The 72,089-nt window shown below is 34.3% G+C and overlaps 2 protein-coding genes across 2 annotated transcripts; both read left to right on the top strand.

Moving 5' to 3' along the window:
• The first annotated feature begins 42,049 nt into the window (after positions 1-42,049).
• On the top strand, positions 42,050-43,580 carry LOC120082463 (cysteine-rich receptor-like protein kinase 25). Its single transcript, XM_039037643.1, has 2 exons — positions 42,050-43,030; positions 43,163-43,580. Exons 1-2 carry the CDS (start codon positions 42,109-42,111, stop codon positions 43,222-43,224), a joined length of 984 nt encoding a protein of 327 aa, XP_038893571.1. The 5' UTR covers positions 42,050-42,108; the 3' UTR covers positions 43,225-43,580.
• Positions 43,581-57,202: 13,622 nt separating this feature from the next.
• LOC120084114 (cysteine-rich repeat secretory protein 1-like) lies at positions 57,203-57,904 on the top strand. Its single transcript, XM_039040014.1, has one exon. It carries the CDS (start codon positions 57,203-57,205, stop codon positions 57,902-57,904), a length of 702 nt encoding a protein of 233 aa, XP_038895942.1.
• The last annotated feature ends 14,185 nt before the right edge of the window (positions 57,905-72,089 follow it).

The raw sequence follows: 72,089 nt of genomic DNA, 5'->3' as shown, positions 1-72,089 counted from the left end.
AGGCTGTAAATCAGTTCATGCAATTTCAATTTTGGAGGAGAAGGGTTCTCTCCATTTTCCCTTCACAAAACTCTTTCTAGTGGATAATCCCTTTAATTGCCTTATCTTTTAGATCTCACAATCCATCCTAAGATCAGAGCACAGTAAGAAAGACTTTTATGTTGTCTAAAAATTGTTCTTGAGAAGAATTCAAAGAGATACTTCCATTGAAAGTTCTACAAAAGTTAATTTCTGAAACCCTATCTTTTACTTTGAACATACATGTTTGTTGCTTAAAATTAACAAAATTAGAGTACTTAAGATCTTATGCTTCTACATGTTAATTGTTAACACTATCAATTAAAGCACTAACTTTGAAGCACAATTCAAAGACTGGCTCAAGTTTCTTTGATGGTCTCAAATTGAATGGGGATTGGAAGGACAAGTATTCTTTCCAAAATAAATGGAACCTAAAACAATGTCAAACTTTGACATCTCATGATTACAAGATTGTTTTACAAAGAAGATCATCCAGGAGAAATGCTAGAAAATTGAGAAAAAAAAGACGATTTCGAATTGCACACTTGAAAATAGAGAAGGAATTGGAAAACATGAGGTTGTAGACTTGCATACGTTGAAATTGAGGAAAGAAATGAAAATTGATATCGATCGGTTAGCAACTTCAAATTGAGAAAGAAATCGATTAGGAAAGTAGGAGAAAATTGGGAAGGAAATCGATAGGGACTGCGGCAGAATTGACGTGGGAAAAGAAAAAAAAAAAAAAGGAAAATGAATAAATAAATTCAAAATAAATAAATTGGAAAAAAAAACAAAAAAAAACCACCGATGCTTGCGTAAAATCACAGCACAATTTTCATGAATTTTAAGCGGTTGAACTTCATAAGGAAATGCTAGTTATTTCAAAGTCATGTGTTGAAATTTGAGGTAGTGATCGATGTAAAGCTTAGAGAGGCTATACTAGAAGATTTCGCAGAACAACGCAATTCTATAAGAAAATATATTACAAAATTAATCCAATTAGAACGGAGTTTGATGTGCCAAGTCTCAAGGGAACAAACATGCAAACTAAAACACGATCAATCACCCAAAAAAGAAGAAGAAGAAGATGCAAATTTTTCAAGAGCACAAGAAGAATAATTAAATAGAGAGATTTCTAGCGAGGAAGAAAGAAGAGCCATTAAGTGTAAAAAGATAAATAATTCTCAATCAAAATTAGAGAAAGTGACTGAGGAGGCAAAGACACTAGTAGAATAAAATATGATTGAAGAGACACTATTAGAAGAGAATGTGAAAGATGTAAGAATAAACAACGTGTATGCGGATGCAATTTGGATCTTAAGCACACTAATTTCATTAATTTTAAAAATAAAACATGCATGCAAATAATTTTGAAATTAGGGTTTGAGATACAACCTTTGAAGAAACTCAAAAAAGGTCCAATCTTATGCTTGAAAAAGATCACAAACACTTCGTGGATTATTGCTAGAGTCTTCCCCGCTATTCTCCCGCCTGAAATGGATTATGGGATCTGATTAGAGATGAAATTGAAGGGAATTATAGGATTAGAGAGAGTTTAGTGTAGGAATTTTGGAAGAACAATGCTTACCAAAATTCAATATTGTATGAAGAAGGAAACAATTTTTCTCTTATTTAAAGAGAAATTCTTGTAATCAAACTGCATGAGAAAATAACACCACGTCAACGTGCATTAAGTGAAAAATTAGGTGTTCAAGTTGAATTTCCCATTAACTCTAAAAAACGATTTTAAATTGAATTTCCCAAATTCAAATTAAAATGAATTTTGATTTTAAAATTAAAATTAATTCAAATAATCAATTTTCAATAAAATCAATTTCTTTTAAAACAGTTTTATATAAAATTAATTCTAATAATTAATTTTAAATTATTAATTAAACAATTTAATTAATCAAATTAATTTAATATCATATATTAAATTAATAACCTATCCTGAACATAAATCCCCATTCACATGTACAATATTTAAATCATGTTTAAATATTTCCAACTCTTTGATTTGTTTAATACAATAATTAAACTATAAACGATAACCCCAATTATATCGCATGTAACTTAATGTTTATTCCCTAAACTGAATTTGAACATTTCAAATTCTCTCATCATAGTGTCCAAAGGTTTAGTCTGATATGAGCTAATAGAGGGACCTAATGGACCTACATGTCATGAGCTCCAAGATTCGAGATTAATCGGCTAAACTCTTTTAATCAAATTAATCAACATTCATCAACTACCGGGACAATTCACTAAAGTCAATAATTGCACTCCCCTCACAATATATTTATGTCCACTTTATTTAATCATGATCAATAAGTCAATCTTTCACAGGTTGTTCGTATTTACAATTGGGTAAAAAATTATCATATTGCCCCTATAAATACATCTTGTTCCTTAAGTCTCTATTGATCATTTAATGAATAGTTGGTTTGTGGTTCAATCACTAAACCAAGTCCCTCTCAGGCCATAGAGTGGGGGCCCCTTGCTCAAGACTAGGAGTCGGTACTTAAGGGAACAACCTATCTACTAACCCTGAAATTGGTAAGAGTGAAATCCATCTTGCAGGACTATGTCCCCAGCTATCTACTCGGTCTTACCCAAAAAATGATAGGCTTATTGAGTCGTCGTTGTTGAGCGACTCTCACCCATGCAGATTAAACGATAATCCCGAATAAATAGAAGTTCATAGTTACCTCAAGTTTAAGATTGAGTTACCTTAGGTTATCGAATTGAAATAGTCAGTTTTAACAATAACAATTACTATTTTGTGGTCCGATTTTATGCAAACATCTTTTGCATAGACGTTGGAGTTAGCATGCAATTAGCAAAAGTAAACAGAATCATTAAGCACTGTAATTCATCAATTTTAGCAAATAAGAAAGCATATTCATAGATCAAAAAAGTGGGTTCTGATATACCTTTGTAGAAATTCTTTAATCCACCAACTCAGCCTGAATTTGCACTTCAAAAGAATATAGACCACCACTTGATCTTCCCTACTATTCTTTAGGACCTTAGATTGAATTGTGGGATTCAAAATGAGTAGGAATTTAGGAAATTATTGGAGAGAAGAAGTCAGATTTTTTGGGTTTGTTGAAGAACTCTTCTTCAAACCAGCCAGCATTCAGAAATGCTTGAACTTGAGACTAATCTCAGCTCAATCTTGCTTAATTTTGTGCAAGTCATTCATGCAACTTGTTTGCATAAAAAAATGACAACACATACTTGCAAGATTAAGTGGAGTTTTGAGTGCTCAAATTGGAAAACCCCATTGTTGGGTATTTCTAATTAGAAAAGAATTTCAATTGAAATGTCAACATTTCTTTTCATTTTGAAAACTAATTTTTAAAATTAATCATTAATTTCAATATTAATTCTATAATTAATATGAAATTTTATTAATTTTTTACAAAATTAATTCAATAACTAATTTTCAAATCAAAATAATTTTTAATAATTAATTATATTAATTTAATATCAAATATTAAATTAATTGAACATCAATTCCTCAATCATGAATATTTATTCATGTAATATCTAAATCAAATTTAAATATTATCCAACTCTCCAATTTTGTTTAATTCAATAACTAAACGTGTAACTATATCGTATATAATTACTAATTCCCTTAATTTAAATTTGAACTTTTCAAATTATCTCATCATGTTATTCTAACGTTTAATCCATTTTTGAGCTAGTAGGGGGCCTAATAAATCTACAGATCATAGGCTCCAACGATCCGAGATTAACCGACTAAACTCTTTAACTTAATTAACCAACATTCGTTTATTATCGGGTCACTTCACTAAAGCCCAATAGTTGCATTCCCCTCACTTTAGATATAATTGTGTCCACTCGATATAACCATAACCAGTAAGTCAACCCTTTACAGGTTGATCGTAATAACGGTGGGGTCAAAAAGTTATTTCGCCCTCGAGATTACATCTTGTTCCTTAAGTCCCACTGATTCTCTAATGAACAATTCGTTTGTGATCAAATCACTAAACCGAGTCCCTCTCGGGCCAATGAGAGGGCGGGACTCCTTATTCAAGACCCATAATCACCACTTATGGGAACAACCTCTCTACTATCCCTAAAAGCAGGTAGGAGTGAATTCCATCTTGCACCCTCTGTCCCCAGCTGTCTACCAGGTCTTACCCCTGAAATGGGAGGCTTATTGAGTCAGCGTTATTAAGTCAACCCTCATCCATACAAATCTAAGAATAATCCCGAATAAAAAGGAGTTCATAGTTAGCTCAGGATTAAGGTCAAGTTACTAGGTAATCGCTTTAAAATAGTCAGTCTTAAATAGTAAACAACGTTATAAAGTAAGAGTGACTTATTTCTTGGTCTAATCTTATATAAACTCTTTTCATAGGACGCTCCCACTCGCATGTCTCCACATGAATGAATTAGAATCACTTCGCTTGTAGCACTTTACAACAATTGTAACATCTAGAAAGTGGGATGCATCTGATAGTATCCCTAGAATAAGATACCTAGCCTTATCCGTATACTATAGACCATTTTGGCTATTTACTCGAACTTGATCCACTCTTATGTCTCCATATACAGTAAAAATATTCATGTAATAACCATGGATCTTAGTTTATTAGATTTATGTTATTTCTAAAAATGAAATGAGCAATTCAAACATTCATTAACAACTTTATTGAATCAAACTTCAATAACATCTATATTGATTAACAAAATAAGTTTATTGTTTACAAACCACAAGTTTTAGGACATAAAACTCAATAAACTTCTACTTGGACTAAAACTCCAATGGTAACGCACATATGTATACATAATGTTGTGTTTTTGAGTTTTTAAAGAGAAATATAATAAACTAAGGCATCACATACTCATAGTTTTCCTTCACTGTATATCATATACCTATGTGTTTTTCTCCCACTTGCCCTAGATTATACAACCGTAGTCCTAGACTCATTAGGTGACCCTCAAAACCTTTAACTGATAGGACCCCTGTAAACATATCAGTATACAATAGACTTCTAATTATCAACAAATGGGGAACGCATCTTATACCCTCAACTTCTTGATTCTCGACACTATCACCAAGTATTGGTGGCTTAAGTTTCTACTAAACCCATGTTATGGCTAGGCTTTCATACAACCCTTCCACTACGTCGAGGCACTCTCAACTCTTTAAGTAAGATGCATCTGACCAGTCTTAACAACTCTTGTTTTTGGGTCAGCTTAATCATTAACTCTTGTTGATTTTCTATAACTACTATGGAAACTTGATACAATAATTTATGACCTCTCATGTATACTACTTGAAGTAAAGTAACATTTATCGATACAAATACTTGATTTTGTTCTGGGTTGAAGAAGTATACTGTTTTTCTTTTTTTTAGTAGCCTATGGATATGTATACTATTTTGAACGATGTTTCAATTCCTTAGGGTTCGGCACCAATACATGTGTCGGTCATTCCCAAATTCTAAAATATGTAAACATCCTTTACTTGTCATAAATAGCTTTTATGGCCTCTTCACATCTCATATGGAGTATCAGAAACATTTTTAATGAAATGATGTTCAAAAGAGTATATAATAGTCACTAATGGGTATCCCCAAAACAATTTAGGCAATTTGAGCATAGCTCATCATTTTTTTAACCGCATCATGTCTAATAGGATTCTGTTTTTCTTCGCGATACACCATTCTACTAAGATGCCAAGTCTAAAGAGTTATGACTGGATTTCATGTTCTATCAAATAGTCTAAGAAATCTCAGATTTTATATACTCTCCACCTCATTCTGATTGAAGTGTCTTAATTGTTTTACCTAACAAGTTTTCATACACCTTGAACTTTTCAAGTGTTTTAGACGTATAATCAAGTCTGATACCACAACTTAGGTAAATGTAACCATATTTTGAATAATCATCAATAAAATTGATGAAATATTCATACCCTCCTCGTGCTTTGACATTCATCGGACCATATAGGTCTAAATATGCAAGCTCTAAGGGTTTTTTGGCTCTAAGACCTTTTCCTATAAAATATTATTTGGTCATCTTATCTACAAGACAAGACACATATAATGTTAAAAGGTTGTCTTCTAACTGATTTAGATGACCAGTTTTAACTATTTTATCAATCCTATTAATATTTATGTGACCAAATATTTATTGCCAAAGATAAGTACTTGAAGAAACCTTTTCCCTTTTCTCTTTTTCATCTGATCACTTTTGTTCTTAGAAGAAGAAGAATCAAATTTTATCTTAGAGGACGATCCTCTTTTGTTTACAGTGGCAACATTTACCTCTGTTTCCTATCCCCTAGTTTTCAAGAGAGATTAATAAGTCTGAAGCTCATTGAGAAGAGTGGTCAAGTTATATTATATCTTGTTCATCATCGCATTTGTACGAAACATAAAAAGATCTTTAGAAGAGTATCTAGAATAAAACTTACCTGACTCTTCTCGTCTATGACAACTCCGTTTACTTCTGCCACATTGAAATAGACCATCATATCCAGGACATGTTCTCTAATAGAGGTCCCTTCTTTCATACGACAGTTATAAACGTACTTGATAGCATCATGTCTAAGGAAGAAGGACGACTGTCCAAACATCCCCCACAGAGATTCCATAATCTCTTTAGCTGTACGCATGTGACCATGTTTCTTAGCCAAAACATCAGATATGCTAGCAAGAATATAGGCTCGGACATTTTTATTTGCCCTTATCAAGCTGTTATATGTTTTCAAACAATTCGATTTGCATTTGAGTTGGGGTTCGGAGGACATTCCTCAGTTAAAACGAGTCGCAGATCATCTCAATATTGTATTCAGATTTGATTTCCATATAGCATAATTGTCCCCATTAAGTTTCTCAGAAGCCAGTAACTGTATTAATGAGCTAGTCATCTCTGAAAGTATAAACAAATTCTATTAGTGAATTGTTTTTAAATCCAATAATATTTTAGCAAAGTAATAATATACCAAATTTTCATTATTTTATTTGCAACAATACTTTAGTGAGTCGAAATAAATGTTATCGATGGGCAGTCAAATATTCCTTCATTGAAGCAAGACATTCTTGACTAAATATTAGTACCAGAATAACTCATATTCCTATAATCATTTAGTTACCATTTTCGGTCAAGAACTTACTAACACTTAGTAACTCTCGTAAGTGTAACTCTCCATTTTCAGACTTCAAAGGTTGGCCCCACGATGCTCCCGAATTGGAGAGTTAAGGTTAGAAATCGACCTAAGAAATCCTATCCATTTTTAGAGTTTGAGTTGTTCTGAATCCCATGTTACAACCCTCCGATGGGATAGCCACCATAAAACAACTAGCTTATGTCGCATAAAAACGAAAAGTTGGTGCAACATAGGAATCTCATAGTCCAAACTAATGGAAGAGAGCGCAGGACACGTTCACACATATCCTTCACCAACTTACTATAAATTAATTCCTCTATTCACCTTGCTATTGACCCATGCAAATACTTTCCAAATGGAGGTCACTCCTAGGGTGACACAAAACTGAGCATGAATCTCACAGTGTGAACTCTTAGGGACATGAGAGCTAAAAATAACATATTGCATATGTTATTAATCTCTTACAAAAGTGTTCTATTTGTTTTGGGTAAACATTTACTTAGATATATTCAAGCTAATAAAATAACCTAAGTCTAGGTGATTATCTAAGTATAACATTTATCTTTGGATTTAACCTATGATGTTTAGGTGATAAACTAGTTTTAAAACCTTATATTGCTCACGCATGCTCATAAAACCGAGTTAACAATACTCAATTATTAAATTATAATCCCCATGTAGGAGGTGTTCCATAAACCGTCAACTTAAATACATCTAGCTTTAAACAGGATTATAGACCGGTTGAGTTTGTGACCAAAGTTTTACAAGATAATGATCTATTTTAACTATCAAAATAAGTTGTTATTTGTTCATCCTAGGTGAGCATGCATCTTATCTTTATTATGGATTTTAAATGTCTAATCCAATTTTTATAACAATTATAAAATAATAGACATTTTGATTGATAACTAGTAGAAAAACAAGTTATTGTAGCCTTTTATTTAGAATTATGAGGGCTAATAAGTAGAATATGCGGTGATTATACTAAGAATTCATGTTAAAAGTGAGTTTGCATCAATCAGCATTGAAAATCTCGGCTAACCCAATATTATACGTTATTCTATGTCAAAATGTCTATTTTTCTAGCTATCGCAGGAATCGATCGCATGTGATGAACCCCAAACCATCGCAAGGGTGATCGCATATGTTCATTGCATGGATATTGTGGCTACAAAATAATAACCATGATAGAAGGGTGATCGCAAGGTTTGTGGAATGCGACGGTACTTCGGCAAAAACGAGCATGAACGCATACCTTGGGAGTACTGAAAAGATGATGTTGACATTCCCCTACCGCGTCGTTAGTGGCAGAGATTCAGAGTTTGACCATCACGCCGTTAGTGGCAGAGATTCAGAGTGGGACCATTAATGTTGTCGGCGATTGAGCTCTATAAATAGAGCCTTAGAGCCCAAATTCAAAGTATCCGAGCTTCTGCCTTAAGGCAAATCCTTGTGATCACAAATGAGAGCGTGAGAAGACATTCTTTGAGAGTTCTTCATTCCTTCACCCATTCTAAGTGACGACCGGAGCTTTGCTGAAGATAGATCTCGAGAGAGACTACTCCACCGCTCTTCCATGGCACCACCGACAGCCTTGACACACATCTGATGGAAGCAAGAGATTGCCTACATCTAGCCCTCCATCTCTCTTCTTTCTCTATATTGTATTACATTTTGGCTTAAGATATTAATACATTTTGTAATCAATGCATCTCTTTATTTCCTTCGGCTCCATCTTCATTAACTACTTCTTTATCATCCCTTACTTTCATTGCAACAAACTAAGACTGCAAGAGTATCGCATACTCAATCATGCGGCATAGACATATGAAGTATGTAGCAAACCACCGAGAGGTGTGCGTTGCTCGAGTATAGTGAGTAAATCCTCTTTGCTTAGTGTGAGGCTGTAGCAACGCTTGTTTATGAGCTGATTAGCGGCGACTAACTGCACGAGAGAGTAAGTAGTGGAACTCACTAAGCAAAGTAAGCAGTGTTCCTAGAGATAGGAATAATCTTATGTTCAACCAGGCATTATGTGATCATCTTTTCTTATGAGTGCATCATTCATCATTTGGACATACTTGGGAGAGTAGTCTAAAGACTAAATCTAGACTTGGGAGAGTCAGATTGGATCGCATAAGCAAGAGTAGAAACTTAGGAATAAGTTATATCTGTTATTTACACATCGCATGTGCCCTAGAAATAGGATATGATGGTATGCGGTCACCTTGTCTTATGTGTGTTAGATCACATAAGCAAGAATAGAGACTTAGACATAAGTTATCGACATTTTCACATATGCATCGCATGCGTATATTTGTGTATAACATGATCGCATAAATTGTGGTGGCTGGGATTACTCTTGTGATCAAGCTTAGTGATGCGGTGAACTCAACCCCTCCACTATTTTATCTATTTTTCCATGCATCTTATTACGCATTAACAGTTGTCGTGTCTCTACCCACTCTCATAGTCATACTTCCATTGCTTAATCTGTTTAGTTAGGAGTAGGAGTAGCGCATAGTTCTTTAACTTCATTATTCTTTTATTCATCGCCGCAAACACATTACTTCGCAACATTTAGTTACAAGTCCCTGAGTTTAACCTCGGATCACCCCGAGAAACTTGCGATCTCGTTATACTTGGCGAGAAAGCAAGAAAACTTGTGGCAAGAACGCATGATCATCGTATATATTCTTAAATGCATATTGCATATTTCTTAGTCCAATGCATGACCATGGACGCATGGAGATCAACGCATATCATAACATGCACACATATTTACTCTCCATTTTCCACCCTTCAAGTTTTTGGCGCCATTGCCGGGGACTTGGCAGCTAATAGTTTGTTGAGTTTTGTGTTTTTACAGGCACCCTTTTAGTATTGGGCATATTGTAGCTTGTGCGACCAAGTTGCAAACAATATTTGAAGTGTAAGTGATGCGCCAAAAGCTAGTATTGACCTTGAAATAGAAAGGCTATCTATCGCATGAGCTGAAAGCAGTTATAGGCGCGTGTCAACCAACATGCGACCAACAATTGCAAGAAGTTCCAATGGTCAGGACGAGTCTCTTGACCTAAGCAGTTGAGATCAATCTCATGTATGGAAGACTCCTTGAGGTGACTTCACTCCAAATTCTCCAGGGACGTCTTTTACTCTATCTTTACATTGCTTTCCTAGTTTAGTTTATTTATTTGATTATCGTCATTTTGGATTTGCGGCTGCTTTCTTGGATGTGGTGTGTGTAAGCTCCTTGTAGGTGCGATAATAATTCTCCTCGGTGCGTAGTTTCAATGGAAGAATCCTCTCCATCATTCAACGCATGGCTATGACCGCATGAATTCTAAAGTATGGTCGCAAGTGTTATTCTACTCGAAGGTTCTTATCTTGTTATATTTTATGTATTATCATTCTGAAATTCTCTTTTGTCCGCTTGCCTACCTTTGCATTGATAAATTAGCATTCATGATGATACTTATAATTCACTACATCCGTTAACTAAACATCGTAAGACTCGCCTCACTTTAATAGCTTCTTCAAGGTTTGATAGTCTATGTTTTATCATGTGTAAACTTCTGCTCAAACATTTGTATGCAGTTTGTTTTTAGCTTTTCAGCAAGAGCGCTACCACTTTCTAATTTTGGGGGTGGCAATGGTCTGGGCAAATGCTTCCACCACATTACGATGCTAAAAAATAATAAAAAAAAAAATGGTAATAAAAACTCCACTGTTAGCACAAAAGGGAAACCCAAGCGATAAGAGTTAAAGTTGTGAAAGGAATTTACACGTAGTTGGATACTTCGCATGACACATGTGTAAGTAAGCCAAAACAAAAGTAAGAATAACCAAGATCAACGCATAAGAACAAGCCCAAAGGCAAGAGTTGAGTTGAATATGGCACGCAACCGAAGTTGGATATCCACAAGACACCCGTGGGTGCAAGCCAAAACGAAGAGCGTAGTCATGTTCAAAGCCGCACTTTAATAATGTGTTAGATATGGTAGTATAAGAGCGTAGCCAGGTTCATGCGCCCTAGAAATAGGATATGATGGTATGCGGTCACCTTGTCTTATGTGTGTTAGATTGCATAAGCAAGAATAGAGACTTAGACATAAGTTCTATCGACATTTTCGCATATGCATCGCATGCATATATTTGTGTATAGCATGATTGCATAACTTGTGCTGGCTGGGATTACTCATGCGATCAAGATTAGTGATACGGTGAACTCAACCCCTCCACTATTTTATCTATTTTTCGATGCATCTTATTAAGCGTTAACAGTTATCGTGTCTCTACCCACTCTCATAGTCATACTTCCATCGTTAATCTGTTTAGTTAGAAGTAAGAGTAGCGCATAGTCCTTTAATTTCATTATTTTTTTATTCATCGCCGCAAACACATTACTTCGCAACATTTAGTTACAAGTCCCTGAGTTCGACCTCGAATCACCCCGAGAAACTTGCGATCTCGTTATACTTAGCGAGAAAACAAGAAAACTTGCATATTTCTTAGTCCAACACATGACCATGGATGCATGGAGATCAACGCATATCATAAGATGCATGCATATTTACTTTCCATTTTCCACCATTCATTGATTATCCATAACATTCATCATGCATTTTAGAATTTAATATAACACTTTATATTAAGAAATTAAACCCTAAACATGCATACTATATATTATCTTTTATAACATACATTCAATGCATGTTACATGCTTCCTATGGTGGAATTTTAAATCTATATGGCATGCTATATGCACATATAAGATTTATTTAATTATAACATACATTCATAATGCATAAATAATTAAACACACACTGATATGGACTAGTTTTGGCATTCTAAGCAAGCAAACAAGCTAAATTATTACAATAATAATCAAAGCTAGCTTCCAAAAGCTTTTGGACTTCACGAACCGACCCAAACCGGACCTTCGAAGCTCCAAAACGAGTTAAACCGGCCAAAATCGAGTTGAACCGGACCTTTAAGACCCACGATCAAATCGATTCACTTGAACCACTGATCGGGTCGAGCACGTTCTTTCTGGGCTAGGATGAGCAACGTTGCGAAGCTTCATCCCAACATTACATGCCATGGGAAATTGAACAACAGCGTTGCAACACTCTATAGCCAGCGTTGCAACGCTGGTTGGTAGTAGCTTCACAGGAGGTTTTCTTCAACTGACTTTTCTTGCTTCTTTTTTCAATTACAACCCAATTGCAGCTCTATTGACTCTAACAAATTTACAGACTCTTAATCACACATTGAGACCCATAAACAAAAGCCAACTAAAATGATTAACACTTAATTGAAGAGAATTTAAATGCCAAATCTGAAATTATCCATATCAGCAACAATTTTCATACAACCTACGAAAATCAACCACCAAGTTAAATTTAACACGAATTGATTGTTTAAATCATTCTCTCATACCAATTGTTGGAGTTAACATGTAATTTGTGGAAGCAAACATAATCATTAAGTACTTAAATTCATCAATTTTAGAAACAAAGTTTTTTTATATACCTTTATAGAACTCCTTTAATCCACGAACTCAACCTAAATCTTCACTCCAAAAGGGTATAGACCACCACTTGATCTTCTCTACTATTCTTTATGACCTTAGATTAAATTGTGGGATTCAAAATGAGTAGGAATTTAGGAAATTATTGGAAAGGAGAAGTCAGATTTTCTAGGTTTGTTGAAGAACTCTTCTTCTTCAAACCAGCCAGCATTCAGAAATGCATGAGACTAATCTCAGCTCAATCTTGCTCGATTTTGTGCAAGTCATTCATGCAACTTATTTGCATAAAAAAAATGATAGCACCTACTTGCAAGATTAAGTGGATTTTTTAGTGTTCAAGTTGGAAAAACCCACTATTGAATATTTCTAATTAAAAAAGAATTTCAATTGAAATTTCAATTTTCCTTTTTCATTTTGAAAATTAATTTTCAAAATTAATCATTAATTTCAGTATTAAATTAATTGAACACCAATTCCTCACTCATGAATCTTTATTCATGTAATACTTAAATCAAATTTAAATATTATCTAATTATCCAATTTCATTTAATTCGATAACTAAAAGTATAACAATATCGTATATAATTACTAATTCCCTTAATTTGAATTTGAACATTTGGGACCTAATGGACCTACAAATCATGGGCTCCAACGTTTCGAAATTAATTAGCTAAACTTTTTAACCTAGTTGACTAATACTTGTAAACTACAGGGTCACTCCATTAAAGCCTAGTAGTTGCACTCCCCTCACTGTAGATATAATTGTGTCCACTCGATATAACCATAATCAGTAAGTCAACCCTTCACAGGTTGTTCATGATAACGGTTGGATAAAAAATTTGTTTTACCCTCAAGAATACATCTTATTCCTTACGCCCACTGATCCTCTAATGAACAATCAGTTTGTGATCCAATCACTAAACCGAGTCCCTCTCGGGCCAATGAAAGGGTGGGTCCTCTTGTTCAAGACTCGAGTAAGCACTTAAGGGAATAACCTCTCTTTTATCCCTAAAAGCGGGTAGGAGCGAATTCTATCTTGCACTCTATGTCCCCAACTATCTACCTGGTCTTACCTTGAAATGAGAAGCTTATTGAACCGGCGCTGTAGAGCCAACCCTCACCCATGCAAATCTAAGGATAGTCTTGAATAAACAAGAGTTCATAATTAGCTCAGGATTAAGGTCAAGTTACCTAGGTCATCACTTTGAATTTTAAATAGTAAACAATGTTATAAAGTAAGAGTGACATATTTCTTGGTTCGATTTTATACAAACTCTTTGCATAGCCACCTCCACTCGCATGTCTCCATTTGAACGGATTAGGATCACTTTGTTTGTAGCATTTTACAACAATTGTATCATCTACAAAGTGGGTCGCATCCGATAGTATCCCCGGAATAAGATACCCAGCCTTATTCATATACTATAAACCATTTTTGTTGTTTACTCAAACTTGATCCACTCTTATGTCTCCACATAAAGTTCAAGTACTCATGTAATAGTCATGGATCTTAGTTTATTGGATTTAGGTTATTTCTAAAAATGAATTGAGTAATTCAAACATTCAATAATAACTTTATTGGATCAAACTTCAATAACATCTATATTGATTAACAGAATAAGTTTATTGTTTACAAACCACGAGTTTTAGGACATAAGACCCAACAATAGGATGCCCCTACTTACACGTCTCTATATAAATTATTCAGGATCATATCATTTGTATCAAATACAAAGTGAGTCGTATCCATAGTGTCTTCAAGATAAGGTACCCAGCCCTGTCCTTATACTTATAGACCGCTTTGGCTACATACTAAAACTTGATCCACTTTTATGTCTCAATATAAAGTTTAAGTATTCATGCTATAGCCAGGGGTTCGTTAATTTATTGGATTTAGGTTTTTACAAGTGCAATTCACATATTCAATAATATCTTTACTGAATAAACCTCAATAACATCTTTAATGCAAATAGAATATGTTTAATGTTTACAAACCACAGTTTTAGGACATATATCCCATCAAAAGAAGAATTTGACAGTATTGTGCAAAGTAATGAAAATGAAGGAGAGATTGAAGGAGTGATTCTGATTTCGAAAGTATGTGAAGATGAAATTATCTCCTTAAAACCATTCATCTTTAAGTCTCTATACAAGAGAGCTTATTATCACAAAGGTGGAGTTAATCTTAGAGTATTATCTAGCTCTACTTATTTTGATTTTTTGTAGGACTTTAAAGCACTAGTGACAGAGCAATGTTGCTCACATGTGAGGTATAAACAAAGACGTTACTTAGAAATTATTGCTTCATACTTGTTTATGGCATCATCAATGGTCAAAAGTTCAAGAATGATAAAAAAAAGAGGCAGACCACTAACGTCTCACGACTACAAATTTTCTTGACAATGTGACAATTTATATTCGAGGATGAATCCTTTCAAAGGAGGAGAGGATGGTATGAACCACCTAAGGCTCCAGTTATTATTAATATTTTCTTTATTAATTTGTTTCCAATTTTATAATTTTTAAACATGTTAAATAAGGGCAATTTGTCATTTTATTAAATCTATGATGTGGCATACATTAGGATTTTTTAGGCTATATAAAGTCTGGTCATTAGGTTGTACAAAACAGTTTTTGGGGATTTGGAATTTAGAATGATAATTTTCTTGTGTTGTGATCACCTTGCTTGAAGAGTGTTCAAACCTTGAATAGCAGATTAATTCTCCTTATCTCTTGGTCTTCAATAAAAAAGTAATCCAATTCTAGTTTTTCCCTTAAAATTGGTATCAATTGACTTGGAGATTTTAGAACTTGATATTAGGAGTTTAATAATTGGGTTCCTAATTTTCAATTCTTAGGGTTTTCGTATTAGAGTGGCTTTTCACTCTCCAGACTTGTATGGATCTATAAAAACCCCTCTTCATACCCAAGCCATGAGCATGAATTCTAGCCTTGAAGTTCTGTTTTGGATACCCAACCAGTTTGTAGCAATGAGATTTAATATGACCTTTCTTATCACAGTAATTACAAATCCATTATCTTCTAACTTGCTGATCATTCCTGTGATATGGCTTGTGAGTTGCGTTGGTTAGCTAGATATTCTTCCATGGTTCTTGTTCTTACACAAAAATAATTTTCTACTTTCCTTTATCAGCTCCCCCTCGACTATAAGGCTTCTTGGAGCCAGAACAACCAATACCACAAACACCTGTTGAGCTTTGACCAACAGAGAGAATTTGTTCTAGGTTATCAGTCCCAAAATTTAGCATTTTGACTAATTTACATAGCCTCTTTATCAGTTTTAACTTTATTCAATTCTCTCTTTAGATCAGAAATAACTGTCATGAGTCTAGTATTGTTAATAATCCGTGATTCAATTCTAGTCTTTTGAACTTTCAACACCTTATTGTCTTTATGCCATTGTTTATAAAGATCACGATATGCTGATGTGACAGACGAATCAGGGATTTCCTTTTCATCACCAAAATTTGAAAAATCATATTCCTAGAGTTTTTCTTCTAAGTTATCAGAGGTAATGCAGCTGACAAAAGCTCTGACATCTCCATCAGATTCACAATCCTCATCAGACTCCTCATCAAACAGAGTCAATATATACCCTTTGTTCTGTCCCTTTAGGAAGGTCGGACATTCGACTTGGAAGTGGCCCAAACATTCACACTCTCTGCATCAAATATATTTTTTTTAGTAAAGGATCCTCCTTTATCAACATCCTTGTTTGTCCTCTGAACGAAACCCTACATGACGTTCTGTCTTGGTATTCCGATGAGGGAAAGAGCTTGGTCTTTTGTCCAATTTTTTCAACACGCAAGAAAATAATTTGGATAGGCGAGAAATTTCATCAACAAGATTTTCATCTAATTCTTCAACTTGATCTTGTTCTTTATCTTCTACGGTAGATTTCAAGGCAATGTTACAACTCTTTTTTTATCAAACTTGTCATCTAGAGACATTTCAAATGTGAGAAAAGAAATTGTTACCAAAGTGCAAGGTACATATGTTTCTTTTTTTTTTTTCTTTTTTTTCTTTTTTTTTTTTTATTCTTGTTTAAATGATGGCCAGAATGTTTGATACTTTTGTTTGTTTTGTAAAATCAATATATGATATATTGACTTCATAATGATGGTGCACACATTAGAGAGGATGACCAGTTATTCAATACTTGAGGTTGTGGAGATCGTAGACAGTATATGACTCAACAAGGTTGAGCTAGATGTCAGAGAAAATCCTCTTTTAATTATGAATAAGGATATTTTGTTTGTCATTAATAATTGAATTATTTGAATTTAATTGCTTAGTAATGTGTTTGATGAAACTTATAAGTTATCAATATAAAATAAAAGAATTAAATTAAATTAAATTGCAAACCAAATTTTACAAACTAATAAAGGATAAAAATGAATTTAGGTAATACACAAATCACATTCATCCAAATAATATGAACACAAAATAATTTTAAATGAACACAATTTTACAAATTTGAAAGATTATACTAATCAAAATTTTACTGTCTTTTATTATTATTATTTTAAAACTGAATCTCAAATGTTAATGTCGTTATTATTGAACATAACAATTTCTTTCTTCATTTATAAAAGTTGGAAATGATGTTTTTAAAAAAATATTAGTAATAAAAAAATCACCGTGGCCAGTTAGAAATATTGCACCAACCTTGAGAAAAGTTGATAGAAAGTTTTTAAGTGATAGTATCACTCGTAAAATCATCATGATTTTCTTGAAATATTGCAAAATTGAATCCGTGATCTCTTTAATTATTTTTAAAAAGTATAAAATAGATGATAAATCAGTCTCTTAGACAGATTCAAAGATTTTTTTTTTTTTAAAGAGATGAAAAGAGATGCATTCTATAAAAGGCACAAAAAACAAAAAACTTATTTTCTCTCAATTTTTACAAAGCACTCCTTTTCTCTATTTTTTTTTTTTTTTCTGATTACAATAGCAATATTTATCTATTTAATCCCAAATGGGGAGTAGATGGTGTTGAAGAAGAGAAGAATAGAAAAAAGGAAAAATAGAAAAGTCAGCGGGTATGAAAGGTTTATATTAACACGATAGGTATTTTATTTTACTTTTTCTTTTAAGTTTAAGTGTATTTTTAAAATTTTTAAAAGTTAGAGTAACACGAAACACTAATGGTAAGGGTATTTTTTTAAACTCTTTTTAGAAGTTTAAAGGTATTTTTGACATAAAATAGAAAGTTTAGGTATATTTTGTATAATTTAACCTTGTTTCAATACTTTTTAGGCAAATAGGAATAACAGTATTTAAAAAAAAATATCTGACAGATCAAATAGCATCTTTGTTGCATTGTCAAGAGTAGATTTGTTCTCCTTTTTAAGAATACGACCAAACAAAATAATTTTAACAAGGATCCCAACAAAAAGAACATCCTCGAAAAGAAATCCAATCTTCATTAAAAAAAAATGACTCCCTCTTCGAGAACTTAATAACCTTCCACACATGAGATTCCACTTCATTAGTTTTCTTTCTCGATGAATTGTTGAAAGGACATATACACCGAAGAACAAGTTTCATTTGAATTATGACTTTTCCTCACTTATCTCATGGAGTAGACAAACGATACGACAATGAGATTGACTTGGCCATTGACTTGACCCCAAAGACTTCTTGTTGGACCATAAATGTTCATTCATTTACTCTACTTTTATTTTGTACCTAACTTTTACAATATACTAAAGTCATATATTAATATTTATTTGTTTGAACTTAAATTTCATAATAGTTAGGACTCTAATCATTCAAATTTTGGTTTGCTTTCAACTATGAACGAAAAAAAAGGATTGAAGAAATAAAGGGAAAGATAAGGAAAAAAAAGAAAGAAATCAATTTATACCCCTAAATTTTAGGGATGGTATCCATTAAAATTCTGAATTTTTTATAAATGTATCAATTTATGTATTTACAAACTAAATTCACATAGAGTTAAGAAAAACAAATGAATAAAATTAAGTCTGTGGGCATGGATAAATTTGGTAAATCAATGGTATAGTTTGATATGTGAATCGAAAATCATAGTTAGGTTTACCAATATCCTAAGAAAACCAAAACAATTTTTAAAAAACATAAAAATAGAAATAAAATAGTCAAGGAGAAATTAATTTGGCATAATGTTGGTGAAAATTGGATTTTAAAAAGAAAAATGGATTTAAGAATCTCACATCGATTAAGTTAGGAAGTGAAATCTCCTTCATATACTCCCATTTTGGACCTTGGGTTTGGGCCTAAAGAGGTACAATATTTTAGAGGGAGTAAGGAGATAGATCAATGTGGGTATGGTGGAAATTACAGTGCATCTCTGATTGAGACCTTTTTTTGGGGCTGTTTTATCTTGAGGATGACGTGCCAAACATCTTAAAGAAAGCAAGATCCGTGACTTAACAAGTTTTTGTTGGTTCCACATTTACCACAATTTTCAATTATTTGTTGCTGTCGAGTTTCACCGTTGAAGGGTGGTCAATGTCAACAGTTTTATGACATTTCATTCTACGAATTCTATAATGGACCTCACAAGAAACAACGACATTATGACATCCAACCTCAACCGTTCATTCAGGTTCAAAGGAGTGAACTTCAAACGGTGGAAGCAGAAGATATTGTTCTTTCTTACTGTCAAGAAAGTTGTAGACGCTTGTACCACAGATAAACCAACCGTCTCGATAGAAGATCCATCCAAACAACAAATAAAATAAGTTGCTGATCGGGAAGAGAAAGATTTCTTATGTAAAAAATTTATATTGAATGGTTTGAGTTATGATCTTTATGACTACTACAACACGATGAAGACAACAAAGAAAGTCTGGGACACCCTACAAAAGAAATATGACACCGAGGAGGCCGGGTCAAAAAAATATGTTGTCAGCCGTTACCTCAAGTTCCAGATGATGGAAGATAGCCCATGAACTGTAGAAGATAGCCTATGAAATAATAATTGAAGGTATGTCTCTAGACGAACAATTCCAAGTTTCTATTATTATTGATAAAGTGCCCCCTTTGTAGAAAGGTTTCAAGAACTCATAGAGGCATAAAACCAAGGAGTTTTCCTTCGAGAGTCTCATCACCTAGTTAAGGATTGAGAAGGAAGCTTGAAAGTAGGACCAGAAGGAGAAGGTGATCATCGTACCAGGGAGATCCGCTTTTGTCGTGATAAAGTCTGACCAAAAGTCCAAAGGGACAAAAAGGAAAGGTTAGAACCATGGTTCCAACAACCAGAACCAACAGAAGAAGTAGAAACCCCCCCGGGAGAAATGGTATAGTTCCTTTGCTTTAACTGTAATAAACCAGAACACATGGCTAGAAATTGTAGGAATAGGCATCGTCCTATTGGTCAGGCGAACCTGACAGAGGAATCGATAGTTACCATGTTTACAGAAGTAAATATGATCGGTGGTTCTAAGGGGTGATGGATAGACACTAATGCCACGCGCATGTCTGTCATGACCTTAGTCTTTTTAAAACTTATATTAAAACTAAGGATAAAAATATTTTGTTGGAGGATCATCACTTTATGAAAGTTGCTGGAACCAGCGAGGTAAAGCTAAAGTTTACCTCTGGGAAGACCCTCACGTTGAAGGATGTTCTGCACACTCAAGAGATAAGAAAGTCGGGCTATCTCCTCAACAAGGTTAGTTTTACACAAACCATAGAGGCAGATTTATATATCCTTACTAAAAATAATGTATTCGTAGTGAAAGGGTATGTAATTGAGTGAATGTTCAAATTAAATTTAGACATTAATAAAATGAAATCTTCTGTGTATTTTCTATGTTCTATGAATGTCTGGCATGCTAGGCCTTGCCATGTTAATAAGAAATTAATTAGTAATATGATTAGACTGGAAATGATTCCTAAGTGATCCATAAATGAATTTGATAAATGCGAGTATGCTAAAATTACTAAAACTCTGCATAAATCTGTAATTAGGATTTATGAGTCTCTAGATTTATTTCATTCTGATTTATGTGAATTTGATGACATCTTGATTAGAAATAGTAAAAGATATTTTATTACTTTTATTGATGATTTCTCTAATTTTACTTTTGTATATTTATTGAAAAACAAAAGTGATGCTTTTGATGCCTTCAATTTTTTTGTAACTGAGCTAGAAAATAAGTTTAATAGAAAGGTTAAAATACTTCATAGTGATAGGGGAACTGAATACAACTCAGACAACTTTGATGAGTTCTTTAACTATCATGGAATAATACACGAAAAGACTGCACCTTACTCTCCTGAAATAAATGGAAAAGCCGAAAGGAAAAATAGAACTTTAGTTGAGCTAGTAGTTGCTATTTTACTTAGTTTAGGAGTTGCGTCTTATTGGTGGGGTGAAATCATCCTTACCGTGTGCTATGTCCTCTATTGGGGTTCATGCCCTAAATCTCGTGGGGTTTTATAATTTGTAATTGTTTTTTAACCAACTCATTGTTTATTTAATAAAATATATGATATTTAATTCCAGATTTTAGTTGCATTAACTACGTACCAATAAACTAACATCCAAGGTTATCTTGTAGCTTAAACATATATTTAGAGACATATCATGTTTAAATGATAACCTAAATGGTCTGTAGTAGATGGATAAGGCTGGGTACCTTATCTTGGTGACACTACGAGTATGCTCACTTTGTAGGTGTTACAATTATTGTAAAATGCTACAAATGAAATGATCTTGATCATTCATGTATAGACATGTGAGCAAGGATATTCTGTACAAAGGAGTCTGTATAAGACTGGACCACGAAATTTTTAGTCTCATTATATAACGTCGTCATGTTAGAGACTTACATTTCACTAGGATAACCATAGGTAACATGACCTGAATCCTAAGTGAGTTGTGAACTCCTACCTATGAGGGCGGTCCTTTGATTTGTATGGGTGAGATTGGCCAGATCTCCAACTCAATAAGCCTACCATTTTCGAGATTTGTCTAATTTAGGAGCTAGGAACACAATTACACAAGAAGAAGTTCACTCCTTCCCCGAGGTCGGGGTAAGTAGATAAATTACTCCCTTAAGGGCTGATTCTGGGGCTTGAACAATGTAGCGCCACATCTTCTTTTGGCCCAAGAGGGGTTTAGTCATAGTTGGACTATGACCTATTGTTCATTAGAGGGATCAATAGTACTTAAGGAGTTAGATGTAACTACATGGGCAAAACAGTAATTTTGGCCCAACTGTACTTACAAGTTATTTGTGAAGGTTCATCGTACTATTGATTGATTATATCTAATGGGCATAGAAATATCTGTAGTGCGAAGAGTGCATTTGTCTGTCTTTAGTGGAGTGCCCGATAGTTAACGGATGGTGAATAATTTAATTAAAGAGTTTGATTAATTATTCATGTATCGTTGGAGCTTCAAACTATAGGTCTATGAGGTTCCCTTGGTAGCTCAATAGGATTAAATGAGAATCATTTTTTGGATTAATTTGAATTGTTCAAATTAATTGAGGGATTTAATTATATATGATATAATTAAGTTTTTTTAATTATATATGATATAATTATGTTTTTTTAATTATATATGATATAATTATTATAATGTATTTGATACATTATAGCATTTGAAATAGAAAATAAATATTTAAATAAGATTTAAATATTAATTATATGATTGGATTCATAATTATTAAATTTAATATAAATGTGATTTATATTAAATGTTATACGAGAGAGAAAAGAAACTATAGGTTATATTGTATATAATACAATATTTAAACTATAGGTTTTAAATTATATTTGATATAACATGTAGTTTAATATATATATTAGATAAGTTAGTTATCGTATTTATATATATTAAATATTTATTTCATATAAATTAATTTTATTTTTTTATATATTAACATTAATTTATTTGAATTAAGGATGGAGTTACAACTTCCTCCCCTGTGGGTGGTTGATGTTTTATGGGCATTTGATAGGAGAGAGTCTCCTTCAAAATACTGTAAGAGAGGAAGTCATAAAAAATATACGTTATCGTACAAAGAAAATAGTTCTCTTTGTAAGTTTCTGAAAAATTCCTTTCCCTCCTCTCTTCTCTCAAATCACTCCTTCACTATTCCAAAATAGTAAGAGTCCACTACTCCTGGGTTCTTTACCTGAGAATACCAAGGTCACCATTGTGGTAGTGTCCGTTGTCAGTTCGAGGGATTCTTGAAGTTCTATCTTCAAAGGTAAGAGTTTCTAAAGCTTTATTTTAAAGCATGATATAATTTAAGTAAATGCATAATTTGTCTTTCTTTTCTGTAAAAATTTTAATCTATAAAAAATGGAAATTGGACGATCTTGCTTCCGCTCAAGGTTTTCTTCAATGAGATCCTTCAATAACAGAATACCAAAGTCTAAAAACACAATTTCACCTTACGATGTCCTTAAGAATAAGAAACCAAACTTGTTATATTTTAGAACATGCTGTTGTCTAGCCTTTGTAAGGATTCCAGACCCTAAAAGAAGAAAGCTAGCCAGTAGAGCCTATGAATGTGTCTTTATAGGTTATGCCATAAATAGTAAAGCCTATAGGTTCTATGATCTAGTAAACCAAGTGATCATAGAGTCAAATGATGTCGACTTCTTTAGGGATAGATTTCCTTTTAAATTGAGAAATAATGGGGGTTCGGGATCAAATAGTCTTAATCCTGGTTAGAATCTACCTTTACAGAGGAAGTCGACCTAGAACCTAGAAGAAGCAAAAGAACTAGAACCGCCAAGGATTTTGGGGATAACTTCCAGACTTATAATGTAGAAGAAGATCCTAAAGAACTAAAAGCTACCTGGTCCTCTGTAGATGCCAACTTATGGCAAGAAGCCATAAATGATGAAATTGACTCTTTTAAGTCAAATATAACTTGGCACTTAGTAGATCTACCTCCAGGTTGCAGGGCAATAGGGTGTAAATGGATCTTAAGGAAGAAACTTAAACCCGATGGAACAGTCGACAAGTTTAATACCAAGTTAGTGGCAAAGATCTATAGACAAAAAGAACATAGACTTCTTTGACACCTTCTCCCTGTCACTAGAATTAAATCAATCTGTGTTTTGTTCTCTTTCGGTGTCCTTTATAATCTCTTAGTACATCAAATGGATATAAAGACTGCCTTCCTAGATGGTGAACTTGAAGAAGAGATTTACATGGGACTGAAGGAAATCAGATTCGAGATTTCCATGAGTAGTGGAAGAACAATTATTATGAATGAACATTACATTTACAGTCGACTTCAAACAAGCGATTATACAATTAATTCAGAAATTACAGCATGAATAACTCAAATGAACAAAGATCAAACTCTACGCACATTTGAAGATGCGTCTCCACACTCTGTTGCGCACAACCGCTTGGACAATAGCAACCTCGAACGCTCGATCTACACGATCGCAACACAGCATGAAGTCTTCGCACTTGTCTTCAACGATCGCCTCGGCCATGAACTCCTCAGCAACATGAACGACCTCCACATAATCTCGACGGTGTTGAGTTGAGTCTGACACCACCAACAAGGCGACCTTGGTATTCTCGATGTGAGAGTCCATAGGGTGGGCTCTGTTCGGACTTGGAATGAGGCAGACAAGGAGAAAACACTGATCGTGTACATGACTGGGCAAGTGGGAGATGGTGGAGATCTATTGCATAGGTCGATGCCCAATCGTTTAGATAAAGCTATGCGATTTTCTAGCAAAAAACTATGCGATCGTTTAGCTCATGTTTAGCTCGATCTGTCACCTACAAACACTACATGATCGTTCATCTAGCAAAATTATGCGATCATTTAGTAAATACTGTGCAATTGTTTAGCACGCCACTGCATGATCGTTTAGCCCGCCCTAGCCATCGTTTAGTAAATCCATATTTACTTGAAGACTACATGAGTTTCTTTTGCACGAGAGAGACAAAAAAACTTTTTACAAAAACTTGTCAACAGTTTGTAAAATCATCCTTAAAATAGGAAAATCATTTTCCTTTTAAACTCACGGTTATCATGAATCCAATAACCACCCACTCATTTGGTTATTAAAGAAAAAAAATTAATTATCCAAAAATTAATATTATTATAAATATAAATGATAACCAACTTATCATACTATATTTATAACCTATAGTTTTAATATTTCATCTCATGAAACATATAAAACATAGTTTTTTTTTTATTCCATGGTACTTAATGTAAATCTCATTTACATCAATTCTCCACTAGATGTATCTCATACATCATACCGATTATATCATATATAATCAAAATACCTCTTGTCAATTTGAACATTTCAAATCAACACCAAGAACTGATATTCAACTGAATCTATTTAGCTACCAAGGGGACCTTATGTACCTATGGCTCGAAGCTCCAACAGTACGTGAATAACTGACTAAACTCTTTAGTCCTAAGATCCACTATCTGTTAACTACCAGACACTCCACTAAAGACCGACAGTTGAACTTTCCTTACCACAGATATATTATGTGTCCATCTTAACCAATCAGCAGTGCGATAACCCTTCACAGATTGCTCGTAAGTACAGCTGGGCCAATAACCGTTATGCCCTTGTAGTTACATCTGTCTCTTTAAGTACCACCTATCCTTCTAGCGAACATAAGTCATAGTCGTACTATGACTGAGTCTTCTCTTCCAAAGAGATGTTGTGGCCATTATGTTCAACCCCTAGAATCAGCCCTTAAGGGAGCAATCTCTCTACTTATCCCTGCTTCGAGAAAGTAGTGAATTCTGTGGATTGAGTTCCTAGCTCCCAGATCAAACAAGTCCCCCAAAAATAAAGGTAGACATGTTGAGTTGGCATTCTGGCACTCTCACCCATACTCATCAAAGGACTGCCCTTAAAGGCAAGAGTTCCCAAAACACTCAGGATTGAGGTTTGTGTCACCTATGGTCATTTAGGTGAGATGTAAGTCTCTAGTATCAATGGCGTTATATACAGAGTTTAATCATCCCAAGGTCCAGGTCTTATACAAACTCTTTGTATAGGATACCCCCGCTCGCACGTCTCCACATGAATGGTCAGGATCCACCATCTGTAGTAGTTTACAACACTTGCAAACCTCTAAAAGTGGGTTGTATCCGTAGTGTCACCAGGATCAGGTATCCCACCTTAATCCTTATACCACAGACCTATTTAGGTTATCACTTAAGGCATGATCCACTTGTATATCACATATACATGCTTAAGTTCACATAAAATAACCAAGAAGCTTTGTTTATTGGATATGAGTAAATGCTAGAATGAAATAACAATTATTTTATTCATCAAACAATGTGTATCTTTACAAACAACGAGACTCCGGGAGAATTAGGACACCAATCCAAAAAATTAATAGATTCAATATCTTTATTGATAAAAGAATATGTTTAATTTTACAAACTTCGAGTTTTAGGACATAAAACCCAATACCCAGCTATCACCCAGTCTTACCCCTAAAATGGAAGGCTTATTTAGTCGGCAATGTTGAGCCACTCTCACTTATGCAGATTAATGGATAATCCTAAATAAAGAGAAGTTCATAGTTAGCTCAGGATTAAGATCAAGTTATCTAGGTCATCGAATTGAAATAATCAGTCTTATCAATAAACGATATTATAAAGTAAAAGTGACTATTTCTGGTCCGATCTTATGCAAATTTATTGCATAGGACATCCCCACTCGCACGTCTCCACATGAATGATTCGGGATCACATCGTTTGTATCAAATACAAAGTGGGCTGCATTCATAGTATCCCTAGGTTAAGGTACACAGCCTTATTCTTATACTATAAACCGTTTTGACTATATACTTGAACTTGATCCACTTCTATGTCTCCACATAAAGTACAAGTATTCATGCTATAGCCAAAGTTTCTTAGTTTATTGGATTTAGGGTTAAAAGGTGAAATTCACATATTCAATAATATCTTTATTGCAAAATAAAATATGTTTAATGTTTAAAAACCACGAGTTTTAAAACATTAAACCCAAGACTTACTGGTGGTATTTGTTTTTTGAATTGGTTTTCTTGGGCGTACGAGACAGTTTCGTCCTTTAGCGGGCGGGTTACTAATAGGGTTTTCGCTAATGCAATACCACATATCATGCGATGGAGTTGCACGTATTTACCCAGAGCAAAGATAATTTAGACACGAGTTTTTGGGTCCCAAGTGGTAAGTTGTACTTCATTAGGTTCTATATGATGGTATGGTGTTTCAGGTTTGTGGGGTTTAGAGTTTATGTCATTTAGGGTTTAGGGTTCTAATTTCTTTTCTTGTTGTTTACATTCAGGCTCGTATAAATAATATCGTTATGACTAATAAGGAGAAGACCTACTTCTCGTACATTGGACCTTCCAACAGTAGATGGGTATGCAGATCGACCCCTTCCTCCTCTAGAGAATGTTGTTCGTGGTCTAGTTGAGGATGAGGGTCCATAACGAGTTAATGGATCCACAACAGGTGATGATGCTATGAAGGGTGGTCGTTCTACAGATTCTAAACCACATGTAGTACGCCCTCAGATGCGTGTACCACCGAGATACTTCCATCAGCAAGGAGCATAAATAGTGGATCACGGATGACATATGAATGCAGTCATCACTTACAGTACTTTCAGGGAAAGTTGGATCATATAGAGTTCTCTTATATGGTTGAGCTGAAGGCCATAAAGGAAACGTTGATGTTGATTATGTAGGTATATTACATAAAATAATGTTCAATTATGTAGTTATTGAAGGAAATCAGACATGAGGATTTCCATGAGCAACGGAATAATCGTTTCAAATTCCATTCGAAATTAAATAAAAACAATTACAGTACAGAGATGGAAACGTACAGGTCATGCATAATACGAAATTATAGCATACTTTACATAATAATCAAGGAAAAGATTATACATGCCTTTGAAGACTAATCTTCAAACTCCCTCGATCACGAATGCTCGAACAATCTCCAAGACTGCAACACATGAATGCTCGAACATAGCGACCGCAACACAGCATGATCCACAACGAACTCAAACTCAACAAACGACCTCCACAAACCTTAACCTTAGTCAAGTTGAGTAAGATACCACCACAATGGCTACCTTGGTATTCTTAGTGTGAGAATCCAGAAGTGTGGGCTCTGTGTGGTTAGAGGAAGAGATGAGAGGAATAACAATCGTGTAAACGATTGAGAAAGTGGGAGATGAGAAAAGTCTATTGTATAGACAAATGCCCAATCATTTAGAAGATGGAAAGCTATCGTATAGCAAAAGCCCCACAATCGTTTAGAAGACGACCAGCTGAGTGAATTATCGTGTACTGTCACTCCACGATCGTTTAGTCTCTTTTCAGCTATCGTTTAGTGAATCCTATTCACTTGACAGCAATCCATGAGTTTTTTTTCGAGAATAGTAACTCTCACAATAACTTCTAAAATTATGAAAACATTTTTCCTTTTATCTCACGGTTACCATGAAACCACCAATAACCTCCCACTCAATTGGTTATTAGAGAAAAAGATATAATTATCCAATAATTAATATTATTATAAATATATATGATAACTAACTTACCATATTATATTTATAACCTATAGTTTTAATATTTCATCTCATGAAATATATAAACCATGGTTCTTTTTCTATTTCATGGTACTTAATGTAGACCTCATTCACATTAATCCTCCACTTGATGTATTTCATACATCATACTGATCATATCATATATAATAGAATTTCCTCTTGTCAATTTGAACATTTCAAATCAACACCAAGAACTGATTCTCAACTTGAATCCATTGAGCTACCAAGGGGACCTTATGAACCTGTAGCTTGAAGCTCCAACGGTATGTGAATAACTGACTAAACTCTTTAGTCACGGGATCCACCATCCGTTAACTGTCAGGCACTCCATTAAAGACCGAAAGATGCACTCTTCTTACTACAGATATATTTTGTATCCATATCAACCAATCAACAGTGCGATAAACCTTCATAGATCGCTCGTAAATACAACTGGACCAATAACCGTTATGCCCCTGTAGTTACATCTAACTCATTAAGTACCAAGGATCCCTCTAATGAACATAAGTCATAGTCCTACTATGATTGAGTCCTCTCTTCCAAAGAGCTATGAGGTCACTATGTTCAAGATCCAGAATCAATCCTTAAGGGATCAATCTATCTACCTACTTACCCCTGCTTTGAGGAAGGAGTGAATTCCATCCTGTGTAACTGAGTTCCCAACTCCTAAATCAGACAAGTCCCCAAAAAGGTAGGCATGTTGAGTCGGAAATCTGGCTACTCTCACCCATACTAATCAAAGAACCGCCATCAAAGGCAGGAGTTCCCAAAACACTCAAGATTGAGGTCATGTCACCTATGGTCCTGTAGGTGAGATATAAGCTCAAGTATCAATGACGTTATATAAAGAGACGAATCATCTCATGGTTCGATCTTATACAAACTCTTTATATAGGATACCCCCGTTCACATGTCACCACATGAATGGTCAGGATCTACTATTTGTAGTTGTTCACAACACTTGCAAACCTCTACAAAGCGGGTCGTATCTGTATTGTCACTAACATCAGGTATCCCTCATTAATCCTTATACTACAGACCTCTTTAGGTTATCACTTAAGGCATGATCCACTTGTGTATCTCATATACATGCTTAAGTTTACATATAATAACCATGGAGCTTTGTTTATTGGATATGAGTAAATGCCAAATAAAATAACTCTTACTTTATTCATAACAATGTGTACAGTTTACAAACTACGAGACTCCAGGAGAATTAGGACACCAATCCCAACAGTTATTGGTTTTCACTTATTTCATTTACATTATTTCTAGGTTAAGTTGGTCAAATCGCAATAGTATTAGGGTGTTAGTGAAGGTCCATCGTTTAAAGAACCACTTGCTAAGGACCCACATGTTGGTTGGAATCCACTTGTTCCCAGTCCCACCTATTTCCCGAGACACACCTGTTGCCCAGGATTCACCTACTAATGTTCTATCGGTTGAGTCTAGACATGTTTTTGGTCCTTCCACTGACAATCCACCAGTTGAGGATCCCACTTCTACCCACGATGGTGAAGGTGTTGTCCCCATAGGGATATCATCAGGAGGTGAAGATATGACTGACCCATAAATACCTACACTGATCAAACCAAAGGACGAGGTATGCTTTTTTTATGTTCGTACAAGTGGTTCTTTAGGGTTTATGTATTTCATGATAATATTTATTTGTTTACAGCCTTTAGACAATGACAACAAAGTATTTTTGTTGTCTTAGTCTCAGGAGGTGGTTCATAGGGAAAGGACCAGTAGGAAGAGGGCAATCCCATGGAAGCTTCATAGTCCTATTGGAGATCAACCCACCAGGAAGAGGAGAAAGAAAAAGGTGAAGCCGTATGAACCGGTGCCTAAAATCCCGGCTAAGTTCTAGAAACAATTCTCTGATTATATTAGAGATCCTAGGCAAGTCAATCAGACTCGAATGACTGTTCAGAGTAAAATGATTTTGAATACCCATAACAGAAGTAATTTAATGTGATCGTGTCTCTAATTTAGGTTTTACAGAACAACGAACATAGAGGATGGAAACACAGGATAAACTAACAATAATTAAGCATGCAACCTACTGTGATTTTATGAGGAAATAGAGAATTCGAAAGACTTACCCTTGAAGAATATCGTCTTCACGTTTCCTCTCCATAGCCACAGCACAAACTCGATCTCCTTTTCACAATCACAACCACCTGATCCCAACGAATAGTGACAATGGCACACCACCACGAGATCTTCCAAGTTATTCTATAGGCGAGAATTACGTGGAGTTATGTGGGCTTTCGATAATAATTTTTTGAAAGGGAAGGGGAGAGTTTTTGTTGAGAGATGAATTTGCACGATGTAAATTAGAGAGGATTGAGAAGGAAGAAGATAAAAAAGATCTCTGTCAAAAACTCATTTCACGTAATGAGAGAATAAAGAGGTGAGGGAAGTTATTATTATCTCATATAAGTTATAGTATTAATATGAATCATGCTCATATTAATTTTATCCTATAGTTTTTATATGAATAACAGTCATATAAATAATATTTGAATCATAGTCAAATATTTATTTCTCTCATCAAAACTCTATATTATAATGTACCGTATACATTATATTAATTATATCTTATATAATTAATTCTCTTAAATTAATTTGAATAATTTAAATTATCCAAAATTAATTTAATTCTCATTAATTCTTATTGAGCTAATAAGGGAACTTTATAGACCTATAGATTAAAGTTCTAATGATACTTGATTAATTAATTAAACTTTTTAATTAAATTAATCAACCTTCATTAATTGTCGATCACTCTATTAAAGATCGACAGCTACACTCTTCACACTACAAATATATTTCTTGTTGGGGTTGATGCCTTAAATCTTGTAAGGTCCTATAGTTTGTAAACATTGTATGAAAAAATTCTTTATGTGATTAATAAAATATATGATATTTTATTCACTTTGTCTATAAAATATGTGATATTTTAGTTGCATTAACCACAAACCAATAAACTAACATCCAAGGTTATCATTGTAACTTAAACATGTATGTGGAGACATACAAGTGGATCATGTTTAAGTGCTAACCTAAATGGTTTGTAGTAGATGGATAAGGTTGGATATCTTATCCTAGTGACACTACGAGTATGGTCTGCTTTGTAGGTGTTAGAATTGTTGTAAAGTGCTACAAAAGATCTGATCTTGATCATTCAGTATTAGACATGCGAGCAGGGATATTCTATACAAAGGAGTTTGTATAAGACCGGACCACGAAATATTTAGTCTCATTAGATAACATCATTCATAATAGAGACTTACATTTCACCAGGATGACCATAGGTAACATGTTGAATCCTGAGTGAGTTGTGAACTCCTACCTGTGAGAGCAATCCTAAAAATTTGTATGGATGAGAATGACCAGATCGCCGACTCAATAAGCCTACCATTTTGGGGATTCATCTGATTGGGGAGCTAGGAACACAGCTACATAAAATGAAATTCACTCCTTTCCTGAAGTAGAGGTAAGTAGATAAATTGTTCCTTAAAGGTTGATTCCGGGTCTTGATCAATTTGACGCCACACCTTCTCTTGGCACGAGAGGTGTTTAGTCATAGTGGGACTATGATCTATTGTTCATTAGAGGGATCATTAGTACTTAAGGAATTAGATGTAACAACAGGGACAAAACGATAATTCAGTCCAAAGTGCAGCTGTCAGTCTTTAGTAGAGTGCTCGATAGTTAAAGGATGGTGAATAATGTAATTAAAGAGTTTAATTAATTATTCATGTATCGATTAAGTTTCAAGCTACAGGTCCATGAGGTCTCCTTGGTAGCTCAAAAAGATTTGGTTGAGAATCAGTTTTTGGATTAATTTGAATTATTCATATTAATAGAGGGTTTAATTATATATGATATAATTAAATTATTTCAATTATATGTCATATAATTGTCATAATGTATTGATACATTATAGCTTAATGAGAGGAAATAAATTTTTGAATGAGATTCAAATATATTTTCTATGAATGTGATTCATAGTTATTAAATTTAATATTATGAGATTTATATTAAATGCCATATAAATAGAGAAAAGAACTATAGTTTTATATTGTATGTGATACAATATTAAAACTATAGGTTATATGTTATAATTGATATAGCATATAATATAGTATATATAATATGGTAAGTTAGTTATCATATTTATATTTAGATTGTTATTATTAATTTTAATAATAAGGAAGGGAGTTATAACTCTCTTCCCCATCTTTTCTCTCCCCCACTTTAGTGGGGTGGTTATTCAATTTTGGCAAGAGGAGAATAAAAGAAAAACAGTTTTTCTTCTTCTTCCACGCTGAACCATGTTGAACGATTGAGAGAGTTTCTACAAAAGAGTTCTGTGATTTTGCCTTGTGTAAAATGCTCTCATTCTTCTTCCTCCTCCACCATGACTTTCCCTTCTAACCAAAATAGTCAGAGCCCACCACTCTTGGGTTCTCACCCTGAGAATATCGAGGACTTCATTGTGGTTGTGTCCGAGTTTTGGTTTGAGAAATTCTTGAAGAAGGTCTTCAAGCTGTTCATGACCGTTCGAGTGAGGATTTGTGAAGATAGGTTCTTCAAAGGTTATTTCTTGAACTCTTTACTTGTAAAAGCATGTTGTAGTTTAATGTAAATGCATATCTATTTGTATGTTTATTGTAAATTTAGTATTCGATAACTAATGGAACTTGGTCGATCTGCTTCCGCTCAAGGTTCTCCTCACAAGAGTTCCTTCATTTCTTTGTCCATTGGATATAACCAATCAATAATGCGTTGACCTTTCACAAATTGCTTGTAAATACAGTTGGGCCAAAATTACCATTTGATCATTGTATTTACTTCTAACTCCTTAAGTACCATTGATCCCTGTACTAAACAATTAAGTCGGCGAACCTTGTGAAGGAAACAATTTCTCGCCCAAGGGACAAAGAAATGTTTAAGCTAATTGTTTAAGCTAATTGTTTAGTACTTAAGGGAAATCAAGGAGTGAATTGTTTAAGCTAATTGTTTAGTACTTAAGGTAGCTCAAGGAGTGAATTCCTGTACTAAACAATCCTTTTGGGCTAGGAGAGGGTGTGACCTCACATTGTTTAAGCTCGAAATCAGCCCTTAAGGGAACAATTTCTCTACTTTAACAATAAGGAAGGAGTGAATTCCTTTTTGTCTAGTTGTGTTCCTAGCTCTCCAATCAAACGGATCCTCAAAATGGTAGGCACATTGAGTCGGCGAACCTGACCACTCTCACCTTAGAAAGCATGCTTAAATCTAGTTGTTGTTTATCCTCTATTGTTTTCTTCTCTATTTTAATTTGTTCCAAAATTAAATTTATTGACACAAAGAAAAATCAATCGCTCCTGCATCGGAAATTCGATTCTTGCACTTTTATTGTAACCTCACATTACAATATTTTGTCATAATGCTTCCATTTCAAGGTCTTTGGTTCATGCTCAAAGTACCTTTTTTTTTCTATCTTTTGTTCTTCTCTATTTCGACAAGGGTAAAATCAAAATCATATAATTTGAAATTTGAAATTTTGCCAAATCCGACCTATTTTGATTTTAAAAGTCTATTTTCTTCATCCCAAAATTCCAAATCGCCCATCTATGTGTGAAATGTTTATTCTTCTTTTTCATCTTCTTCTTCTCATCTTCCTTCTATCCCCCACTAAATTAGAGAATCATACAACTTATAGTTTCTTCTCATGCTAGATTGGTAATATTTATTGGAAGTATTTGAGGTATATTATGCAAAAGTGTAGAAAAAATAGTTGGATGGACCTAAAGATATTCGTCGCTGTAGTAAGATGGGTACACAATTCATTATCTTTATTGCTTTGGATTAATATGTTTTTGCTGTATTTAAAATTATTGTATTGTGAACTGGTACTGTCGGCCATGGTTGGAGAGAGCTTCGTGGTTATTTATTTAAGTTTATGATTTAGTTGCTCACACAACAAAGAAACAGAGAAATTGGAATAATGGTTGTCATATTGCTCAACCCCAACAAAATTGAGATATAGATATTGAGATTTTATTTTCATGTTCTATATGGTTTTTGGTGGTTCAGTTTTGAAAAAGTACTGTAGTTTGTCAAATTGGGTGCTGAAATGTATGGGATTTTAATTGCTTTGATTGCTTTGATGATTTGTTCTTCATGTGCTTATGCTTGACCAACAAAAGATGGGTTTGTAATGTATTTGTTCATGTCCTCAACGTTATATTTTAAGTGTTCTGAATCCCTATTCATCCTTTCTTTATTCTCTCCAAATTACATGGTACAGAGCTTCAATTTGAAGGCTATTCAAGCTATTATTTGTGTGACTTAAGTGTTCAATTTGAATGCAACTTAAGTGATTAAAGTTGGTTTAAAGCTTATCATGTTATTAAATGTGATTTTGAGCCTATTTGTGTTTTTAATTCTTTTAAGAGATTAGGTGAGTGTTAAGGTATCATTTTGAGTTAGCAAAGTTTGACAGTTTAGTCAAATTTGGGGGGTTTGATTGTTTTGATCGGTGGATGCTTGCAAAGCTATTTATATTAAGTTTCTCTTTGAGTTTTAAAACTCTTATAAGCTTAGGAAGATGGAATAATTTATTAGCTTAGGAAAGTTTAAAATTAAATTTGTTTATAAGTATAATCTTTTATGTAATTATTTGTGTAGGCGGATGGAATGAGGCTTTTCATATGGATGAGATATCGACTCTCTCTATCCTTGAATTTTGTATGTACTTATTACTTTAATATTCATAACTCAGGGAGAATCTTGTATTTTGTCTACTCACTTTGATTATTTTTAAAAGGTTGAGTTTTATTTTTAGATCACTTAAAAGGTCGAGTTTCATTTTTTTAAAAAAATATAAAGAAAATAGATTCACAGATGCTATGATTTCAACTAAAGAAATTGTAAATGATATGGAAATTAAATCAATATTTCATAAAAAAAAGAATGATTCAAAGAAAAAATTGACGAGAATGTTGACATTGAAGAAGCAGATTCTTTTAGAATTAATTATTTTTACTATATTATAGATAAAACAATATCTTCACTTAATAATAGATTTGAACAATTTCAAATATTCAAAAATATCCTTAACTTCTTATTTGATATGAAATTTTTTAAGTCATTAGATAGTGATAATTTGAAAAGATGTTGTATTAATCTTGAAGATACATTAAAACATGATACATTTTCTGATATTAACGGTTTATATTTAATTTTTGAATTAAAAATATTAAAAGAAGTCTTACAAAATGAAATTGATTGTCCTATTACAATATTAAATTATATATATAAAAAAAAGTAAATGTTTTTCCAAATGCATATATTACTTATAGAATTGTATTAACAATACCAATAATGGTTGCTTTGGTTGAAGTTTTTCGAAATTAAAATTAATTAAATATTATTGAAGGTCAACTATGTTGAAAGAAAGATTAAATGGATTGGTCATATTATCCATTGAAAATGATATATTAATGAACTTAGATGATCAAAATTTTACATCACAAAAATAAAGAAAAATAAAGTTTAGATAATATTTTCTATATGAAGACGTTTCTATAAAAATTTTGTCTAAGACCTCATTTGATCTCGAGTCGTCGTTGTACGTCACCACTTGCCAACGTTGTGTTGCCACCACAACATCCAATTCATCAGAGTTACTCCCTCCTCAACGTAGTGGCAGTTATTTGGTTAGACGAGCGCTTTTTGTGCTATTCCAGCTTGTGTGGGGTTTAAGCATATTGTGGGGTCCACGTTGAATGATACAGTTGCTAGTGCTTCTTCGAGCGTGAGATTATTTGGGACTAAGGAAGCGAGTTTTGTTGAATGTTGAGGTAGAGTGGAAATCGAACCATCCTTCAACTCGAATTGGAACTATTATCAAAGACTCTACTAGAAATATTATTTGTATAGTAGCTTACTCGATCAATTTGAATTTTGAACCTCCCTTTAACATAAATTCTAACAATCTAAGAATGAGTTAAATTAGTAATTTTCCATTCATGCTAGAAATTAATCATGGAATCAACTCTTTAATAGTTGATAAAAACAAGTCCAAAAGGACATCGGTTCAGATTTAGCCCAAGTGGGTTTTTAATAATGTTAGCACCTCCTACAGCGCCTCCTTCTCTACTTTCAGTTTATATACTCATTTCTTGTCAAGTATTTATTTGGTCACCAACCCTTCCAAATTATAAATTTAGTTTCCAGATGATCATTAGGTGTCTAGGCTGCATCTAATTCGATGTTGTAAAAGATTCTTTTAAGAAAACTCTCACATCACATAATATATAAGGGAAATTTCGACTGTACTCAAATTTTTTTCTTTAGTTTCTAACTCTTAATTTAATACTCAATAGTTGTTATTATTTTGGAATTTGTTAACAATTATTTTAATTAAGAAAGATTAAATAAAAATTTTCTGATAAAGTAGGAGATTATTATTATTATTATTTAAATAAACATTAGCTAAAACCTTAAACATGGGAAGTGTTGTGTTAGTGTGAAAACAGAAAAGGACAAGTAGAAAATAGATCAATAGGTCAATTAGTCAATAGTTACTAGCTACTCGTTCTTGTTCATTTTTATATGCTTTTTTTCTTCTTCTTTTTGAATTTATACTTTTACATCACTTTCTGGGTTATTTAGATTATGAGTTATTTTCAAAGTTAATAGGAAAAAAGGATGTTTTCTAATTTATTTAGGAAAAAATGAGAGCTTTTTTTGCCCCTATCTAGAGACGCATTCGAAAATATTTTATTATTTTTTTTCGTACGCACATTAAAAAAAAATTTAACTACAATTTCACTTCATCCTGATTTGGAATTGACTTGAAACTTTAAAAGAGGGAAATTAGAAAAAAACAAAAAAAAAAATTATCACGGTGTACTCCAGCCAACATTCAATGATAGTATGCCATGAATTATTTTTTTAAAAATCATTCTGAAAAATTTGGGCTTTTAATTTCCATATGGAAAATTTCTTTTTTCCTATTTCGCTAAAGTTTCTGTAAAATTGTGATATTTTTTAAGAATTAGATCTATCAATTCAATTAAGCTTCTGAGTGACATGAAATTTAATTATATATCGTTTAACATTTTTCCTCACTTGTGGATTTGAAATATGAAGAATGTCCAACAAGTGGAAACAAACATTGGACCACCTATTCTGATATCATCTTAAATTATCGATTGACTCAAAAACTTAAATTAATGAATTAAGGTAAATTTAATTATAATATCTGACGGTATAGTTTTACATAATAATACATTGTCAATGTCATTTGTTAGGAATGAAGGAGCTTTTTCAATATATTACTTTTTCTAATTTCAAACTTTTCTCAATTTCTAGGTTTATTTTCGATCTAAAAGTTTCCTTTTCTAAATAAATCGAATTTGAAAAAACTATCCAAACTGCAAAAAAAAATTTAAAATATTTTTTTAAAAAAAGTGCATTAAAAAATATATATTTAACGATGTTTAAAAAGACTTGGCCATTGACTTGTCCCTGTCCTTACCAAGACTTTTAGTTGAACCACAGCTCTCCATTAATACTCTATTACTAGTTCCTATCGAACTTTTACAATATAGTTGGTCTTAGTGAATTCAAGCTGTGCATTAATAATATTTTATTTGGGAATAACTACCCTTCCCAGTTTAAATATGATTCCAATTTCCTAATGTTAGGAAACTTAAAAAAAAAAAAAAAAGTTTTAAGGGGTCGATTGTTTCACATATTGAACATCTAGATTTTTATCGTATTGAGCATTTAGATTTCTTTCGTATTGCGGTAATTTTAAAATAGTCAGAAATTCAAAGATATTCAGTATCCTAAAATCTCTTCATTCTAGGCATCTCCATTTTCGTTGAAAACGATGTATTTTCAAAATTCCTTACTATCAGACATTTGTAAACTCACCATCGTTACCTTTATCCCTAGTTAGTTTATAATTAGTAGCCGCAATGTTTTCTTTCTCTCACCATTTTTTATTTAAATTTCATCTACACTGAGCCTTCAGAACTCTTTTTTCTTACCCTTTCACATTTTTTGTATTGGTATTATCTATTTAGTTTTGATCATTTTATTTTTTTTTCATATGAGATTCATGTAGAGACCTTACTTTGAAATTGGAGGTCACGATGTCTCTTATTTAGTATAGAGTATGCTTTAGATTGAGTTTATGAAGAATATAAGCTCATACATCAACATCAAGAAGTTGTTTCACATTTCTTTAATCTTTACAATTAGTTATTGTAACTACTTGCATCAGAAATTAGTATATAAACTCATCATTTACAAATTTTTAGAAACAACAACAATACTTAGCTTCAAAAAATCTTGAAAGATATGTAAAGATAAATGGTCTGTGACTTAGCTTCTTAATAAAACTCTCTCCTTCCTGTGGACGTAGGCTTTCATAGTCGAACCACGTACATCGCTGAGTAAATTTCTTCTTCTCTTCTCATCATCTACAAGATCGCTCATCGTTTACCATTTCCTTCATATCGTCTAGAAGAACAAACGATCGTCTACTTTTCTTTCAGAAATCGTCTACACGATTGCATGATTGTCTACCTTCTCTTCCAGCAACCATCTACACGATTGCATGATCATCTACCTCTTTTCTTCTGCCATCGTCTACCCGATTGCAAGCATCCTCCATCATATACTCATAAACAATTGCACAGATCAAACAAAAGGAATTAGGGTAAAAGAAAGAAAAGAATACAGGAAGGCAGAGAACGAGAGAATCTGAAAGTTAGAGAGAAAGAAATTTTGTTTGCATTAAATTCCCATCAGAACAATCAAAAGTCTTTTTCATTTTCCATCAGACGGATCAACCACGTGTAAGCCATCAGCTGAAAAATCGTGGGCTCTTCTCAACCAAGTTCTCTACCAACCAAAGAAATTTGGGGCAAAGATCAGGGCCTCTCGAATTGGATCAAGGTAAAGGACCTCATTTTATTTTCATCATTTGGGCTAATTTACTTTTCTTTTGCAGAAGTAGGCCTAACAGTTTATATATTTTCTTTATTGTCTTCTGTATTGAAACCAAACCATAATTAGGGTTAATTTCTGTATGTGTGTGTTGTATTTTTTTGTTGAGCCCATATCACAATTTAGAGTTTTTTCTTTTTTTCTTTTTTGGAATTTTTTTTGTTCTTTTTGTTGAGATTTGAGTCTAGACCTTATTATTACGATATGACTTTTATTTTATCAAACTTCTTCAATTTTAGAAGTGTCTATTAGCTCTCTTAAATTTTCGATCTTTTTTTTCTTTGAACTTTTTAAAAAATTCTAATAAGTTCTTAAACTCTTAGTTATGTATCATTAGATTATCAATTTAAGTCAAGACCTAGTTCTACGGTAACTAATTAAAAAAATATACAATTTTTTTGACACACCAAAAAAAAATCTACAACTATTTTGATAGACAATCCAACAATGGAGTGAAGATAGAAGATATGACACTTTATTATTAAAATATTAGATTTTGTATTCAAGGTTGTTTTAAAATATACAAAATCTATCATTGTTTGGATAGAAAGTCCAACAATTGAATGAAAATAAAAGATTTGATTTTTTTTATTTATTAAATGGTTATATTTTTTATTCAAGAGTTTGTTTCCAAATATATAAATTCTACAGTCAAACGATGGAAGGAGGACAAAACATTTGATTTTTTTTATTCAAGTTTGTTTTAAAATATATAAAATCCACAATTTTTTTACATAAAATCCAACCATAAAAAGTATTTGGTTTTTTCTATCGGTTAAAAGATTAGATTTTTTAATCAAGTTTGTTTCAAAATATAGAAAATCATTTTTTTTTTGTTACAGAAAATCCAATGATGGAATGAAAAAAAAAATTCATTTTTTTATTAAAAGATTAGATTTTGTATTCAAGTTTGTTTCAAACTAGATTAAGTCTTTTTTATATCTTTATATTAAATTGTGTATTATATCAATGAGAAAATTACATGAATAATTGTATGGATATTATTGAAAAACTACGTAAATTTAAGACATTCTCCTATACAAATCATGCAAAACAAACACAATTATCAATAATTTTTAAGCATCTATAAAACATATTCCTATAAAAACAAACATGATTATTTAAAAATGTCTGACATATACAATTTCAGCTATCTATGATTCTAAACATCTAAACATTTCGACAAACTACCCTTAAGTAGTTAATGAGTAGAGATGATTGTGGTGATGAATTTAGGTACATCATTTAAAATTGTACATGCTAGGAAAAATCTAGGTAGATAAATGATAAAGTTAACAAATATTCGATGACTGGATAATAACGTTGACCAAGAGAAGTGGATAATAACGTTGACCAAAATTACTACTTTAACTCATATTTTGTTAGAGCAATGGAGGAGTGGGTGATTTTATATCCTATGCTAGTTCAACTATTTTATATTATTCTTTAACTTATTATTATTAAGAGCAAAATATCTTTTTTTATACTTACCATTTTGGTCTAATTTCAATTTAGTTTCTAAGTTTCAAAATATTACCCATTTAATTTTTAAATTTTGATTTTGGTTTCAATTTAATTTATAGGTTTCAAAATATTACAATTTTATTCTCAGTTGTTTCAATTTGATTTTTAGATTTCAAAATTTACACTCCTAATCTTGAAAAACATTTTCCGTCTTTAGTGTGAATGTATGTTAATAAATTTAAAATAATTAATCTAATTATAATTAATTAAGTTTCACTATTTTTCATCGTATTTATAATTAAATTTAAAATTTCACTTCATAACTATTTTAAATTAATCAAAAGACATTGACGTCAACGATTGGAAGTGAGTATTTAATAATAAAAAAAAAGTGAAGTTAAAAAATGAAAAATCTTGAAATCTATGGACCAAATTGAAATAAAACTTAAATATCAAGAGTAAAATTATAATATTTTAAAACTGAGAGATTAAATTGAAACCAAACTCAAAACGTAAGGATTAAATGTATAATATTTTGAAAGGTGGGAATCAAATAGAAACTAGATCAAAGACCAAAAAAGGTAATTTTCCTTTATTATAAAATAAAAAATTTTGTAGTTTTTTTTTTATTATTAACTACGAAAAGTTGTTGATAGTCAAATGTTAGTAGAATTAAAGCTTTTTCTTTTTAAAGAAAAATAATTATGAAAGAGAATTAGGGAGGATTTCAACAAAATATATTGTGAATGTAATAGATTTACTCTTATAAATTACAAAACTATTTAATATCGAAACAAATAGCAACGAAAGACCAAATTAAAATATAAGTTTGGCGTGTTCCAATATCTACAAAGAAATGACAATATTATAAAATTCATACAATAATATATACTTTCGATATTTTGGTTTGAAAGTGGAATTGTAATCTAGATTAGTCAATAGTCCAACTTCAATCCATCAACACTATTTGATTTTAATTTTTAATAAACTCTCTCCCATTTTTTTATGCATCCTTTTGTGATTTTCACTCCATTTTTCAATCAATTTTTTCTTCTCTTTTTTCAACCAATATTTACATTTTTTTTAAAATGGTGCATAGTTAAGAGTACTGAAAAAAAAAAAAAAAGTGCACATTTTTAATTATTAATTATTAAAATGAAGGGTCATTTCTTCCAATTTCTCCAATAGAAAGGTCTTAATTTTATGAATTCAACTTCTATGAAACTAAACATTTTTAATTAAATATAGACAGCTTCTTATAATTGATATCCTTCCTAAAATCTAAAACCATCTTAGTAATATAAAAGAAAGCCTTTGGGTTGGGATGTTAAATGCAATGAGCAGCCAGAAAAGTCTCTCCAATATGCAGAAATTTCTAGTCCTTCTCTTCTTCCTCAGCTTCCTCTTCATCCATGGCAGCCCAGAAGTGCTTTCGAGCCCTTACCGTTACTGCTCCAACAATACCTTCTCACCAAACTCCACCTACCTTTCCAATCTCAAAACCCTCTTTTCCCTTCTTTCTTCCAATTCTTCTCGCGGTCTGTACCACAAATCTTCCGCTCCCCCTGCTTACGCCGACTTCCAGTGTCGGGGGGATCTCAACGCCACCGCCTGCCGAGACTGCGTCGCCACAGCCACCTCCAATTCCTCCCAGCAATACTGCCCCCTTAGCGTAGGGGCGGTCCTTTGGTTCGACGAGTGCTTTTTGCGCTATTCCAATCGATCTTTCTTCTCCGTCGTGATGGAGCAGCCGTCGTTGATTTTGATCAACGGCGATGCTATTGAGGAGGACGTTCATGGGTTTGACCAAATTGTGGGTTCTGCGTTGAACGATACGGTGGCCAATGCTTCTTCCCGGAAAGGGGATTTGAAATTTGCAACCAAGGAAGCGAGATTCGGAAACGTGACGGTTTATACTCTGGCACAGTGTACTGGGGATTTGTCCAATTCAAATTGTAGGAAATGTTTGACAAATGCTGTTACAAATTTCCCTGATTGTTGTAGTGGTAAAAAGGGCGGTAGAATTTTGTTTCCCAGTTGTACCTTCCGTTACGAGCTTTATCCGTTTTACGGCGGCGTTTCCCCCTCCTCTGTTTCAATTCCCCCGGCATCTGCCCCTGCAGTGCCTTCTCCACCGGAATCTTCCTCCCCTCCGGCGGATTCAATGTCAGCTCCGCCTCCTCCGTCGTTATCCTCCTCTCCCTCCGCACCGGCACCCTCTACGGCCGCTCCTCCACTACTTTCAGGTGATGAGATACTCTTTCTTTGTGAAATTTTATTACTCTTGTTTGAATTAATTCAAATTAAACGTGAGGTTATTGTCTTGAACAAAAAATTAATTAATTGAAAAATTGGGTTGGTTTGTTCTGCTTGGACAGGAAAACGGAGAGCGACAGTGGCCATGGCGATGGGCATCGTTGTTGCAGGCTATTTTCTGTGATTTGAATTCACTCACATGGGTAGGGTTTTTTAGTAGGGGAATTTTCAACCTTAGTTCTCAAATAAAAAGAGTGTCCATTACCACCAACCTATGCTCAATTTGTTGTGCCGAGAGGTTTTCTTTGGTGAATTTTTTAATTTAGAAAGTTTTTATGAACAACTTCATGTCTAATTAATCTTTAGAATGAAAAATTAAATATTTGATATTTTATAGTGATGTATGGTTTTGATTCATTGAGTTAAGTTCAAATAGTCTAGTTGGATAATTTTTAGAATTTTTCCAAAAGTTAATACATATTTGAGAAATGTATAAACTAAAGTTTATTTCTTCAATTACTATGAAAGATATATGCTTAATTTCCAAACATCTTCCATTTTTCAATTACTATCATTACACTTTGATACAATCCAATCATCCAATTCAAAGAACACCATATTTTTTACAGCAACTTCTAATATTGTTGTGATCGGTTGTCAAGACCTCTACTTTGTCATGTAATCCTTTCTTCTTATCCTACCACAATTCTTGGACAATAAAACATGACTTTGACTTTGTACATTGACATTGAAATTTCTTTTTGTATTTAGATTCTAATGGTGTGGGAAACACGGACGGATTTAGTATAGGCTCAAAGGGGCTCGAGTCCCCTCAACTTTATACCCTATATATATAGTATCAAAATTACTTGTTAGTTCAATGGTAAATTTATCTTTCATTCCCCTTTAGACCTAAATTCAAACCCCATTTATTACATTTATTTTTACTAAATTATATAAAGCCCTGTCAACAAATTTTTTGGATTCACCATTGGTTGGAATTTTTTTTTTTAAACTGAGTTATAAATGTTAAAGTATTTTATGAATTGATCAGTTGGCACAACAGTTAAAATTAGGAGTGTATAAAACGAACCAAAACAAATCGAATGGGTTCGGGTTGATTTTGCTCATTTTTATTAAACTTCAACTTGAACCAAACCAATTTGGTTTGATTCTCAATTTAGCCGAATTGAACCAATTGATTTAAGAATTAGGGTTCCTTGCTTCCTTCCATTCTATTTTACTCTTTCTCTCATTAAATATAAAAAGAAGAAGTTTTGTCTCTAACTCTCTTAATGTAAAGAGATGAAATCAACTTCAAAGTTTGAAATAGAAAAGAAAAGAAGATAGCTAAAAAGTACTCATCTGTAATCATAAAAAATACTCTCTTAGACTAATATCAGCTTCTCTCCGTGGATGTAGGCTATTTTGGGCTAAACCACGTAAATCCTTGGTATTCTTGTCTTTCTCTTCCTCTGCTTCATCTTCTAGCTACTGCCATTTTTACTTCTTTGATATTGAAAAATTTGATGGGAAAGGAGATTTTGGCTTGTGGAAAGCCAAGATTAAAGCGATTTTGGGGCAACAAAGGGCTCACAAGGCTCTTGAAGATCCAACTAAACTACCTATCATAGCAACAGAAGAAGAGAGAGAGAATATGGAGCTAATTGCTCATGGTCTCTTGTTCTAAATCTGTCAGACAGTGTACTAAGATAGGTAATTGACCAAGAAACAACCTTCAAGATGTGGACTAAATTGAATAAGTTGTATGAGACAAAGAACTTGTCGAACAAACTCTTCTTGAGGGAAAAATTTTTCACCTTAAGATGAGCTCCTCAAAGTCATTAACAGAAAATTTAGACGACTTCAAGAGGAGTACAACTGAATTTAAGACTTAAGGTGAAGAGATTGAAGTGGATAATGAAGCTTTTGTGCTCCTTAACTCACTTCTAGATTCTTATAAAGATGTTAAGACTGCTTTAAAGTATGGTAGAGACTCCTTATCAACTAATATAATAATTTCAGCCCTTAAAATTAGAGAAATAGAACTTCTAACCAACAAAGAAATAAACCCTCAACACTGGGTTTATCTTCTTAAAGGAAAGTTTAAACAGAGCAACAAAAAAAAAAAAAAGACAACATAATTCGACAGAAGAAGGTAAAGAAAAATCCAAGATTAGATGCAAATATTGTAAGAAGTTGGGGCATCTAATCAAAGATTGTAGAACCTTGAAATAGAAAAATGAATAGAAGAATAAACAATCACAATCACAGCCTTAATAGAAAACCAGCCAAGTCAGTCAGGAGAAGCCTTAGTTGGCGAGGACTTTTATTTCTATTCAGATGCCATAGCTATTTCAAATCAAAAGACAGATGACGGATCAGATAAGAACCTAGATTGGGTTCTAGACTCAAGGTGCTCTTTTCATATTACACCCCATAAGGACTGGTTCAGCACATACAAAAATCTGGATGGAGGCTCAGTATACATGGGTAATAATAACTCATGTCCAGTGAAGATGGGTCAGTCAAATTACTTAGAAATGTTAGACATGTGCCTAAGTTGAAGAGGAAATTAATTTCACTAAGCATGCTTGATTCAATTGGCTATGAATACAGAGGAAAAGAAGGCTATTGTGAAGTTTTGAAGAATAGTAAGCCTATTTTCAGAGGGATTAAAATAAATGGGGTCTATGTTGTTCAAGGAGTTTAGAAACTGCATTCAGCCTTAGTTGTGACTTCTAAAGAACCTACTGAAGGAGATCTTTGGCACAAAAGACTCTCTCACATTAGTGGCAAAGGCCTACAAGCTCTTGCCAATCAAGGAATTCTACCTAAGAGAATTCATCAAAGCCTATCTTCTGTGAGCATCTTGTGATAGGCAAAGCTACAAGGTAGAGTTTTGTCAAGGCTCAACATACAACCAAGGCCATCCTTGATTATGTGCATTCGGACCTATGAGGCCCTTCATCTTTCCAATTCCTGAGTGGAGCCAGGTATTTTTTAACCTTTGTTGATGATTACTCTAGAAAATGTTAGATATTTTTCCTTAAAACTAAGGATTTGGAGTTTGATAAATTCAAAGAATGGAAGAGCATGTTGAAAAACTGACTAATAGCCAGATAAAGTGTCTTAGGACTAATAATGAGCTTGAGTTCTGTGCAGAAGAGTTTAATGTCTTTTGTAGGCTACAGGGGATTATTAGACACAAGACTGTCAGGTATACACCCCAGCAAAATAGGGTGACAGAGAGATTAAATAGAACAATCATGGAGAGAGTGAGAATTCTTTTATCAGATGCCATTCTTCCTGAGAAGTTTTGGGCTAAAGCAGCATCTTACATAGTCTATACTTTTAATAGATGCCCTCATGCCTCTCTTAAACTACTAAATCCAGAAGAAAGGCGGACCAAACATCCTCCTAATCTAAACAACCTAAGGGTGTTTGGTTGCACAGGTTTTGTACATTAGAACAAGGGGAAATTGGCTGCCCTAGTAGTGAAATGTATGTTTTTGGGTTTCACTGAAGGTGTGAAGGGATTTAGAATGTGGCATCCTACAGAAAAAGGTGTCTAACAAGCAGGGATGTCATTTTTAGGGAGACTGAAATGTTTATGCAAAATCCTACACCAATTGTTATAGCACCTGAAGGAAAGCTTGATACAATTGAGGTGGAGCAAGTTCTAAACCCTACTATTGATCCCTCAAGCTCAGAATCACATTTTTTATCAGCTACCTCATCATAAAGAAGATGTAGAAGATGTTATTTCTGATCCAGAGCAAGAAGAACCAGACCTAAGGGGTTATAGCCTAGCAAGAGATAGGCAAAGAAGAACTATAGTGCCCCTTTAAAGATATGAAGACTATATCAGCATCATTAGTAGAGTACATTAGTTCAATTAATGTAGCATTAACGATTTATTAGCCTTTGTTTTAATATTATTCTAAGTATCCTTTGTGATAATAATCAAGTTTTGCTAATTAATTCTATTGAATAACACTGTGTTCTCGGCAGTAGAATCGTGAGGCCATTGTTAAGCTTGGTATTCCAATTCTATTACTATTACATGGTAAAAGACAAAAAAATTTCAAATTTAGTACTATCTATAGTTGAATTGAATATAGAAAGAGGACTAGTTTACTTCAATTATTATCCAAACTTTTCAGTTTCATTAAGTGATCCAAATATACTTCAATCTTTAATGCTTGACATTAAAATTCTAAATATGGATTGGGAACCACAAACTGAATCCATTGTAGGAATATTTTGAAAACATTAAAAATTAATGCATATAAATTTATCCCCTAAACTCTTAGGACTTCTCTTAAAGATCAAACCCTTCTAATGAAAGTTAATACTGAATACTCAAATATTTTTATTCCAAGGTTGTTATCTTGGAATCAAATTACTCACAATCCCAAATGAAATTTAGAAGACGCCTTTAAACCATCGATTTAAAATCTAAAATTAACCCAATTTGTTGAAAATGAAAATGAAAGTATAGAAATACGATTTTAATCTTGAAGAATAGAACTTTCTACTACTTATGAACCTCCTCAACTAAGTATTCTATACCTTCAAGGAGTGCGGTTTGATAATACAGTACCACAAACTTTTTATACAAAAGATAAGAATCCAACTTTATCTCCAATTCATTCTGATATGCAAAATATTAATCACTTAAATGTTATTTCCAAACCCTTTAACAAAATAGAACTAGATAAAGAATTTTGGTCAGACAAAAATAAACTCTTAAGAAATATATTTTTTTGAATCCTTTAACAAAATTGAACAAAGTGAGATTCATGTTGAATACTACCAAAAAAATGGAAAGACTAAAAATAAATATATATTTCTTCCATTGGATGAAGTATAAGAAATATATCAAAACATTACATCTCCTTCATATCAAACTATTAACACTACCTCTTCTCCCACATGGGAGACTATAAATCTTAAAAAATACATAATATCTACATATCCTCCTTCAGAAGAAATTAAGTTTCAAATCAACAATGATCAAGAAGTAATAACTTCTCCTTTCGAAATGATTAACATACCTGAAAGCAAAACAAAAATACCAACATTAAAATATATATTTATATTAAAAATATACAATTATAGAATAATTATTCTAGAAAAATTTTATATACAATATCCAACCAAGTGAGAAGAATAAAATCTAAACTAGAACCCCAACATTATCCTATAAAAGCACAACCTCAACCAATTGATAAAACAAAACCTTTGTTTAAACCTTTTGAAATTTCGAATAAAGATTTAAAATTAATTAATTTTTCAAGTACAGAATCTAATAATATTTTAGACAAAGTTAACCTTCAATTACAAACTTAAACCTAAATTCATAAAAAAACATCAAATACATCAACATTAAAAGTTAATACCATAAATGAAACACCTAGTGAAAATCATTCTGATATTCATAAACTAGAAGAGAATTTTGATAATAACCTGGAAGAACAATTTCAGAACCTTACCCTTCAAAAGATAACAAATCCTAGATACCCAAAGTTAAAAAATTATTATTGTAGACCATCTCCCGAACATGCAATATGAAGAAAGACATCAATTATTCCGGGCTCAATATGTAGGAAATTGCATCTATGAATGGAATATAGATGACATGATTGAACATCAAATGCTATATAATACATGAGATAACCTTAGCTGCCATTGCTTATAAGATACATCAAAACACAGACCACTAAATTGCTCAAATGCTAATTTCTAAATTCACTAGGAATTTAAAAGGATTATGGGATAATTGTATATCTTCAAGTGACGAAACAAAAATCTTAACTACCATTAAAGTTGAACAAAGTAGCTTAGAATAAATCAAACACAAGATGCTATTGCAACTTTGATTTACACCATTACTAAAAACTTTATAGGAGAATTCATTCAATTCCAAAGCCGAAGTTTTGAAATACTTTTCAACCTTACTTGTCCAAAACTTCAAGATTTCAAATGGTATCAAAATATTTTCTTAAGTAAAGTTTACATCCGAACATACTGCAATAATCAATATGGAAAGAAAAATTTCTCTAAGGATGAGGGATGTACATGGGTTTGGTTGGGTGGTGACATTTTTTGAACCAACCCAAAAATTCGGATTGGTCAAGTTGACAACCCAAATGATCCAAACATGGTCACCAACCCAACCCAACCCAACCCAACCCTCAAAATTTGGATTGGGTTGGGTTGAGTTATCGAGTTATTATTTTTTCTTCTTAATTTAAAATACTTAAATTTATCTACAACACATATATAGTTAATAACTAAAATCTCATAAAACTAAATTCTTACATACCAAATATTTATAATATCTATCACAAACTTTATACAAAAACAAACATTCTTAAAAGAAAAATATAAAGAACTCCATCACTTTTAAACGATATATATATATGTTATTCGGCTTGGGTTGGGTCAAACCCATTTTCTTTTATTCAACCGTAGATCTTGTTGGGCTTGATGCCATAAATCTCGTAGGTGAAGGAGTATATCAGCATGTAGCGGAAGCAACAAGGATCAATAAGTATTCTAATTCATTAATTTTGGCTGTAAATATAAGCATGCTCATACAATAATAAGAGGGTTTCAAGCTATACCTTTGTAGAACCTCTTGAAACTCGAATTCAGTTGCAAATCTTCTCGAATTCTTCTTGTGAACCACCTCAAGATCTTCCCTACTATTCTCTTGAAACTTTAGATTGAGTTGTGGGATTTAAAATAAGCTTGAATGGAGGAAATTTGGAGAAGAACACTACTGATGCAACTTGAAGAGCCCTTCTTCAACCTTACAAATTTTCAGCAAAACTTCAGCAAGTTCTAATAGTTTGCATCCTCGATTTTCACTTCCATCTTCTTTATTTATTGTAGGACAATCATGCATAAAAGAAGGTTTCATGAGATGCAGCTCATGCTTGGTGAAATTGAAGCAAGAGTAAGTGGGAAATTGAGTAAGCTAGTTGGTTAGGTGTAGTGGAGAAAACCATCTTTTCTCAAATTTGTGTTTTCCAAAATTTTTCAATTTTACAAAATGATTTAAAAAATGAATACTTTATTAATTTTATAAAAACTAATTTCACAAATTAATTTTCTAAATAAAATTAATAAATAAATAATTAAATAATTTAATTAATTTAATATCAAATATTAAATTAATTTTACACAAATTCCACCTTCATGAACCGCTATTCATGAATTTATTATTTAAATCGTATTTAAATATTAATTAATTCTCCAATTTCGTTTAATTCTAAAACATGTAATTATAACATATATAATTACCAATTTCCTTAGTTCTAATTTGAACGTTTCAAATTAATTTATCACGCTACTTTAAAGCTAATCCATTTACGAGCTAGTAGGGGAACCTCGCAGACCTAAAAATCATGGGCTCTAACGATCCGAGATTAATTGTTAAACTTTTTACATCGAATTAATCTCCATTTGTTAACTAATGGGTCACTCCACTAAAACCCAAAGTTGCACTCCCCTCACTGTAGATATATTATGTCTACATGATTTAACCATAATTTGTAAGTTGGCCGTTCACAGGTTGTTCATAATAACGGCTGAGTATCATGTTTGTTTTACCCCCGATATTACATCTTGTTTCTTAAGTTCCTACTGATCTTCTAATAAACAATTGGTTTGTGATCTAGTCACTAAACCAGAACCCTTTCAGTCCAGTGAGAGGGGGGCTCCTTGTTCAAGACCTGGATTCAGTATTTAAGAGAACAACCTTTCTCCTATCCCTAAATAGGGTAGGCGTGAATTTTGTCTTGCACCCTATGTTCCCAACTATCTACTTGGTCTTACCCCTAAAATGGGAGGCTTATTGAGCCGGCGCTGTTGAGCCAACCTTCACCTATGCAAATTTATGGATAATCCCGAATAAACAGGAGTTCATAGTTAGCTCAGAATTAAGATCAAGTTACCTAGGTTATCTAAGTGAAATAGTCAGTCTTATACAGTAAACAACGTTATAAAGTAAGAGTGACTTATTTCTTGGTCCGATCTTATGAAAACTCATTGCATAGGACACTCTCACTCCTCATATCAATACATGAATGAATCTGGATAATTTTGTTTGTAGTATCTCTACAACTCTTTGTAACAACTACACAGTAGGCCATATCCAATAGTGTTACCAGAATAACATACCCAACCTTAATCATGTACTATAGATCGTTTTGGCTATTTACTCGAACTTGATCCATCTCTATGTCTCCATATAAATTTCAAGTATTCATATAATAGCCATGGATCTTAGTTTATTGGATTTAGACTTTTACGTATGAAATTTATAAAATCAATAATAAGTTTATTGATTATAGAATATGTTTATTGTTGGGTTTTATGTCCTAAAAACTCGCAGTTTGTAAAATGATAAACATTTTCTATTATCAATATACTTGTTATTGATCTCATAAATTTTATGAAAGTCTAAATCCAATAAACTAAGACCCATGGCTATTTCATGAGTGCTTGAACTTTATGTGGAGACCTAAGAGTGGATCGGGTTCGAGTAAATAGTCAAAATGATCTATGGTACATGAATGAGGTTGGGTACCTTATTCTGTAACATCATTGGATGCGGCCTACTCTGTAGTTGTTACAAAGAGTTGTAAAGTGCTACATACAATGTGATCCTAATTCATACATGTTATGTAATGAGGAGTGGGGGCGTCATATGCAATGAGTTTGCATAAGATCAGGACCAAGAAATAAGTCACTCTTACTTTATAACGCTGTTTACTGTTTAAGACTGACTATTTCACCTAGATGACCTAGGTAACTCGATCTTAATCTTGAGCTAACTATGAACTTCTGTTAATTTGAGATTGCCCTTAGATTTGCATAGTTGAGGGTTGGCTCAACAGCGCCAGCTCAATAAGAGTCCCATTTTAGGGGTAAGACTGGATAGATAGCTAGGGACATAGGGTGCAAGACGGAGTTCACAAATACCCGATTTAGGATAGGAGAAAGGTTGTTCTCACAAGTACTGAATCCAAGTCTTAAACAAGAGGCCTCATCCTCTCACTAGGCTGAGAGAGTTTGATTTAGTGATCGGATCACAAACCAGTTGATCATTAGAGGATCAACAAGGACTTAAAGAATAAGACGTAATCTTGGGAGTAAAACAGATATTTGATCCAGCCGTTATTACGAACAACCTGTGAAGAGTCGACTTTTTGATTATGGTTAAATCATGCGGATATAATATATCTATAGTGAGGGGAGTGCAATTATGAGTTTTAGTGGAATGACCCATTAGTTAACGAATGGAGATTAATTTAGTTTAATGAGTTTAGCCAATTAATCTCGGATCGTTGGAGCCCATGATCTGTAGGTCCACGAGGTCCCCCTACTGGCTCGTAATGGACTAGTTCTAGAATAGCATGATAAGTTATTTTGAAACGTTCAAATTAGAATTAAAGGAATTAGTAATTATATGAGATATAATTATGTTTAATTTTAGAATTAAACGGAATAGGAGAATTTATATATTTAAATATGATTTAAATATATAAAGATGGATATGTGTTAAAATTAATTTAATATTTGATATTAAATTAATTAAGTTTTATTTAATAATTAATTTATGAAATTAATTAAATTTTCAATTTTAAAATCAAAATAGATTTATAAAATCAAATTTTGATTTTTAAATAAAATTGGAAAAATTGGAAAACAAAAACACAAAATGGAAAAATGGATTTTTCCATTATCCATCACCAAGTAACTCACACATAAAGCAACTTCTTTGCCTTCTTCTCCAAGCATGAGCTGCAACGCATGCAACTCTTCTCTTTGCATGTTGATTTTCAATATAATGAAGAGATTGGAGTGAAAATCGGGCATGCAAGCAAAAGAGTTTTGAGAGAAAAACTAGTTTGAAGAATGATTTTTCAACAAGGTTGCTGCAGTGAGCTTTTCTCCTTCATTCCTTGATTCAAGCTTGTTTTGAGTCCCACAACTCAATCTAGAGCACCAAGAGAATAGTGGGGAAGTTCTTGAGGTGGTCTACAACAAGATATGGAGAAGATTGCAGCTGGAGAAGGAGTTTTGAAGAAGTTCTACAAGAGGTATGTCTTGAAACCTATTTTTCTGTAGAAACATGCTTTATATTATGCCAAAATTAGTGAATTTGAGTGCTTAAATGATCCTTGTACTTCCGCTACTGTTGATACAGTCCTACATTTATCTTTTACAAACTGCGAGTTCTAAGACAAAAAATCCAACAGTAGAGTCCTGTAGTTTGTAAACACTCGTATGAACAAACATTCTGTGATTTATAATATATGATATTTTATTCATATTGTTTATGGAATATTTGATATTTTAGTTGCATTAACCACAAACCAATAAACTAAGATCCATGATTATCATTGTAACTTAAACATATATGTGGAGACATACAAGTAGATATTGTTTTAAATGATAACCTAAATGGTCTGTAGTACATGGATAAGGCTGGATACCTTATCCTGGTGACACTATGAGTATGGTCCGCTTTATAGGTGTGATAAATGTTGTAAAGTGCTACAAATGATCTGATCCTGATCATTCATGTATTAGACATGCGAGCAGGAATATTCTATACAAAGGAGTTTGTATAAGATCGTACCACGAAATGTTTAGTCTCATCATATAACGCCGTTCATAATTGAGACTTTCATTTCACTAGGATGACCACAGGTAACATGACCTTAATCCTGAGTGAGTTGTGAACTCCTGCATATGAGGGCGGTCCTTTGATTTGCATGGGTGAGAATGGTCAGATCGTTGACTCAAACAGCCTACCATTTTGGGGATTCGTCTGATTGGGGAGCTGGGAACTCAGCTACACAAGATGAAATTCATAAATTCCTCAAAAGAGGGGTAAGTAGGTAAATTGCTCCCTTAAGGGCTGGTTCCGGGTCTTGAACAATGTGACGCCACACCCTCTTTTGGCCCGAGAGGGATGTAGTCATAGTAGGACTATGATCTATTATTCGCTAGAGGGATCAGTGGTATTTAAGAAATTAGATGTAACTACAGGAGAAAAACGGTAATTTGGCCCAACTGTACTTATGAGTGATTTATGAAGAGTCATGGTACTGTTGATTAGTTATATCCAATGGACATAAAAATATATATGTAGTGTAAAAAGTGCAGCTGTCAGTCTTTAGTGGAATGTTTGGTAGTTAAGGGATGGTAGATAATATGATTAAAGAGTTTAATCAGTTGTTCAAGTACCGTTGGAGCTTTAAGCTACAGGTCCATGAGGTCCCCTTAGTAGCTCAATGTATTTAAGTTAAGAATTAGTTTTTGAGATTAATTTGAAATGTTCAAATTAACAAGAGAGAATTCGATTATATATGATATAATTAAATTAATTCAATTATATATGATATAATTGATATAATGTATTTGACATATTATTGTTTGATTGGAGGAACTAACATTTGAATATGATTCAAATATATTTTCTATGAATAAGATTCATAGTTATTAAATTGAATATAAATATAATTTATATTAAATGCTATAAAATAGAGAAAAAGAACTATGGTTTATATATTGTATATGATGCAATATTAAAACTATAGGTTATAAATATAATATGATAAGTTAGTTATCATATTTATTTTTATTTTATTAATTATATGATCATTAATTCATTTTTCTCCATAACCATCCATAGTGGGTAGTTATAAGGTTTTATGGCAAATTGGGATAAAATAAGATTATTTTAATTATTCCAAAACACAAGTGATAAATAGATGTGATTATCAATCAAGTTTCTATATGATCAGTTGAGAGCCTAAACGATTGAGTAGGAAGTCTATGTGAGAGACTAGTTTTACTACAAGATAGTGTTGTCGCTTATACGACCGTCTTCCCCCTAAACTCCAATCTTCCTCTCTAACCAAAATAAGATAGAGTCCACCACTCTTAGATTCTCACACTGAGAATACCAAGGTAATCTAATGGTAATGTCCGGTTTGTTCGAGGATCGAGTTACTACTTATTCGAGGGAGTTCGAGTTTTTCATTGTGTTCGTGAGTGAGTTTGAACGAGGGATTTCTTGAAGAAGAGTTCTTCACAAGTATAGTTTCTTAATGATTTATTTTTATTTCGATGCATGTTGTATATGATTGAATGCATAATCTGTTTTGTATGACTGTAAATGTATAAGTTCATTCACAATGGCGTTTTGACGATCCGCTTCTGCTCAAAGGTCCTCTGTAAATTAGAAATTCTTCAGATCTAACCAACCCAAGAAAAATAGAAAAAAATCAACCCACAACAATTCAAATACAAAATTAACCAAACCCAACCCATATAGTTTGGGTTGGGTAGTGTAGGTTGTTCGGGTTGTCGGGTTATTTGAACACCCCTACTCAAGATTCTAAAACTATGTGTTGAAAAGGTACGCCAAATAATAAGATAAACTTTTCAAGGTACAATCTCTTTTGATAATCTAACCTACAGTGAATTAATTAACTTTATCAACAATGAAGGATTAGCCTTATGCATAAACCTTAAATTAAAAGCAAAAAATGAAAAATGAATTTCATAAGAAAAAGCAGGAACTTGGATCTTTTTGTGCTCAATATGGTTATGAGAAAATACATGCTCCATCAGCTATAAAACAACCCAAAAAATTTAGAAGAAAATTTTACAGAAAATCCAAAAGAACCTAAGGATATTTTCAAAATAACCAGGGCAAACAGAATTATAAATCAAAACAAAAAATAAGATTTAAAAATTATAAAACTACTAAGAAAGGAAAATAAATTATTTGTTATAAATATAAGTAAAAAGGACACATAGATCCCTATTGTCCTATGAAAGGAAAAATTAACAACTTAGAAATAGAAGAATACTCAAACATTCAATTATAAAATTTATTAACACCTTTAGATCCTTCCTCTTCGTCAGATATTAATGAAGAATCCTCTTATTACCAAAATTTTGAAATCCAAGAAAATACTGATAATTTTGATTTTGAAACGTTATGATCCTTTAGTGATAATCAAATAGAAAAATATATATATAATAAAACTATAAACGTCATTTCAAGAGACTAAGAAATTCCTTTTAAAGCTATTAGTTAAATTGAAGATAAAAGAAATTAAAAATATATATTTTGAAAAACTTAAAGAGCTTATCATCGAAGAACCTAAATAACAAAGTATCCAACATTACAATCTTAAATATACTTTCTTGCTTCAAACCTAAAACAAAACCAGTAACTATTCCTGACCTTCAAAGAGAAATAAATATAATAAAAGAATAAGTATCTAACATGAAAAAAGAAAATTCTCGAATTAAATTTGAACTCTTATCGCTCCAAACTCAAAAAATGATTGGCCAACCTTCTTCTGAAAACTCTGAAAACATTGAAATTGATAACAAAGCCAATAAAATTTTGCACGAATCTTTTATCAATCTTATCAATAAAGTTTAATTATATATATATATATATATATTAAATGGCCAAAAAAACTAATAATCACTAAAATTTGATTCATTTTCTTAGAAAAGAAAGGAATAAAATATCTGTCTTGAAAGTTTCACAACCAAAATGATTATTTTATTTCTTTTTTATGATAATGTCCAAAATCAAAATAGAACAAAACCTATTACTTGGAAACTGAAATGGATAGATTGTAAACAAATGATGTATTGAATGTCTCCTTGAATATTCACCCAAAGGATTTTCAAACTATATTATACATATGAAAAGATTCAAACTATATATTTTAAAGTAACAAATGCCCTCCAATAAATAACCTATTTAAAAACCAAACATCCTATATAGTCCAAACATAGACCAAATATTAAAATAAAAACAAGTAACAACTATCAATACAGACACTCAAAATGCAAATAATATAAAATTCAGAAATTGTCCACTTTTTGGATTACTTGGTTTTGAAAGTAGTTTTCCAATTTCTAGATTGGTCGTCCAATCCCAGTGATACTTTAATCATTAAATATACAAAAACCATGTAAAATTAAAACAAGACCGATGATTTATGGAGTTCTTAAAAGTTAAAAGCATCTAATATAAAAACATAGTAATCTGGCTTTTAATGTTAAATGAAACAAACAGCCAAAGAATAATATTTGTAGTTAACATGCAGTATTTTGTGTTGTTCCTGTTCTTTTTCTTCCTCTTTAGCTTCCCTGTCCATGGAAGCTCTGATGGCAATAAAATTCCCTTCCGTTACTGTTCCAATGCCACCTTCTCACCAAATTCCACCTACCTTTCCAATCTCAAAATCCTCTTTTCGGCTCTTTCATCCAATTCTTCTACCAAATTATATCACAATTCTTCCGCCGGCCGGCCCCCAAATCCCACCGCTTATGGCGACTTCCAATGCTGTGGGGATCTCGACGTCACCGCCTGCCGACAGTGCGTGGCCGCTGCCACCGCCAATTCATCGCAGGTTTTTTGCCCACTTAGTGTTGAGGCAGTTATTTGGTTGGACAAGTGTGTTTTGCGGTATTGCAATCGATCTTTCTTCTCCGTCATGGAAGATAGTCCGTCGGTTAATACGTGCAATGTTTTTTATGTTGGGAATGGGAAGGATGTGGTGGAAGCGTTTGAGAAAGTTGTCATCACAGCATTGAACGCCACTGCAAAGAAGGCTTCATCCATGAGTGGGGCTTTGAAATTTGCGACCGAGGAAGTGAATTTCAAAGATGCAACGGTTTACATGTTGGCAGAGTGTAGTGGGGATTTGTCCGATTTTAACTGTGGGAAATGCTTGAGACCTGCCCTTCAAGATTTGCAGTATTATTGTAGTGGAAAAACGGGAGGTACAATTGTCTCCTAGTTGTATACTTCGTTATGAAGTTTATCGGTTTTACGGCGGCGTTTCGCCATCTTTTATTTCCACTCCACCGGTGCCGCCAGCTTCTGTCCCCGTTATGCCTCCTCCGGCGGACTTCCCTTCTGCGTCCACTCCTCCACTAGTTTCAGGTTATATATACATACACACATATATGGAGCATCTCTTCTTAAAATTATGTTAACTCATTTGAATTAATTGAAATTAAGTAATGAGTTTACTATGTTGACTCATTATCAACAAAAATTTAACGAAAAAGTTGTTTTGTTTGGGACAGGAAAATGGAGACCGACAAGGGCGATGAATACGATGATTGGTGTTGTTGTTGCAGTCTATTTTATGTGGCTTTGAATTCTCACGTGCGTAGAGGTTGTCTAGGCTCAAATGTTTTTTTTTTTTTCTCTCTTTATCTTTGAGTTGAAGTAATTTGAAATTGTTATAGCTTTGTAAATGTTTCTTCTTCTAGCTTGGAAGAGGCATCTGTCATCTTTGTCCAGTTAGTTTTCCTCTATTGTTGTCGAGTAGGATTTTGTTATGGACTTTGGAGTTTCTTAATAAGAATAGGAAATTGTCAAAAATAACAGTAAAGAAACTTAAATGATGAAGAACAGAGGTGCTCGAGAGGCAATTTTCCTTGTTATTGTATTGAGGGAGGCAGACCCAATTTATACAGATATATCCCTAATTGGGATGAGCAAAGAATAACAAATATACATAAATATGTTATACATATGGCACAACACTAATGACAAATCTATAACCACTAGGAATCTTTCTTAACCAAATCTGTTATTGAGATATTCGATGACACATATCTGCTGACTGAGAAGGACTTGGATGATTTGGCAAGGCTGACTTGGTTTGACTTGCTGACATGGCAGTCTCCTTCTACTTCCTTAATATCTCCCCTCAAACGAGGGGGTAGTGCAACAACCCCGAGTTTGGATCTGAGACTAAAAATTGAGAATGAGTCAGTGTTTTTGTAAGGTAGTCTGCTATCTGATCAGATGAGGGTATATAATGCACGTCTAGCTGCTTGTTTAACACCTAATCACGAACAATGTGTATATCTATTTCGATATGTTTCGTTTGGGCATGAAAGACAGGGTTGATGGCTAGTGCTTCAACACTCAAGTTGTCGCACCAGAGTATAGGAGTCAACTTTGGTGTTATGCCGATTTCTCCTAGCAGTTGTTGTAGCCAAATGATTTTTGCTGAGGCATGTGCCATATACTCAAATTTCGTACTTGATTTAGCTACTACTAATTGTTTCTTGGAGAACCATGAGACAAGATTATCACCAAGGAAGACATAATATGCAACAATGGATTTTATATCATCAATGTTTCCTGCTCATCAGAATCAGAGTAGGCAAAACTGTAATGACCTGATCCTCTAGGACTCAAGTTAGGCCGTTACTAAATACATGCATGCATGAAACTTAAAATGACACCCTTTTATAGTGAAATAAATGCTAAATAAATAAGGTAAATTCAAAAGACCTTCATTAAATTCAAATATTAAAAACAACAATAAGGTACCCCGAAATTATAAATGATAATAAATAAGTCTGAAAACGATTTTTAATAGTAAGTTTCAAACACCAAAACTGAAAGTTGAAAAACATGAAAATAATCTAAATATCATAAGCGGAAGCATGAAATTGGTCCCAGTGGCTCGATCACGGATTCTGCTTGTCAATCACTGGTGCATCTCTACCTTTACCTAAAACAACAACATGAGAAAGGATGAGTATAAAATACTCAGTAAGTAACCCCACTACTGGGGTCAGGCTAGATATCTATGTCCTCTAGATGCCTACCTCTGGTGGAACATATAAACTTCTCTAGTCCTCATAGGACACATACATATATGAAAAACAAATTTTTATCCCACTGTAGTTAAGTATGCCCACTGCCTCTAGTAAGTCGCGTAGGACCCACAACCTCTGGTGAATCCCGAAGGAAAGCACCACCTCTAGTGAATCCCGAAGTAAACACAACCTCTGGTGGATCTTGAAGGAAACCACCACCTCTAGTGAATCCCGAAGGAAACACAACCTCTGATGAATCCCGAAGGATAACACGATCTCTTGTGAATCTTGAAGGAAACACAACATCTAGTGGGTATCTAACTAATCAGTGAGGACACTATCACAACCTCAACATCACAAGTATCACAACATGGTTCTATGTAGGTGATGTCTGGACGAGTGTTGGTTAAGTATTGTAGAGCCCTAATTGTGGAACGATAAGTGAATGGTCTTGAAGAGGAGTACCATCAGTTAAAGATAGATGATGATTCATAACACTTGGTGTAGGGGTTGGCTTCACATCATGAAGGACAAGTTTAAGGAGGAGATCATCAACGTATTTTTCCTGATTTAGGACAACACCATTGTCTAAGTAATGGATTTGAACACCCAAGAAGTAATGTAGTGTGCCAAGATCCTTAAAAACAAACTTACTATCTAGAATCTTAACTAACTTCGAGATTAATGAGCCATTATTCCCTGTGATGATAACATGATTTACGTATACTAGTAGCAGAACCACATCAGAACCATTGCGAAGGACAAAGTGAGAAGTATATGACCTAACATTTTGAAAGTCCCATGACTTCAAAGCATCCTTAAGGGTGTTATTCCATGCTCGAGGTGCTTGTTTAAGGGAATATATGGCATTGTTTAGCTTGCATACTGATAACGAAAATTATCCATCAAAGACTTGATGACTAAAATTAGAGGGACGCAATGCAATGCATGTCTTAAGGTATGCATTGATTCTCATGCGTCGGTGGTCATGCGTTGGAATGAAACTATGCATTAACGAATGTATGCGATGACCATACGTTCCCGTCAAAAGTTTTCTTGCACTCACACCAAGTATAACCCGAAAGAAAGTTTCTCGGGTGATTTGCTTTCGGGTGATCCGAGGTCGAACTCAGGGACTTGTAAATAAATGCTATGCGGTAATGTGTTTGCGGTGGTTGAATAAAAGAATGAAGGAGGGTATAAGCTATAAACTACTCCTACTCCTAACTAACAGACAACACAATGAGAAGTATGCACGAGAGTAGAGACACGACAATTGTTGACATGAAGTAAATGGATGAAAAATAGATAAAATGTGAGGATGTCTTCATCTCAACCCTTAAGATTGATCGCAAGGGCAATCTCAGCCAACGCAAGCTATGCGATCATGCTACACACACTTGAGCCTAACTCTAGGACGTATGCAGTATATCTACGATAATGCTGAGAAGCCTATGCCTAAGCTTCCATAACCCGCTCACGTGCTTTGGCCGCATGAGCGTGATAGCCGCATACCATCGTATCCTACTTCTGGATGCATGCAATATCTTATCCGTAGGGTGCATACGCTGTGTAATAGCAAATGGAGCTTATTCCTAAGTTCCCCATTCTTGCTTATGCATTCCAATCCGCTCTCTCGAGCCTTAGATTTGGTTTTTAGACTACTGATGCGTTATTTTATGAGGTGAAAATATGGAATGAGATGCGATGATGGAATTGTGTTGAGCAACAAGTTTTCTCAGTGGAATCCAAGTATAATCCCCACTGAGTTTCCTAGTAAATCCAGGATCGAACTCAGGGATTTGGGAAAAGGGTATGCGGTGGTAAGTTTCAAGAAGACTTTGCGGTAACCGGTAACTCAAATAGTTGTTTGGTTTGTTGGTTGTGGTAATAAAAATAAATAAATGCGGCGGAGTTTCGAAAAGAGTTGAGAAAATGGAAGATGCGATGAGTATGCGATGAACGGGTTGAGAAGAGTTCGACTAACACTTCCTAGGATACGTTCATGTTATGCGATCATGCAACACACATACAATAGCAAACCATCTCTCGACGCAGATCCTACGACTTCTAGTACTAAAATGCATGCGATATATGCAATAAATCTATAAGACCTACACATAAGCCTTTATTCATATTTATGCGATGAAAAAATGACACAAACACAAATAAGATGACCACATAATATCATACCTATCTCTAGGGTGCATGCGATACAGGTTGACAAACAGAGCTTATCTCTAAGTCCTTATTTCTTGCTTATGCAGATCTAATCTTGCTCTCTCAAGTCTAGATTCTAACCTAGCTCTCTCAAGTCCTAGGTTCTTTCTTCAGACTTTCTCTCGAGTAGCTTTAAATGGGTTTTGGGCACAACATAAAACAAGATAATCACATGCGATGAAGATCCTAGGTCATGTTAGCTTAGTTCTTCTTAACCCATTCGACAAATTTAGCTACTCATGCGTGCTAAGAGAGTGAACTGATGTAGAATGAGAACTTCCATTGTATAAATATAAAGTTGAAATACAAAATAACAATGCAAGAAGAGAATAAAGAGCCTGGTAGCAATCTCTTGCTTCCCAGGCTTTTACACTATCTTTTCTCTCTTGTTCAAAAGATAATCTCGCTCTCGCGAGAGTATGACCGCTCTCTACTTTCTACACCTCCGGGTTCTCTCTTGAGTTGTCCTGAGCGATCTTCCAGCGTCTCTTCCCTTCTCTCGTTCCGCCTTCTTAAAAATAAAAGAAAACTATGGACAAGGTTAAACTATGAACAAAAACTTGTTGAACTAGCTTAATCGAACGAACTGAACCCCTTTTCTGAAGGATGCCTTTGGTATTTATAGAGCTTCGGGGTGAAAGACGGCTTCTCTCTTCTGATTGCATAGATGGGATGACTTTAATTCTCGGACTGATATGCCGTATATTTTTCACCGAAAGGCTGATTGTATTTGTTATCGTTAGTGGCTTGTTAACTTAATTCGGATTCAACCGTTATCAGCTTTCTGTCCCATCGTGATTAATTATGCCTTTCACCTAGATGCGCCCACTGAGTTGCAACGACTCTCTGCGGCAATCTTTCTTGAGCAGATGTTTACGAGCACACATCACCGCAAAGCCTTGCGGTAATGCTGCGCTCGACCATTGATTTCTTGTGATTGTATTTTCCGTCTTGTGTCAATGCATATTGTGCATAAAAATACAAAAGTTAACTGTTTCTAAGCGATGAACGCATGCGACCGCAATGTTATGAACTTAATGCTTTTTGGACGCAATTTAACATATTTTATCAATGCAAACCTTCATTGTTTAATAATTTAGCACTGTAATAACGTGCATTTCTGCCCGTTATCACACCCCCAAATTTAAACAATGCTCCTCAAGTATAAGCTAAAGATTTCCTTTAGAAAGTCGACCACAAATCTCTTTTCCTAGATTTCTCCAGGATACTTCATTCAAATCCTATACACCACAATTTCCTCAATTCTTATTCAAGTCTCCTCTTAAAATATTTCTAAGATCTAGGGACTGCAAGTTTAACCTTCAAAAGGACTTTACTAAATTTCGGGACATCACATGATTTATTTCAAAAAACTTTTTCACTAGGGTGTCAAATTATTTTTATCCTTGCATATTTTTTACATTATTATTTTTTTTTGACCTTGCGCTGATCCAAGTGTCTCGCCTTCGTTTTAACTTGCCCCCACGTGTGTCATGCGGACATTCAATTATGAGCAATGTGTTCTTTCTCAGACTAAACTCATACCTACTTGGCAGCGAAGTTGCGATCATTTATTTATGCGCTGATCCTGGCGTCTTACTTTCGTTTTGGTTTTCCCCACGTGTGTCATGCAGACATACAACTACGGGTAACTGCCCTTCACAACTTAACTCTTATCAACATGGGTTTTCCCATTGCTTTGACAGTGAAGTTGTTATTCTCAAATTTTTCCTCTTTTTTTCTTTTTTTTTTTTCATAGAGCTAAAAATAGTAAGGTCGAAAATAAATACCTCACCCCTAAATGTAAAATGTGGCAATGTCATCATTGCCAAAAGATGAAAGAAGTCATGCGATGTTCTTAGGAAGTTTGGTAAAGGGTCAGTTTGAAATAAAGCTAGCAGACCACTAACTTCTAGAAATATTTCATGATGTTGACTTGTCTTAAAATTAAGTTGACTCTAGTATATATGAAAAAATAGAAGCATGTGTTTCATCATTGAAATCATAATTGGCAAAATGACAGCATGCGGTGACTTACTAAATTTATCAATGTTAACTGATTGCGGTAATCAAAGAGGATGCGGTGATAAAACTATCATAATTAAAATGCGATGCGAAAGTGCAAAATTTGAAATAAAGTCAAGGAAGAATACAACCCCCAAATTTGCATTGTCGCCCACATTGTTTGTTGATGCATCCTGCTTTATGGCGATCTTCTTCTTTTGGATTGCGATGACGGAATAAAGTAGTTGCGTCTTCATGTGGCGCCTCCGCAATTGTTCGCCTCGATCGTTTGCAAGAAAAACATTGAAAGGGTCAAATATTAGGAAAAAAAAACAAAGTTAACAAAATCGCTTCACTGCAATCGAGTTTTTTCTTAGAGAAGTAAAAAAATAGATATGCGATAATAGATAATAACAAGATAACAGTTCATGAAGTATTGATGTAGAAAAAGGATATTCAAAAGGATTGTGTCCCTAATGAGGTTGAGTCATAAAGTAACTCAGGGACTATTTATTCCAAGCTGGTCTTTTCACGTCCACGGTGGCTTTTTCCTCTTTTCTCGATCCCCCAAAATCTTGACTGCCTTAATCCGGAGCCTTTTCCTATTGATGTTCATTATGATTTCCCCCTTGTGCACATCAATTTGAGCACGACCGGTCGAGAGGAATGGTCGTCTCAATATGATGGGCACATATTCGTCTGCTTTACAATTCAAAATGATGAAGTCTGCCGGCAAGATGAATTTATCAATTGAGATTGCGACATCTTTCAACTCTCCCTCGGGATGTATTCGGGATCCATCCGCAAGTAGGAAAATCTCTGTCGTGGGCGTGAGTGTGCTAACATTGAATTGTTTGAAGATTGATAGCGGCATTACGTTTATACTCACCCCAAGATCGCATAGTGCTTGGCCACTGTAGACCCCTTCAATGGAGCATGGTATCATGAAGATTCATGGGTCACTCATTTTTGGTGGGATCCTAGCATTTTGCGTTACTACCACTGTTGTGATCTTGTCTTCATCATTTTGTTTCTCTTTCAATCATTGTGGAGTTGGTGGTAGCTGGACTTCTTCTGTCTCATGTTCTAAAGGCTTGAGGGTGGACGTAACTTTGGGGTTCATTTTCTCGGGCTTTTCTGAACTATAGGTCAACGGGTCCTCGGCTGTCTCTTATACACATCTAGATGTGTATAAGAGACAGAAATTTGGATGGTTTCTCCACTCGAGGTTGATAGGGATTGTTCTTTATGAAGCACACTGACTGCGGATTTGTTGGGCATTCCTCCATTGCTGTCTCTTATACACATCTAGATGTGTATAAGAGACAGTATCAAAGTAGGGATTATTTTTCGTGAAGCACACTGACTGCGGATTTTCTGGGCATTCCTTCATCGAATGAGCGTCTCCGCAAATGACACAACTTGTGGTCGTTTGAGCAATTGCGTTGACCAGCCCTTTCTTCACTCCCGTGTTATTAATTGCGATGCCTTGAATCAAATTCATCATCGCAGTCATCTGGTTTTGCAGGGATGTGATGACCCCATTGTTTGCGTCATTATCTTTTATGCTCAATCTCCGATTGCTCTCTCTCTAGTCCTCGTGATTTTTAGAGATGCGATCGAGGATGTTCTTAGCCTCCTCATATGTTTTGTCTAGCAGACCACCAGCGGCTACCGCATTGGTAGCGGTCTGCAAAGACGGATTTAATCCGTGATAAAAGATCTCCATTTATAGGAAGTCTAGTAATCCGTTGTGTGGACAGCTCCTTATCTGCTTCTTAAACCTCGCCCAGGCATCGTTGAGTGATGCGTCAGATTCTTGTTCAAAATTTATTATTAATTTCTTTCTCCTAACATTCTTGGTTGGTGGGAAATACTTCTTCATAAACTTTTCGACGACTTATTCCCACGAGGTTATCTCCCCCAGTTCGAGAGAGTATGCCCATTTTCTTGCTTGATCACATAAGGAAAATGGGAACAGAGTGAGTCGAACTTCCTCGGTGGAGATATTCGGTAACTTAAAAGTGTTGTAGATTTCTATGAAGCTTTGGAGGTAGGCGTGGGGGTTTTCGCCATGCCTCCCTCTAAACTGCCCAGCAGCTTGGATTATCTGCAACATTACCGGCTTCATTTCAAACCTCGATCTGTCTAACGCTGGCCTCATGATTCTTGGAGAGAAATTATAGACGTTGGGCAACGCATAGTCCCGAATGGGTCTATTGCGATCATTCACTAGAAGGATCGGGTTGGCCATTATATTGTTCGCATTTGCAGCCCTTGCTTCCGGTTGTTCTGCCATTCTTAGGGTTCTGTCTTATTGTTGGCGGTTGTCTCTCAGTTTTCGTCGAAATGTCCTCTCAATCTCCGGGTCATAATTCGCCAGAGATTGAGAGCTGTAAAGAAATCAGAAAAATTATCGTTAGCACACTGATTTTCCGAAGTTCCCGACAACGACGCAAAAAACTTGATGCGTTATTTTATTAAGTGAAAATATGGAATGAGATGCAGTGATGGAATTGTGTTGAGCGACAAGTTTTCTCAGTGGAATCCAAGTATAAACCCCACTGAGTTTCCTGGTAAGTCCAGGGTCGAACTCAAGGACTTGAGAAAATGGTATGTGGTGGTAATTTTCAGGAAGACTTTGCGGTAACCGGTAACTCAAATAGTTGTTTGGTTTGTTGGTTGTGATAATAAAAATAAACAAATGCAGCGGAGTTTCGAAAAGAGTTGATAAAACGGAAGATGCGATGAGTATGTGGTGAACGGGTTGAGAAGGGTTCGACTAACACTTCCCAGGATACGTTCATGTTATGCGATCATGCAACACACATACAATAGCAAACCATCTCTTGACGCAGATGCTACGGCATCTAGTACTAGAACGCATGCGATATATGCGATAAATCTATAGCACCTACACATAAGCTTATATTCTTATTTATCCGATGAAAAAATGACACAAATAAGGCGACCACATAATATCAAACCTATTTCTAGGGTGCATGCGATGTAGGTTGACAAATAGAGCTTATCTCTAAGTCCCTATCTCTTGCTTATGCAGATCTAATCTTGCTCTCTTGAGTCTAGATTTTAACCTAGCTCTCTTAAGTCTTAGGTTCTTTCTTCAGACTTTCTCTCGTGTAGCTCTAAATGGTGTTGGGCACAACATAAAACAAGATAATCGCATGTGATGAAGATCCTAGGTCATGTTAGCTTAGTTCTTCTCAACCTATTCGACAAGTTTAGCTACTCATGCGTGCTAAGAGAGTGAACAGATGTAGAATGAGAACTTCTATTGTATAAATATAAAGTTGAAATACAAAATAACAATGCAAGAAGAGAATAAAGAGCCTGATAGCAATCTCTTACTCCCCAAGCTTTTACACTGTCTTTTCTACTCTTGTTCAAAAGATAATCTCGGTCTCACGAGAGTCGGCCCGCTCTCTGCTTTCTATGCCTCCGGATTCTCTCTCGAGTTGCCCTGAGCGATCTTTCGGCGTCTCTTCCCTTCTCTCGCTCCGTCTTCTTAAAAATAAAAGAAAACTATGGACAAGGCTAAACTATGAACAAAAACTTGTTGAACTAGCTGAACCGAACGAACTGAACCCCATTTCTGAAGGATGCCTTCGATATTTATAGAGCTTCGGGGTGAAAGGTGGCTTCTCTCTTATGATTGCATAGATGGGATGGCTTTAATTCTCGGACTGATGCGCCAAATATTTGTCACCGAAAAGCTGATTGTACTTGTTATCGTTAGTGGCTTGTCAACTTAATTCGGATCCGACCGTCATCAGCTTTCTGTCCCATCGTGATTAATTATGCCTTTCACCCAGATGTGCCCACCAAGTTGCGCTGGCTCTATGCGGCAATCTTTCTTGAGCAGATGTTTGCAAGCACACATCACCGCAAAGCTTTGTGGTAATGCTGCGCTCGACCAGTGATTTTTTGTGATCGCGCTTTCCACCTTGCGTCAACGCATATTGTGCATAAAAATACAAAAGTTAACTATTTCTATGCAGTGGACGCATGTGACCGCAACGTTATGAACTTAATGCTTTTTGGATGCAATCTAACATATTTTATCAACGCGAAACTTTATTGTTTAATAACTTAGCACTGTAATAATGTGTATTTCTGCCCATTATCAACTACTCTCTCAAGTATGTCTAAATGACGAATGATGTGCTCATAAAACAAGGTAACCGCATAAACTTGGCTGACGTAAGATTATTCCTATCTTTAGTGAATACTTGCTTACATTTCTTAATGTGACCAACCACTTACTCTCTCGGGCAGTTAGTTGTTGCTGACTTTACTCATAGACAAGCGTTGCATTTGCCTATAGACAGATGTTGCTACAGCTTCACACTAAGAAAATAAGGTTTTGTCACAATACTCTCGCAACACACACCTCCCGATGGTTTACTACATGCTTCATATTCCTATGTCGCATGATTAAGTATGTGATACTCTAATAGTCTCACTAAGTGATGCAATGAATGTTAAAGGTGCTTAGCAAAGAAAGATGGAGATGGAATCGAAGGAAACATAGAAATGCATTGAACACACAATGTATTATTTTCTTAATTCAAAATGTAATACAATACAATATAAGAAAAGAAAAGAAAATGAAATGACCAGCTGGAAGCAATGTCTTGCTTCCAGCGGATATGTGTCAAGGTTGTCGGTGATGCCATGGAAGGGCGGTGGAGTTGACTCTCTCATCTAACTTCGTCGAAGGCTCCGGTCGTCACTCGGAATGGATGAAGGAGACGAAGAACTCTCAAGCTTTCTTCTAACGTGTTCGTTTAGATCACAAGGATCCACCCGAAGGTAGGAAACCTTAGATTAAAACCTTGGATGATTTAAAATTCTGCTCAGCGACTTCTATTTATAGAGCTTGATTGCCGATAGCATTAATGGACCTACTCTGATTTTGACATTAGCGGCGCGTTGGTCCATTTCTGAACCTCGGCTGCTAACAGCATGGTAGGTGAAATGTCAACATCATCTTTTGATTTTTCCGAGATATGTATTGATGCTTCCATTCCACCAACCTTATGGTGATCCTACTATTATGGTTATCATTGTGTAGCCGCAATCTTGAAATGACTGCAATCGCTTGATCACCTCAACTTCTACACGATGACCGCATCTTTTATGCGATGACCACATTCGCTCGACGACCGCAATTCCCATGCGATGGACGTATTTGCTCGACAGCCGTAACACCCATACGACTGTCGTATGCGATCACCGCATGCGATTAATGGACGCAATATTCATGCGTCGAGCGTATGCGATCGTGCATGCGATCGTCTATCCAATAGCCCGGCTTCCGTGCTGCGTCCAATTCTTGCGTTAGCTACAAAGATAGGCAATTGAACGCATAATAATGCATAATAGTGGGTTAGCTGAGATTCTCAATGTTGAATGACACAAACTCATTTTTTTATGAATTCCTAACATAACTGGCGCATATTCTGCTTAACAGCCCTCATAATTCTAAATAAAAGGCCTAAGATGACGTGTATTTTTGCATGTCATCACACCCCCAAACATAGAATCATGCTTGTCCTCATGTATGCGTTATACTCAAGAAATTCTAACTCAACTTCTGGCTTTCGTTTGCGATAACTAGCCTCTCAGAGTATAATTTACTCATACCTCTAACCATCGCCGCAATGCTCTCCTCCACTTCAGTTGCTTCTTCAAAAAAATATTTTCTAAGTTTAAATCTGGCAAGCCTTTGTTAAAAAACTTTTTATTCATTCATCGCCAATTTTCTTTTAGCTTTTGAGAATGCATTCGTTCAAAATACTTCAAAAATTTGCAATGAATTATTCGAATGCGGCATTGAACCTGGTTACTCTTTTCGTTTTGGCTTACCCCCACGTGTGTCATGCGAGCATCCAACTTCGGTTGCGCTCCATATTCAACTTAACTTTTGTCTTGCATGATTTGGCTTGTGCCGGACAGAGGAGTTGCGCTTATGCGTTGATATTGGTGACTTACTTTCGTTTTGGCTGGCCCCACGTGTGTCATGCGGACATCTAACTACTGGTAAGTGCCTTTCATAACTTAACTTTTATCAACATGGGTTTCCCCATTGCGTTGACAGTGGAGTTGTTATTCTCAAAGTATTTATATATATATTCATAGAAATGATCGCAATGTAATGAACGCAATTCTCCGAGACCACTGTCACCCCCAAACTTAGAGGTTGGCAGCGCTTTCACCGTAAAGCTAAAAACAAAATCAACAGGAATGCGACAATAAATGTTTGAGCGAAGGATTGCACAAAATAAAACTTAAGACTTTCAAAAATTGAAGAAGCTATTAAAAGTAAGGAGTGCCTTGCGATGCTTAGTTAGCGGATGCGGTGAATTATATGTACCATCATAGATGCATCGCAAAGGAACGCAATCAGGAAAAGAGAATTTCAAAAGGATAATGCATAAAGGATAAAAAGAAAAGACCTTAGGCGGAATAACGCATGCGATTATGCGTTGGAATCCACGCGATCGAAGCCATGCGTTGAAGGATGGAGGGAATTCTTCCATTGTAATTGCGCACTGAGGAGAATTATTTTTGCACCTATAAGAAGCAAACACACCACAACCAAGGAAGCAGCCACATATCCAAAATAAAATTAAAAAAATAAAAATAAACTAAACTAAGAAAGCAAGGTAAAGATAGAGTAGAAGACGTCCCTGGAGAAATTGGAGTGTTGTCACCACAAGGAGTCTCCCATGCAGGAGATTTCTCTCAACTGCTTAGGTCAAGATGCCTTGACCATTGGAACTTCCAGCAATTGTTGGGCGCATGTGGCCGTCATGTGCTTAGAATTACCTTCAACTCATGTGACTGATTTCCTTCCTATCTTGGGGTCAATACTGGCTTTCAGCGCATCGTCTACACTTCAATATTGGTTGCAACTTGGTCGCACAAGCTACAATACTCCCAAGATAAAAAGGTTGCCTGCAAAGACACAAAAATCAACAAACAATTAGCTGCCAAGTCCAAGACAACGGTGCCAAAAAATTGATGGTGAAAATTAGCCATCAAAGCTTGATGACTAAAATTATGTGGGACGCAATATGCGATGCATGTCTTAAGGTATGCGTTGATTCTCATCCGTCGGTGGTCATGCGTTAGAATGAAACTATGCGTTAACGAATGTATGCGATGACCATGCATTCTCGTCACAAGTTTTCTTGTGCTCATGCCAAGTATAACATGAACGCAAGTTTCTTGGGTGATCCAAGGTCGAACTCAGGGACTTGTAGCTAAATGCTGTGTAGTAATGTGTTTGCGGCGGTTGAATAAAAGAATGATGGAGTTTTTAAGCTACAACCTACTCCTATTCCTAACTAACAAACAATACAATGAAAAGTATGAATGAGAGGTAGAGACACGACAACTGTTAACGCGTAGTAAATGGATGGAAAATAGATAAAATGTGAGGATGTCTTCATCTCAACCCTTAAGATTGACTGCAAGGGCAACCTCAGCCAACGCAAGCTATGCGATCATGCTACACACACTTGAGCCTAATCTAAGACGCATGCGATATATATGAAATAGTGTCGAGAAGCCTATACCTAAACCTCCATAACCCGCTCAAGTGCTCTCGTCGCATGAGCGTAATAGCCGTATACCACCGTATCCTACTTCTGGACGCATGCAATATCCTATCTGTAGGGTGCATACGCTGTGTAATAGCAAACGAAGCTTATCTCTAAGTTCCCCATTCTTGCTTATGCATTCCAATCCGCTCTCTCAAGTCTTAGATTTAGTTTTTAGACTACTCTCTCAAGTATGCCTAAATGATGAATGATGCGCTTATAAGACAAGGTAACCACATAAACTTGGCTGACGTAAGATTATTCCTTTCTCTAGTGAATACTTGCTTACATTGTTTAATGCAACCAACCACTTACCCTCCCGGGCAGTTAGTTGTTGCTGACTTTACTCATAGACAAGCGTTGCATCCGCCTATAGACAGGCGTTACTACAGCTTCACACTAAGCAAATAAGGTTTTCTCACACACTCGCACAACGCACACCTTCCGATGGTTTGCTACATGGTTCATATCTCTAATCCGCACGACTAAGTATGCGATACTCTAG

This window comes from Benincasa hispida, chromosome 8, assembly GCF_009727055.1.
Source record: "Benincasa hispida cultivar B227 chromosome 8, ASM972705v1, whole genome shotgun sequence".
NCBI classification, from domain to species: Eukaryota; Viridiplantae; Streptophyta; class Magnoliopsida; order Cucurbitales; family Cucurbitaceae; genus Benincasa; species Benincasa hispida.
This window is presented reverse-complemented; position numbering and strand designations above follow the sequence as displayed.

Bases quoted from the DNA above. Each gene is read 5' to 3' on its own strand.
- LOC120082463 (XM_039037643.1), top strand. From the start codon at position 42,109: ATGTTAAATGCAATGAGCAGCCAGAAAAGTCTCTCCAATATGCAGAAA. The intron at 43,031-43,162 runs GTGATGAGATAC...CTGCTTGGACAG, and splicing joins CGCTCCTCCACTACTTTCAG to GAAAACGGAGAGCGACAGTG.
- LOC120084114 (XM_039040014.1), top strand. From the start codon at position 57,203: ATGCAGTATTTTGTGTTGTTCCTGTTCTTTTTCTTCCTCTTTAGCTTC.